The sequence below is a fragment of the Dama dama genome, chromosome 6 (assembly GCF_033118175.1).
Source record: "Dama dama isolate Ldn47 chromosome 6, ASM3311817v1, whole genome shotgun sequence".
Classification (NCBI taxonomy): Eukaryota; Metazoa; Chordata; class Mammalia; order Artiodactyla; family Cervidae; genus Dama; species Dama dama.
Window position 1 is genome coordinate 20,432,171 of NC_083686.1, and position 71,192 is coordinate 20,503,362.

The 71,192-nt window shown below is 42.6% G+C and overlaps 2 protein-coding genes across 5 annotated transcripts; both read left to right on the forward strand.

The window, feature by feature from the left end:
* The first annotated feature begins 5,869 nt into the window (after positions 1-5,869).
* On the forward strand, positions 5,870-45,652 carry RASGEF1B (RasGEF domain family member 1B). Of its 2 annotated transcripts, none has more exons than XM_061145708.1 (14): positions 5,870-6,011; positions 18,158-18,340; positions 20,018-20,140; positions 20,485-20,622; positions 26,273-26,485; positions 26,962-27,036; positions 29,040-29,135; positions 29,247-29,349; positions 30,809-30,888; positions 32,600-32,695; positions 39,141-39,236; positions 39,605-39,728; positions 41,530-41,602; positions 44,240-45,652. In XM_061145708.1, exons 2-14 carry the CDS (start codon positions 18,164-18,166, stop codon positions 44,262-44,264), a joined length of 1,419 nt encoding a protein of 472 aa, XP_061001691.1. In that variant the 5' UTR covers positions 5,870-6,011; positions 18,158-18,163; the 3' UTR covers positions 44,265-45,652. The 2 variants fall into 2 exon arrangements, with proteins under 2 accessions (XP_061001691.1, XP_061001690.1); XM_061145707.1 differs by lacking the exon at positions 5,870-6,011 and adding an exon at positions 13,661-13,810.
* Positions 45,653-45,730: 78 nt separating this feature from the next.
* Positions 45,731-52,192, forward strand: LOC133058763 (uncharacterized). Of its 3 annotated transcripts, XM_061145709.1 has the most exons (5): positions 45,731-46,288; positions 48,715-48,825; positions 49,097-49,250; positions 50,388-50,530; positions 51,869-52,192. In XM_061145709.1, the coding sequence occupies exons 3-5, from the start codon at positions 49,130-49,132 to the stop codon at positions 52,169-52,171; spliced, it is 567 nt and encodes a 188-aa protein (XP_061001692.1). In that variant the 5' UTR covers positions 45,731-46,288; positions 48,715-48,825; positions 49,097-49,129; the 3' UTR covers positions 52,172-52,192. The 3 variants fall into 3 exon arrangements, 2 of the variants coding, with proteins under 2 accessions (XP_061001692.1, XP_061001693.1); XR_009693376.1 differs by lacking the exon at positions 45,731-46,288 and adding an exon at positions 51,021-51,148 and having other exon boundaries at positions 48,060-48,825; positions 49,097-50,530; XM_061145710.1 differs by lacking the exons at positions 45,731-46,288; positions 48,715-48,825 and having other exon boundaries at positions 48,844-49,250.
* Positions 52,193-71,192: the final 19,000 nt, after the last annotated feature.

A 71,192-nucleotide genomic window follows, 5' to 3' on the forward strand; every position in this document is an offset into this window, starting at 1 on the left:
GCCAGGGACTCAGAATCTTGAATATCTAAATTTTCAAGTCCTGTGTTCACCATCCTTCCTTCAGATTCCAGGAAAAGGTAGGAACAGAGGTCAGTGTCAAACACATACACACTTTATTACTGTGAAATTCCAACATGACCCTCTCATAGGGTAGGAGGGCCCATGGGCAGAATTCATCTTCCTCAGGCTAGAATGAGGAAGAGGCCATGAAACCCAAGCATGCCAAGCAGCTTCCTTCCCTGTTTCATTCTGGGCTCTCAGATGAGGAAGGGGAAGTCAGGGGAAATCATGCTAAAAAACAGGGGAATATGAGGGGGTTTTGGTAAGGTCTAGAGCCAGGCTGGTCTAATTGACCTAATCAACATCTCATCATACCATTATAGCCAAATGAGGGGGGAGAATCCAAACAGAGAGGATCCCAATAAATCAGACCTCTGGTTCCAAACTGTCTTTGTCTCTACTGAGCCACGCCACTGTAATATTTCAGCCTCCCTTTGTGAAAAGGGTGCAGTACGGGGGAATCTTGTGGTTTTCTTTCCTCCCTCTTCCTTTAAATTGATTCTCATGCAAAAGCAATCACTTTTCCCGCCCTTTTATATAAAATAATGTATCTGTGCAGTACCTAGCTATTACAGAGTTTGGTTTCTTTTTATCTGTTGATTTAGTTCAGACAAAGGACGAATTAATCAGCTACAAACTTATACTAACATACCTTGCTTAGGAACTGTTTAATGATTTTTCTCAAAATTGCATCTGGTCATTCTTCCTGTTTCTGCTTTCTGAAATTCTTGTAATCTTCTGTCAAAATATACGTGAGGCAGTGTACATCATACTTATAAAACTTGGGTTTGTCTTCCTTGGCTTTGAAAGTGAGAAGGCTGAGGATGTGGTCTAGACTGGCTGTTGATAAGCAGTGTGACCTATGCCTTTGTTTCCTGCCATTTATTAACTGGAGCTAAGATTCCATATCCTTGGGCTCTTCATCTTCATATTTCAGAGTGACACTAAGAAGCTAAATGAAAGAGAATATGTGGAAGTGTTCTGGAGAGTTACTTGGCCATTTTGCAAGGCCCTTTAAGATCCAGAGAGAGGGAATTCAATACCAAAAAAGGTTGCTGTTCTATTGGGAGCATTGTTGTTCAGTCACTAAATCATGTCCAACTCTTTGTGACCCATGAACTGCTGCATGCCAGGCTTCCCTGTCCTTTAGCATCTCCTGGAGTTTGCTCAAACTCATGTCCGTTGAGTTGGTGATGCCATCCAACCATCTCATCCTCTGTCATCCCCTTCTCCTCCTGCCTTCAATCTTTCCCAGCATCAAGGTCTTTTCCAATGAATCAGCTCTTTGCATCAGGTGGTCAAAGTATTGGAGCTTCAGCTTTAGCATCAGTCCTTCTGATGAATATTCAGGACTGATTTCCTTTAGGATGGACTGGTTGGATCTCCTTGCAGTCCAAGGGACTCTCAAGAGTCATCTCTCCAGCACCACAGTTCAAAAGCATCAATACTTCGGCGCTCAGCTTTCTTATAGCCCAACTTTCACATCCATACATTACTACTGGAAAAACTATAGCTTTGACCAGACAGACCTTTGTTACTGTTTTTCTTACACTGAATCCTTGGTCCATTCCTTTATACTTTTCCCTATTTAGTTCTATTTGGTATTCTGGAGCCTTATTCCTCTTTGATAAGATGTGCTTTAAGCATTTGAAGGCAGTTATTCTTTGTGAGACTCTCATTTAAATTTCTTGTGTCTTAAGAAAAATCATAAGCCACAAATAATGACATTTAACTTGTGTCTGAGACAAGTGATAAACCTTGCTTTGCAATGAAGAGAACTGGTCTCTGGTTTATCTACATGTATCTACCAGTTTTAAGAGCAATGAAAAAGCCAGACTCTGGTTTAATTTATGTACACATAGCTACTAGTTTTAACAGAAATATCTTGGACATGTGAAATGACCAAGAAATAGAGGATTTTTTCAGATATTATTTCAAAAATTTTACAGTAATTATATCCATTATGCAGAGTGGATTGGAACATTGGAATCAGAGAGATACAAGTTTAATTAATGGCTTCTCCATTTGAATGTTCTTGGCAGTTATTTACCTTCTTAAGCCTTAATTCCTTATCTCATAAATGGAGAAAACAGTACCTATATCTCAGAGTTTTGGTGAGGACAGACAATAATGTAACCAAATATGAAAGTGAAAGTGTTAGTCTGTCAGTCCATAAAACGAATATGATGAAATACTCAACAGTGACTAAACGAAATGGACAACATCAACTTATGTCAACATGGATGGATAGGTGATCAAAACTTAGAAAAAACCATGAGAAAGAAAATGAGATGGATTGCACAATAATGTTTAGGTAAATAAACTCTTGTGGTGCTCACATAAAATATATGTCATCGTTCGTGAAAGGCAGATCCAAACATCTGCACCACATCTGTAAGAAGGAGTAAGTGGCTTTGGGTGAAAAGTGGGGTCTTAGATGGGAAATGAAAGAGAGTGAAATAAAAGGAGGAATGTGGGACATGAATCAGTCGTGATGACTGTTCTAATTTTGTGAGCTTCAGGTCCAAAGGGAAGGGAAAGAAAAATAATGTTCAGCACAGAGCTGGCCACATAGCAGAAGCTCAATACAGGTGGCTGTTTTTATTACCCAAGTGAGGTCCTACAGGACAGATAAAGCAGGGCTTTATCTGCATCAATTTGACCAACATTACTGAGCTTACCAACATGTCAGAGACAAGAGCTGAGCTAATGGAGTCCAAAGACCAGGAAAAAACTATAACAAGTAGAGGATGGAAAGAATATCTTTTCATGATAGAAAATAATTAAATACATACTCATAAAAGCTATTATTTACCATTTGCGAGGCATTCATTCATTCAACCAACATATAGATAGCGAGTGTTTATTGTGTGTTAGACACTGTTCTAGACGTTGGAAACAGCAGAAAGACCACAACTACAACAACAAACCACAAACTTGGCTCTTATGGAACTTATATTCTAATGAAGGGAGGGAGGCAAATACTAATAAGTAAAATAGACAGTATGTTAAATGGTAGAAAGTGCTATGGAAGAAGCAAGAAAACAGAAGGATGAGATGGATGGGGGGTGATTACAGTTTTAAATAGGGAGATCAGGGGACTTCCCTGGTGGTGCAGCGGCTAAGATTCCACTCTCCCAATGCAGGGGGCCCAGACTGGATCCCTAGTCAGCGAACTAGATCCCACACGGTGCAAATAAGATCCCACGTACTGCAGCCAAAGATCTGCATGCCACAACTAAGACCTGGCATTGTGTGTATGTGTGCTCAGTCGGGTTCACTCTTTGCGCCCCACAGTCTATAGCCCACTAGGCTTCTCTGTCCATGGGATTTTCCAGGCAAGAATACTGGAGTGGGTTGCCATTCCCTTCTCCAGGAGATCTTCCCCACCCTGAGATCAAACCCAGGTCTCTAGTGTCTCCTGCATTGGCAGCTGGATTCTTTACCACTAGCGCCACCTGGGAAGCATTAAATAAATACTAAAATGAATTTAAAAAATAATAACGAGGTCAGAGAAGGCTTCTCCAAGGGACGCTTTTCCAAGCTTATTTTATGTGTTATCCCTTTTCATCTTGTTCCATGAAGAATTTGCTTTTATAAAGCATGACTGCTATTTTTTAGATGGGTCAGATGGGCCTCAAGAATCCTTCCTTGCCTTTTCTAAAGTTTGATCGCTGGCTAAGAGACAGAGGATTAGAGTTTGAGCCCCCTAACTCTGGAGCAGTCTCCTTATGTGTCACTCTCACACAGAGAGCTGGAAGAGGCCCCAGGGGATGAGCCAGAATGGGGAGCAGGAATGTGGTTTGGAAAAGCACCGAATCAATAGTATCATAGCATCTATTTTAGATTTTTGAGAAATTAAAACAAACATCTTTTATTTGGATGGAAGAAAGAAAAACTGCAGGATGTAAAACTGGGCAAATCTTTTGGGCTGGTGGGTATATCCGGAGGCTACAAAGGATGCCAAACACTTCCATTAAGAAATCATGATTTAGTTCAACTCTTATTTATTGCTACAGGAGCAGGAACCTCAAGATTGGAAATGACTTGCCCAACCTCTTATGGCTTGTTTGCCGCAGAATCAGGGTGGAAAACTGAGCTCGAAAGACTAGCCAACCAGCACAACCACAACAGAGCTGGGCCACCCAAGCCTGGTGCTTTACTCGGAATAGCTAGCTGGCCATGCCAAGCTGTCTTGGCCTTGTGGCTCCTTCTTTAAACTGTAGAGAAGCTCAGATAAGTGAGAGTGGCTTCCTGGAGGGCGGGGGATGGGAGTGGAGGGGGCTGGGGAGGTGGGGGAGACCCATTTGTAGAAGAGATGGAGTATAATTAGTGAAAGAGAAGCCCCAGAAGGCACAGATGAAGAAGCTGAGGGGAGGGATGAGCTAAGCATAGGCAAGGTGAACTTCAAGAGCACTGTTTCCATCCCAGGAAGGAAGAGGGAGGGAGGGAAGATGGCACAGAGACAAAAAAAGTTCCTCCATCCCAGTAATCCTATTTATAGTCCTATAGGCCAGGTATGAATAGTGTTGTTTTATACATGGGAAAACGGAAGCTCAGAAAGCTGCTTTACTTATCCAAGTTCACATAGCAGGCAAGAGTGTCTTGATGTGTGTGTGTGTATTTTTTTTTTTTTATATTGTATTGGAGCATGTAGCCAATTGGGTTTCCCTGGTGGCTCAGACTATAAAGAATCCGCCTGCAATCGAGACCTGGGTTTGATCCCTGGGTTAGGAAGGTGCCCTGGAGAAGGGAATGGCTACCCACTCTAGTACTCTGACCTGGAGAATTTCATGGACAGAGGAGCCTGGCAAGCTACAGTCCATGGGGTGGCAAAGAGTAGACAGGACTGAGCTACTTTCACTTCACTTCACTTCATATAGCCAATTAACAATGTTGTGACAGTTCAGGTAGACAGAAAGGGACTCAGCCATACATTCACATGTATCCTCCTGATGCTTTAAGATTTTGTTCTTTTCTTGCATCTCTTCCTTCCCCTATTTTTCATCTTTTCTTCCCTCCAGGCTCTTTTTCTTCATACAAGGTGAAGTACTGGGGGTTTTACCTCTTTTTCTAAAATAGTTATCAAGTATCCAATGATAAAGTATGAGGTTACCATGACAGCAAGACATTTGCCTCCAGAATCTTATTTCACAGCACAGTTCCCTTTCATTGTGGCACCTGTAACAGCCTCAATTTTACGTTTTGTTCGGATGACGATTTTCTTAATGTTTGTTCTCCACTAGACTGTAAGCTTCATAATGGCAGGGACCAACCTGGAGTGTGCCCCCAGCGTTTGGCACAACCCTAGCACTCAGGCTTTCCGTAAATATTTACTGAGCGAATGTTCTTGTGGTTTCTCTCCGCTCTCTTCTGAAAGTTACACGGACAGTAACCTCTAGCTCATAATTATGTTAATAGAGACGGTATAACAAGTCGGGCCGGTATTTACACAAGTAAACGAACACACACAGGCACACACATGACTGCACAAACAGCCTCCGGCAGGTGCACTTGGGAAGAAGCGCACGCCGTCCGAGCGAGCCGAACCAGCGTTGGTAAACACTGCGGCGCCGGGCTCCGCCGGCCTCCGCAGCGTGGGAGGTCACCGAGGCAACCTCGCTGCTGGAGTCCCGGGCCCTTGGGGACGCGTGGGCGGGGCCCGGGCGCCGGGGGCGGTGGCGGAGTGGGCGGGGATCTTCGCCGTGATTGGCCCGTGAGGACGGGCGCGGGGCGGGGCTGACGGCGGGGGCGGGCCCTCGGAGCCAAGTGGGTGTGCGCCCCGGCCGCGGCAGTAGTTTCAGTATAAACAAGGCACGGGAGTGGTTGGACAGAGTTGGGGTTTTTTTCCCCCCCTTTCTTCCCGCGCGCTTTCGCTCCCTGTCCTTTGGTTGCGTTGGTGGGCACACGGAAAACAGTCGGGAAGCCGAGGACGCGGGGTCCATCTGCAGGTGAGTGGTTTCCTGATCAGTAGTTCTCCCGGGCGAAACCAGAGCCAGGCTGCGGGAACGCGCGACCCTGCTGCGCGCTGCCCTCTCCCAGGCTCTCGGACTCGCTCTGGCCGTCGGTGCCCCTGGAGGCGGCGGGAGAGCCAGGCGAGCGAGCGCTCCTGGTGCAGAGCGTTCCGCGAAAGCGAGTGGAGTGGGGAGTTCTCCTGCCTGGCCGCCGAGGGCGTCTGGGGCCACCCTGGGAGCGGTCACGGTGTCAACAGGTGCGGGACCCAAGCCGATGGGGTCCAGGAAGGGACAGGCTTAGGTTTTTGCCTTGTTTCTCTCAACCGGATCCCACAGCCAGGCCTTCTGTCTCGAGATCTTGGTACAGGTTTTGAGGATCTATCCGAGTCCTAGTCGCTGTTCATCCTTTCTTCATCCTCTTCTCCCTTCCTAGGTTGTTTCCTTCTACTTCTCGGCTAGTTTTCGTGCGTGGGGGGGGGGGGGGGGGAGGGGTGCTGTTTATTATTGGTGTCGGAGCCTTAAAATCTAAGGTCTGACTCTTGGAAGAGACAAGGGAACAGAAGTCAGGTGCTCACCACTGACACGGTGATATTCTTTAATTCCTCCGTTTAGCTGGCTACTTGGGACAGAGTGTCCCCTTGCTCTTGCCTGAGCTCAGGTGAGTCGTCTCGGGTCACCTGGCTGGGAGATAGTAATCTGAACTGTGGGTACCTGGGAGCCTCGCGGGCTGCTGGCGGGAGGGAGGCTCCTTTCTGGGGGAACCGTGGAAACTTCAGTGCTGTTCCTGAGAAAAAGCCGAACAGGGGGGCTGGAGGGTACGTGGGTGTGTCTGTCTGTCTACGCACCACTGGAGTATTGATTCCCACCTTACCCCAACGTGATCCGCGCAGGTCAGGCGACAGCGACGTAGCTAAGTCCTCTGACAGTGCAGAGTGGCGCAAGTGTACCAAGAGGGCATCTCTAGGGAGCGACCCTCTTTTCTGAGTGGATGGATATGCCCATCTCTGCTAACGAATTCGGCGGGTATAGTGTATATGGATAGATATGCACACAAATTTGTGTACGTGTGTTTGGGTCGAAAGCGTCTCCAAGGAGTCCTTCGTCAGCAGCACCATGTGACTGCGGTCAGGGACTGCTGGTGCGCGTAGATCTATATTTAGACCTCGATGATCTCTGATGGCCTGGGAGGGTCTCTGAACTGGGTGCATAAAGGGGAAGAGTTCAGGGATCAGGCTTTTGCCCTCTTGATTAATGTCTGGTACAGTCAGACTCAGATGGGGTGAATAATTATTCTTTCCTTCTGAAGACAGCGGCTAGAGCTTAGCATGTGACGGCTGTGTCTTAATTTAAAACATAGACCATGGTGATAAGCCTAGGCTAAGAAACAGGGAGGTTACAGTTCACCAGAGTATATGCCTGATCAGAGATTTGGGAGGAAAACATTTAGTCAGGTGAGGTTTAGAACAAATGTAGAAGTGACTTCTAAAAGGAAATAAAAATAAAAATGCTTGGCTGTTGAGATTTTCATAACAGATTAAAAAGTGTGGCAGCTTGTTGGATCCTATTATTAATGGTTATTTTATTTGGGGGGGGGGAGGAGGGAGGGGGTTGGGCCAGGGAGGACCTGGGGCATTTTTGACAGAAATCAGGGTTCACAGTTGATGCTCTGTTACGCCTTTCAGGCAAAAAGTGGAGATGATCAGCTACTGATTAGCAAGCTTCTTGTTGGCATTCTTCTACTACATCTTGGTCAATCCTTTGTTTTCCTAGAGGTGGCAACATTTCTGGCTACTAAGACTAGTACTTTCCAGTGGTCTAATAGACTATTAAAGTCTTAGAATTTGTCTCACCCTTGGTGCATTTTCAGTCTTGCTCTATTTTATATGCTCCACTAGACACTTAATCTGATGCTTGAGATCATACTGACTTTCGGAATAGAAACTCATAAACCATTTATATTTATTGTTTTCTAAATTTAATTTATTCTCATCCATATATTAAATATTTAAATATTATTTATCATAATTCACACTTCTCATATTATTACTGACACTGCATTCTTACAGTCTAAAATTAGCTACTAGCTAATAAGCTACAATAGACCAAAAAAAAAAAAATTAATTGAATAACACCACTCTAGGAGAAAAGAGAAATGGTTAAGAAAATTGAAAGGGCAAAGCTAGGTGATGGTCTGTGTTGGTAAGGTACCTAATACGGCACAGGTAAAGGTGGGTTCAACTTCATCAGCCTCCAGAGGTGGCCTGGAAGAATTGGACTTTGGAGGAGCATTCGGATGACCCCAGAGAGAGTATCTGCTTGGACAGGAGATGAGGAAATAAGGGTATCCTCCCTTCCTTGGGAGAAGAATCTGGAATCTCTAAAGTGGGGACTTAGAATCTTGATTCTGATGCCACAGATAATAAATGGAAAAGCCATTATAACATTTCATGTGGTCGTAATGAGACAACCTGTACTATTGAAAATACTGCTTAAGATTGATGAGGTTTTTGTCTTTAGTGGTTGAATTCAGATGTTACCTCCCCTTCAGTTGTACTTTTGGGTTTGCAGTTAAATTGATAAAAATTAGATTTGTGCAACCCACTTATTCTAGAATGACAGATGTAGCCAAGTGCTGTAGGCAGGTTTCTGCCTTGGAAATAGAGACTAGGGCTCTAATCAGTCTGCAGCCCTAACAAGTCACTCCCTGTCTCTCTATGCCTGCAATATCTGTGAAATTGATGAGTTATCAAATTAGATGATTTATGAGTCTCTTTTAGCTCTCTGTTTGCTGACTTATTTTGCTATACTATCACTTCATTCATTTGCACCATTTATTGGCTGTGGAAGAATGAAGGCTGAAGTAATGATCTGTGGTTAGATGTTCAGCTACTTTCTGGGTACACAAAAATGAAGACAGGAGAGTGAAATTTCTTATTGATGAAAATTATGTAGACATTTATTATTTGCCTGAACTGCCTTTTGTTTTTCTCCTACAAGTGTTTTTAAAAATGCTGGTTTTCAAGAAGGCTGAAAGAGGAAAATTTTTTGACCTTTTAAATTAGTGTTACTGTTAAAACCAATCATCTTAAAACCAATCTTTTGACCAGTCATTTTTCCTTAGGTCTGTATATTACTTTGTTTCAAGGTATGTCTATGTCTAGAAGTCATTCAGTTGATTCATATTTTATTAGGAAACCCTGGTATGAAAATTACTGTAACACAGAGAAAGCGCAAGTTAGTCTTGTAAGAAAGGAAAGCGCTTTATAGAGAGCACTAATATCCTTCTAATCTTAAAGGGAAGAATGGAGGAGGGGTTCGAATAAGGGTAATTTTTCAAGAACTTGCAGTCAAAAAAATAATACTATCCAAGTAACCATGTTAATAGAAAATTATACTTGTTTACTAAATAACCTAGTAACCTAAGTATCAGGTTATTTTCCTACTGAGGTAAATTGGGTTTAGAAACATAAACTCTTTTAGTTAAGGTTGTGTCCCCATTTGATATTCTGTAATTTGACTTGAAATCTATCATGTGTGAATGATGATTCCACTACTTATCTCTGTGCTGTTCAATATGGTAGCCAGTGCTGTTCAGTAACTAGCCACATGGGGATATATGAACTTAAGTTTAACTAAGTTAAACAAAACAAAAAAATTGCATGAGTCATGTTTTAGGTGCTCAATAGCTACATGTGTAAGTGGCTGATATATTGGCCAGAAAAAGAACGTTTCAAATACCTCAGCAAGTTCTTTTTGACAGCCCCTAATTAGATGATGATGATTTTGATTATCCAGAAGATCATTTTTATTCCTCTGGGAAAATGACAATTAATTCTCATCATAAACAGCACTCAAGACATAAGGAAATAAGACTGACTGGCTTTGTATGTTTGCAGCTGAATATCATGAGCAATGCCACCTTCCAAAGTTGAGTAATTTGCTACAATCACAAACACCAATTTCTCACAAAATTTCCCCCAGAACCCCAATTAGCCTTTCACTTTTCTAAACCAGCGCCTACTGCTTCTGCTAGAATGCACCAGCCCTTTCAACGACAAGGAACATGGCGCCATCTACTGTTAAGTTCAGGAACTGCATGGAAGTTGTAGATGAAAAACAGTGCAGGAAGAATATCAACATGCACGGTAATCAGTTCCTACAAAAAAAAAAATAGTAAAGATTTATCTCATAGAAAGGTTTTAAATGATTCTCCAGGCCTATTTATAGTCTCCATGTACTGAATTGTTGTTTTGTGTCTTGATAAACTGCTGACAAGATATTCCCAAGTCAAAAGATGACAAAGTTTAGCTTTGTTTTTCTTTCAGGGAGACCAAAGATAGTAACTATTTGAGTCAGAATTCTTTTCCTTCATTAATTAGGAATTAGTTTTTTTTTTAAAAAAAGGTAGCATCTAGGACAAATGAAGCAAAATGCAGATTCATTTTTTATATGGAAACCTGTAACAAATCAGGAAATACCCCTATTTCATCCTTGTAGAGAGAAATAGGACCTTCTTTCCTCAGAAATACTGATTATTTCCCCTTGACTGTGAGATCGCCTAAGCATTTGGTGCTCAGTTCCAAAGAATGTACTTATCTGGGAGTTACTTACTTTTTGTTCTCCTGCCAAAGAGGTGAGTCAATTCTTACTTGTCTACTCTGTATTGTTTGTAATCGCAACACAATACCTCTTTTTTCCAAGCAGGTTAGCAGAGGTGTAGCTTTTCTAGCATCCAGAGATTCTGCTAGGAAGCAATGAGAAGATAATCTTTGAGATGCTTTCAAGCTCAAAATAAGCATGTTTTAGCTAGTGTTGGAAACTTGATTTTGCTTTCTTCCAACTCAGATCCATAATTAGAGAAACACCCTCTGAGCCTACTGTTGGCTGTTGTCTTCTGAGATTCCGCAGTGCCTGAAGGAGGATAAAAGTACTTGAGATCCCACTTGGAGTCAAGTTGAAATATGTGAACCCTTTTTTCATTCTCATCTCTGGAACCTCAAATGAGAAAGGGAAGTGGTAGCCTCTCACCGAAGGGCAAAGTTCCTCTGGAATCTAGATGGGAATTTGGGAACCAGTCATTCCCGGATCTTAAATTAAGCCTCTCCTTACTAAGCAAATATGGTTTCGAAGTTCAACTGTGATAAAGTGGCTATCCTCTACCTCACTGGGACACATGCCCAGCATTTTTTAACAGAAGCAAAAGGATAGCCATCAATGCAAAGGCATTGGATTTATTAAATATCTCACCAAGGCACTCTATGATGAAATAGGGATTGAAATACACCTTTTTTTCTTGCACTCCTATCCTTTGCGATCTCATTCTCCTGGGTGTAAACGAAATGCTGACTTGACATCTTGGTAGAGATTTACAAAACACCTAAAGCAGATGTTGAAGGATGGCCTTTGATTTAGTTCCCACACCCATCTTTTCCTGGCCCTCTTTTCCAATTTGCATTGTCACCTGAAACCACCTTAGCCTCATGCACCTGCCTCCCCATAAATAACCTTGTGCAAAAGCAGTCGCTGATTTAAACACAGTCTGCTGTTTCAAGAAAAGGCCGCTTTTCATCTGGTGCCTTAGTTGGTTTGAAACCATTAGGCATGCCTTTCAAATCCATTCATCCCTTAAATCACCCAGAGCCTGCTTCCTTGCTGCTGGATCAATGTCACGCTGAACTCTGGCAGGGTCCTTGAAAGAACATGATATATCTTTGTGACTGAATTAGCTGCTCCTGTGAGATATCTTGTCTGTCAACCAACTTTCCAGGTTCCCAAATTCATTTTAAGAAAGAACATTCATCTTGTATACCTGGGTTGGATATCACTTACTTCCCCTTGAGAAGTTTCCCAGAAGAACCTGTAATCTGTATGCTAATTCTAGCAACTCAAAGCTTTCTTTTATCGTGGGTCATTGTTTTAAAAACCAAATTCATTTCCCACTGTCTCATTGCCTTCTCTCCATTCCAAAGTCCTCAATTTGTGGAGGGTGTGGGAGGAGGGGTGGAAAGGCCTATTTAATTATCTCTTCCCCCACAAAAAGAAGTGTCTTTTTCATTCTCTTTAACTCCATTGGATCAGTACTACTAGAAAAAAACAAAACAAAACAAATATTTATTGCTTTCTAAGGAGCCAGCTTTGAATGTGTTACACCAAGGTTCTCTTCAGAACCACCATGTTCTCCTTTTTTGAGGAAGTGGGTAATAAATACGATCCAAGTTCTGTACAGGCCAGCACACATACTTCCTAATCTGAGATCTGAACTCTCTAAAAGTATATACACATTTGTTGGTTGATTTCTTGCAGAGAAGTTTATGATCTTCCTAAAAAGCTAAGAGCCACTGGCCAAATAGAATATATTCTGGGTCTCCAGCAACTGGTTTACAAATGAAATGTTTCAAGGTGAGAACCGTTTGTGAGATTAACGTGTCTCTTAAGCCTTATCTTCCTGGTAGTCATTTGAATAGAGTCAACAGCTTTTTCAAGCATCTCACATAAATCTCACTTTTTCCAAAGGAGTTAACTGCTTTGAAGTTTGACTTAACCAGCAAATTAAGGACAGTGCTTAATCGCCTGGGGGAGGAAATGGCAATCTGGTCCAGTATTCTTGTGTGGAGAATCCTATGGACAGAGGAGCCTTCGGGCACCAGTCCATGGGATCTCAAAGAGTTGGACAAGACTGAGAACAGCACAGCACTTAATACCTTCACTTATTTCAATTTTGGAAAAAAGTGAATTTCTCCTAAACCAGAATTTTTGTTAGCTGGTCCCCACAGCAGGTACATTGGGTTGGGCAAAATTTGTACTAAAGAGGGATGGAAAACTTGGTGGAGGATGTGCTAAAGAAGGATGGAGAAGTTAGTGTTGAGATTATGTTGGAAAGGATAGAGAAGTTAAGTAAATTGAGAGTTTACAGAACCCAACAGACAGAACATAGTAATTGTGAGAGCTGTAAAGAGAAGGTTTGCTGCAGATAAGAAGAAGCCAGAGCTTCACTGAGATTAAAGAAAAGAAATGGAAGCTGTGGGTAGGAACTACCTTAAACTCAGTCCTTTGTCCACTGGGGTAACGTTAGCAAAGGATTCCTGGAATTAATAGCACCCGGGGCTAAATGCTTCTCTGGATTCTCGTGTCCAGTACTTTGACATTCTGCGAATTTGTTTTCTTAAACAAAAACCAAGCCAATATTTAATCTTCTGAGCCTCCCTATTTACTTCTAGAACTATAGCAAGTTGAACTAAAGTCTTGGACATCAAGTTTGAGTAATGCTAAATAAACAGTATTTCCTGACGTGGGTAACAAGAGGAGAGATACTTGAGAGAAAAAAATTCCACTATGTTTATCTTTGGAAGTATTTAAAAATCCACTTCACAATCAGTACTTTTTGTGCCATTCTGCTGACCTTTCCCCTTGTTTAACAAATACAGCTATTACACAAGGCAGTTGATCTTTCCAGAAAAATGACTGGCCACTTGCTAGAGATTGTCCAGAAATTAGTGATCCCTACTGTGATCTATGAGCTTCCTTTGTGTCATTTTATCTCATCAGATTTTTTTTTTTTACTGGAACTCTCTAAAGTACACACAAGCAAATATTACTGTATTTCAATGAATCTAAGATGTCACCCATTATAAGATGCTCTTTTATAGATTGCTAAAAAGAAGACTGATGGTTAAATGTGTTTTCTTGTCACTCAACTATCTAATGAATCCCAATTTCAAAGAAACTAAAATACAAAGAAGTGTATATTAGAATCTCTGAAATCTCTGACTAGAGGGGATTATTCTTCGATGGCAAAGGTCAGTATCTTAAATACTTCTGTTGACAGTGTTGCTTTTTAATAAGAGTAATTAATGGCATTTCATACGTCTTTGGAGCAAGGATTTATATAGAACTTGTAAAGCATATAAATTACTCTAATAGACTACAATTTGGGACAGACTGACAGGCTTTTCATTTTATGGGTAAACATTAGAAGTTCAAAGAAGACCATTTGCAGTATAGCATGATGCAGAGTTGTAAATTTTGAACCTGGAATGTGAAGGCCTGGGTTTGAAACACTTTATGCAAGTGGAATTATCAAGATGGTTTGTGGTCAAATCAATCAGCTGATCAGCAACAGAACTTTGGGCTGATTAGAAGGCAGAACGCAACCAGTGACATGGTCTCTTCTTAAATTGATTTTTTTAAACTAAAACTTGATTTTTAGTAAACTAAAACCTCAATTAACTTATCTCAGTTTACCATCCTTTGCTATTTGCAGTATTTTCTTTTGGTACCTGGTGTTTTTTGGTGTGTTGATACTTTTGTACACTTTTCCCAGGAACAATACAAATGCCTTTTGTCATTGCTCTAAAAAAAATGCTCTAACCTTGCCATAAAAGAAATTGGTAGTTTGTTATTATTTAGAATTTTGGAAGGAGAGAGAAAAAGTGGAAATAATTTTCCAGGTGAAGACTATATCTAGTGGTGAGTAAGTGACTCTCCAAAGTTTTCAAGGCTCTTAAGCCCCAGATGAGGGCTTCATACAGTCCGCGTCCTTGTCCAGATCTGGATCCTTGTCCGCTTTATGGGAGTAAATAATTAAGAAGTACTTTTGGTGCTGATTTTTTTGAAAGGGAATTCTGAGTAATTTGTGACCATTTTGTGGGTTAGTGATTCCTGGCAATCAACCAAAGGCCACAGGGGTGTGTGTGTGCAAGATGCGAGAAAGTTCCATTGGGCTCACTTGATGCTGTAGCCACGTGACTGTGTGGTCCTAATCTGGTCACTTCTCCTCACTGCACAGGGTCTCAGTTTGTGCACTGGTTGACAGAGGAGAGTGGACCTGACTGTCATGGCTCTTGGACCTTGGCTTCTTGCAGAACTGTTTTGCAGTCATTGCTGATCCCTTAGCACCTAGTTACAGCCTTAGATGCTAAATCCTTAGCATATGTTCCCCACCTAGTTACAGCCTTTGAATCCTTACTCTTTGTAGGGCCTCTGGGCAACCACTTCAGATGGATTGCAGTTAGAAAGTGAAATGAAACCTATTTCCATCTTCGACTAGTTGATTTCCTACGGTCCTTTTGAACTTTTGGCACTTTCTGATTGTCTGAAATTCCCAACTCCTGGCCAGCTGTCTCCCCAAAGCACTTTACTATGATGGTTCCAGTAGCAATGAGTCAGTGGAAAAATCAAGGAAAATTCATGATTCTTGGCAGAAGGGGAAAAATTAAAAAAACCTTCAAGGGCATGATGGAGTGAGTTCCACTTGTCAACCTTGGATGCCAAGGATACTGTGTGGTTTTAACCATCTAAAGCTTTTTTAAGCCAGAGGCAGGTGACCACATCCAAATGGAAGGTTCCTTCCAGGCTGTAACTTTTAGGTGTTTCTCATCTCAGTCTCTGGTGTCCCAGTTTAAGGATGTTTTGACTTCCTCAGGGCAACGGCAGATGGTCTCTTGTTTTTCTTCCCACCAGGGACAACCCATTTGCAAAGATGATATTGCATGTGAAACAGACTCATTGAAAACTGGCAGTTTGAAAAGGACAGAAGCATACTTTGTCCATTGCCTTATAAAATGTTAGCATTAAGTTGTTTATTTAACTGTGATTCCTGCGTATAAGATCTTACCAACGAAGTGGAGAGCATTTGTGTTAACGTCTGCATCTGATTGTTCCTGGTCCCTTGGCCATTATGACCATGTGCTGTCCAAGCGAGAGGGATGGCAGCGATGACTCTGGTGGTTACCGGTCTCCCCAGACAGAGCGACTCTCAGTCCTCACTTTCTTCCCATCTGTGACTATATTTTTGGAGTATAGTTGATTTACAGTGTTATGTCAGTTTCAGGTGCACAATAAAATGATTCAGTTACACATAAATATACTGTTGCTATTCAGTCGCTAAATCATGTCTGACTCTCTGTGACCCCATGGACTGCAGCACACCAGCCTTCCCTGTCCTTCACTGTCTCTTGGAGCTTGCTCAAACTCATATTCATTGAGTTAGTGATGGCATCCAACCATCTTGTCCTCTGTCACCCCCTTCTCCTGTTGCCCTCAATCTTTCCCAGCATCAGGGTCTTTTTCCAGTGAGTTGGCTCTTCACATCAGGTGGCTCAAGTGTTGAGCTTCAGCAACAGTTCTTCCAAGAATATTAAGGGTTGATTTCCTTTAGGATTGACTGGTTTGATCTCCTTGCTGTCCAAGGGACCCTTAAGAGTCTTCTCCAGCACCACAATTTGAAAGCATCAGTTCTTTGGTGCTCAGCCTTCTTTATGGTCCAGCTCTCACATCCCTGCATTCTTTTTTCAGATTCTTTTCCTTTATAGATTATTACAAGAGATTGAATATAGTTCCCTGAGCTATACAGTAGGTCCTTGTTGTTTATCTATTTTATGTATAGTAATGCATACCAATTAATCCCAAATTCCTAATTTATCCCCACCACCACCTCCCACCACAACTTTCCCCTTTGGTAAACACAGACGTTTGTTTTCTATTGTCTGTGAGTCAGTTTCTGTTTTGTAAATAAATTCATTTATATCGCTTTTTTAAGACTCTGCATATAAGCAGTAGCATATGAGGTTTATCTTTCTCTGTGCTATTTCATCGTAGATGGTTTTATATTCTCCCTCTCTTGGTTTATGGATGGGATGGACCACAAAATACTGAAGTTATTACTTTTCTCCTTTTTCACTTTCTTGATGCTTCCTTCCCTAAATGCCATTTCAACTGCCAGGGCGGCTTTACAGTGGGTGTTGTTTGTTCCCAGCACCCCAGCCCCGATGGCCCCCTGCCCAGGCACGTGGCAAGGGGTGGCAAGGGGGGGACCTGGGACAGAGGTGCTTGGAGAGGGATGTATAGCCTCACTCCCTGCCCCTATTCAGATGCAAATATCTTAAGCCTCTTGGAAAGAAGGATTAGTCCAGGTTGTGTCCTCCTGCAGCCTCCAAACACCCTGGGCCTGTCAGTCCAAGCCCTGGAGTTTGTCTTTCCCTCATTGTTTGCCTCTGAAACCCTCCATCTCTGCAGCTCCTGAATGCCTCCATTGTCCAGACGGGCTGCCGGAAACGGGAGTCTGTTCTGGGCATAGGAGCTCGTCCCTCGGAATCCAAGTAATAACTTAAGAGCGTCTGGCTGCCACCAAACACCGTCTTACGAGGGCTTTGTGAGCAGGAAGGCGCACAGAGGGAGAGGACCTCACAGCGCTCCTTGTTCCTAAATCGGGTGCTTTCTCAGCCTGTGTGTTTACCGAGCAATGAGGCCTTATAGAGCCCTTCACCCTGAAAGAATTTGACATGAAGGGGTGAAAATGAATAGCATCAGACTTCCAGGGAAAGCTGGGGAGTCGTCATTAAATCTCCTGATATATATATATATGCCTCTATAAACTTACACAGTGCTTCCCTGGAGACTCAGTGGTAAAGAATCTACCTGCGGTGCAGGAGACTCTGGTTCGATCCCTGGGTCGGGAAGATCCCCTGGAGAAAGGAATGGCAACCCACTCCAGTATTCTTGCCTGAGAAATCCCATGGACAGAGGAGCCTGGCAGGCTGCAGTCTGTGGGGTTGCAAACAATCAGACGTGACTTAGCGACTAAACAAGGACATAAACACACACACACATATGTGTACACACACACACACACACACACACACACACTTTAATTCTAGGCTTCTTTTAGGTTTTAGTTTTTCAGTTTTTTAGGTTATCTCCTAATATGCCCAATGCTAGTTCAATATTTCTTAAGCATTATGTAATTCTTCCCTGCCAACTTTGAAGGTACAGGCTTCCACCTTAGGATGATATTTGACTGGGAGGAGAAAGCAATTTAAAGCTCAGCCCCCATCCCTGCCTTCCTAACCAAATGTGAAGGAGTAAGATCTAAACACAGCAGCCAGAGACTTGACTTTAGGTATATTGGAGCCTTTGATCCAAGTATTTCATGGTATTTTATTGGACAAGTTTGGTAGTCAAAAATATGCATTCATGTGCTGTTCAAAAGCAGTGTGCTTCTTGATGGGTTCTGAGATTGCTTCGTAATCTGGGTTAAAAATTGCCTGTTCTTCATGACTGTGAAAGCCTCATGCCTATTAAAGTTTACTTTTCTTTGGGACTGCCTATTACTGACAACATGTTTCTTCCTTTCTTATTCATTTTAGGAAAGCATGCCTCAGACTCCTCCGTTTTCTGCCATGTTTGACAGCAGTGGTTACAACCGAAACCTTTATCAGTCTGCAGAGGATAGCTGTGGAGGGTTGTATTACCATGACAACAACCTCCTCTCCGGGTCTCTGGAAGCGCTCATCCAGCACTTGGTACCCAATGTGGATTATTATCCGGATGTAAGTATTCACCTGTTTCTGAAACGTATCCTTGGTATCCAGCAGAAATTATAATAGAATATACAGGGACCCTAGATGCTACAGAATTATATCTGAGTTGCTAAGAGTTTTTCTAACAAGAAATTGCATGTTGATTATTGAGTGCTTTGAGATCCGATTGAGCCTGGATATGATAGGTCTGCATGTCAGTTTTCTTTTCAGGGTTGCCATCACAGGGTAGACAGTCCAGAACCATCTAAATGAAATAACTATAAGGTTTGACTTGTGCGTGTACTGTGATCCTTAAATAGAAATGCCAGAGAACCTTGGATGCTCCTCGAATGTTTAGGGCCTTTTTGGTTTCCGAGACCATCACTATGCTGAGAAAGGTGAAGCGACACAGGGAAGCTTCGTAGAAAAGAGAACACGAGTAACATTCAAAATGCAGTTCTTTGTAGATTGGACATCAGATAATATGCTTATGTTTTCCTTTAATCCCTGACATTTGAAAGGTAATCCTTTCTAATTCAGGAGATCCATTTGTATTTTCTCAGTCTTTAGAGCAATTCCAAGAGACTCAGAGAGAAAAAAATTGAAATTTGGGATTCAGTTGGCACATGGTCTCATGCCCGACATCAGCAATCAAACCCGGGTTTTCTATTTCTAGAGCAAGTGATGTTTCTTCCCACTTTGTGCTATGGCTGACCCCGTTACTCAACAGCTGCTTGTTGATAAAGATTTCATGAAAATATCCAGACACTGGATTCAAATGCTTTTATAAAAATAATAATGACCTTGGTGTGCAAACGATAGTCTGTGCTTGCCACTGGAGTTCACCATAGTGTTTCTTATTGAGCTCTCTCTCTCTCTGTGTGATTTGTTACATAGCATTTTCAAATATGTTGCCACACAGGGAAAACTTGTAATCAAAAGTAGAAGGCATCCCTTGTTCAGCCCTGTAAGTGTTTATGAGCTATAAAAGGGTGCCTCAGGGGGAGAAAAAAACCCATGGAATTTTTCTTTTTATTGGGAGTCTGAAGCTATTATAACAAATAAGCATTACTTCATTACTGGCTTCTTGGGAGACAGTGTGCTTAAAGAAAAGTATATAGTGTGATATTATGTTTTATCAAATTGCTTAGCCTTTGAGCAAGTGAACAGATGACTTGAATGCCTGTCTTTGAATATTCTGACAAGCACACAAATGCTCCAGTGTGTAATACTGGACCCACTGGACAATTCTTGAACTGATGTGGGTTGGGTGGTTTTTTGCTTTTTGTTTTTTAATTTCCATTGAGTTACCATACTATTTGGATGCAGAACAAGATTCTCTATGGGTGGTGTATGTAAGTTAGATTGATCTCCGTGGGCTGAATTTCATTCTTCTTTACTGGGCTGAGTTATATTTCCTGATATGCAGGCTCCAGAGGATAGATGTAAAAATGTGCTGTGAATAATTTAGTAGCTCAGCTTATCCTGTACTTCTGTTATTATTAGTATGGTTTAAGGGAAAAAATATATTAGAAGGTAAAGGAGAAATCCATCTTGTGTTCCTACTAGTAAGCATCACTTTTGAAACTACAGCATTTTCACTTTGATCAGGAGAACTTGATATATGATGTATCATGTTTAGGAGAAGATGCTAGTTTCAGATGTAGGATCTGACCATGATAACTTTTTTTTTTTCTCTTGCCACAGAGGACATACATATTTACCTTCCTATTGAGTTCTCGGTTATTTATGCATCCGTATGAGCTAATGGCCAAAGTTTGCCACTTGTGTGTTGAGCACCAGAGACTAAGTGATCCTAATAGTGATAAGGTAATGATATATTTTGCACTTTACTCTTTTTTTAATTGGGTTTGGTAGCTTTATGGCTTAAATCTTGTGAAGTTTGTCTCCTGAAGTAACCATCTCTTCTCCCTGGGCTGAGGAGTATTATGGCTATGCAAAGGGAATGGGGAATGATATAAAGAACAAATATAAGTCTAGTGCCATAAGTCTAGGTCCTTCCTGAAGTTGGTAGCACTTGACATTGACTTGGGAGAGGGGGACTAGAGCTTCTTTAGCCTCAAAAGACTTTGCCCTAGAAGTTTATCAGTAACATTGTTTGTAATTATTCATTTGATAGCTATTACTAAATTCAGTTTGCTTTTCCTCCCTAGAATCAGATAAGAAAAATTGCACCGAAGATTCTTCAACTCCTGACAGAATGGACAGAAACGTTTCCTTACGATTTTCGGGATGAAAGAATGATGAGAAACTTAAAAGATCTGGCTCACCGAATAGCCAGTGGCGAGGAGGTTGGTAACCTGAATTGAGTACAGTCATTCGGATTTCCAGGCAGGGTTTTGGTTGGGAAGTGGTGCTGACTTGTGCATTGGTATCCGCACTGCCTCCCCTGGGTTTCTGCCTTTGGGCAAGTCCTCTCCACAGAGTATTGTTCTGTTTGGTGTGCCAAACGGAGCTGATTAGACAATCCCACTTCAAAGGGGTGTGATCTGAAGTTTTATGTGATTAATTTGGGGGCATGTTCATGTCAGTTCATGCAGAGGATGCATGTTGCAAGTGTGTTTTCATGTTGTTTTATTTATACCTTTCTTCCTTCCAAAAAGGTTTGATCTAGCAAGTTAGATAAAGGATATCACAGTAGGAGCTATAAATACTCATACATGTAAAATAGCATATTTATATATTAACAGATAATAAGGAATATATCACTAAATCAGAAATAGTTTGTATCATGGGAAGGAGAAAACAAATAGTCTAACATTAAGAACCAGTTGACTAGGACAAGATTGTTGTATTTCACTGTAATCTCTAGGTAAAAGGAAAACACAGTTGGTGATATAATTTTCACTATCAGAGGAGCAAAACCATACAAGTTCTTCAAAGAATTAAATAAAATTTTTTAAGAATGTCCTGCAAGGACTTGGTAAATATGATCATGGAAACTGTTCTGTGTTGTGTTTGCAACAAATACTGCTTGGTAAAAACTGCAGCCATTAGATTATTATAAATTAGCAAAGGTAATTCTTTAGGAGTAGAAAAGACAGAGATAAAAGGATTCAAGTCTTGTGCCTGGAAGCTGATTCAAGGCTAGCACCTAGACTAGGTGGAGATGGAAAATAAGTCTGTTAGATAATCTTTCGTAAATATCACGTTCCTCAATTGAGCCTTTGATAAGCACTAACTAGCTATGACAAATTCAAGGTTATCCTCTTTGAAGCAAGCCTGGAGGACTGGTATTCTGTGTTGAGGCTTGTTGGGCAAGGAGGCCTTTGTAGTTTCCGTGTTGCTAGCGTGCTCCAGGGAACACATTACTTAGGCCCAGATACAACCTTCAAAAAAGATAGATGAAACATTTGGCATAGCCAATGGTGTCTTGCTTCATTTGTCTTAAAATGCATTTTCCCATTATGGGTCCCCTAACTGGAGAAATCATTCTTTCAGTGATGTGCCGTCAAGATCCTATAACAAGACACCCTATCTATTCTGTCTGCTTCTGGTGAATACATTTTAGTACTGTTTCCCCAAACTTAAAAAAAATCAGACAAATTTTTCTAAGATTAACACTTGAAAAATGTGTACATTCTTATGTTCTCATGAAAGTGGAATTAATCCTTTTACAGTTCCCCTATGACTTTGTCGGCCTATGGGTTGGGAAGATTCCCTGGGGGAGAAAATGGTAACCCACTCCAGTGTTCTTGCCTGGAGAATTCCATGGACAGAGGAGCACAGTGGGGTAGCAAAGAATTGGATGTGACTGAGCACATAAGCACATATGACTTTATATTGAACACTGGTGCTTAGAACAGCCATAACTTCTACAAAGCTGAATGAGTGGTTCCCTGGGTCCTTTTGCAAATTCTGACACTTCTAATCATTTTGCTAGTTTGTGTGTAACAGGTTCTAGAAAGATAGGAATTGGTATGTTCATCAATCATAAAGGCAAAAGTTAGGCATCACTGTTTTTTAGTAAATCTTTTCTTAAAGGGCTAAGCTGCTATGCTGCTTGGCAGAAGCAGGGCCGGCTCAGTGACCTAAGTTTATGACAAGCCGCTCAAAAGATTAGTGGTTTCATAAGGACTTTTTCTTATGTGAAGGCTAAGCCCTGAGTCAGGCAGTGCTTCATTTCAGTTAAATTGTGTTTAGATACTTAACTTGATGTGGCAGTCAGCTTCCTTTTTCTCTATCGCCTTTTTAAAAGGTAGAAATGATGCCTTGTTTTTTCCCGAAGGAATACCTTAAAAATCTTTTTCAGATACAGTGCCAGATGGATGGCTTTTTGTCCTTGTCATGGAAGTTCAGGAGGGGATCGCTGCTCTTTGTGTTGGCCAGATTGGGTCCAATCTCTTTTTAACAGGATCAAGCCATCCCAGAATTGTATGGAACCAAGCTAGGGAAGCCAGACAGCCTTATGCCTGTACTTCTTCTCAGCCCTCCTGTGTTCATAATAAATCCTTGATAAACCTTGACATCTTCAGAGAGTTAAAAGTGTGAAAAGAGGAGATGAGAAGATAAGCCAAGTGTAACCACAGAGTTGGTTGATTCATCTAGGGCTTGAGTGGAGAGATGTCACCTGCCATCATTTGATTGGGTTTTAAAGTGAAATGCTATTCCTTTAGCCACTTACAGCCTGTATTCAGAAATGGTCCATGGTTTGACAGCTGGTTGATTTGAGTGCTTTGGCAAGTTCTCTAAATTCTCTGCTCCTCCTTCATTTCTATCAATCCTAGAGGTAACCCCTGTAGTAATGTTGTAAAGTTTTGTGATTGATGCTCTTATCCTCGGTTCTGTGCTTGGCAGGCCACTTACCTGTCTTGTGCTGAAGTGTCTTTCCTTGGAGAGATCTTCCCCCACCACCCAGCCATGGTCACTCCCTGTTGCTGGCTCCCACCACAAATTTCTTCATAGCACTCTGTGATTAGTAATTACTTTCTTTATGACTTGTTTTCCCTCCTCTAGACTCCATGCTGTGCCCCTTCTGCTCACATAGCACCTTAACTCCTAGCCCAGTACCTGGCATTTAATGGGCACTCAGGAGTGTTTGAATGGATGAATGAATGAATGAGTTAACAAACTAATCAATTAGTGGAATAGGAAAACATATTTCCCTCCACTGGAAAAAGGATCTCCCTTCTTGGGAAGGAGTGTGAGCTTGGGTTGGGACTTGTTGCATCGTGCCTGGGGCTTTTTTTTTGGCAGTCAATGGATCCAGGTGTGCCCTCTATGTAATTTAGTTGAGTTCTGAATCTGCTAGAACAGTTCCGCATAATATGACCTAATATGTTTCCTGCCTCGGGATTTGCCCAAGATGAACAGGTTTATTAGGACTTGGCTGCAAGGAACCCAAAATGAAACTGATGATTGAATTACATGACAAATGACTATTGTGGGTAGAATGCAATTTTCTCTTCCTTAAGGGGCTGGTCTTTATTCTATCTTTATTTGCCAGGTAATTACTGACACTGGCATTTGAAGTTATAAAAAAGATTAAGCACATATTTAGCAATCCATGATTCAGGAAGGAAGCATGCTTAATGACACCAAGCTTTGGCTTCTCAAATGGAGTCAAGTGGCAACAACAAACTTTTCAAAGAGGTCACACACATACGTATCACACATACGTATTCCTCTCTGTCTGTCACAGACAGACAGACAGACACACACACACACACCCCTGCGTGTGCACCTGCACACACACTCGTTCTTTGTTATTTGAATGGCCTTTCCCCTATAACCTATTGCATACATGTTCTCCTTATATTTTACTGCTTTTTGCTCACTAGGTGAATCCTCCACTGTACATTCCTCTGCCTCTTCCCTAAAAAGCACTTTTTAAGTGTACAGTAAGAATCTTTCACCAGATATACTTTGCTGTGTGTCAGAATCACCTGGGGAGCACTTATTATGACATTTGGGACCATAGACCGCAGAAACCATTTGAAGTTGATGGATTTTTATGTAACTTAAGATTATGAAAGTAGAAGAAGCAAAGGAAATAGGGATGAAGGATTTTTATTTTTATTTAGTTTCATTGAGGTGCAGTTGACATATAACCTTGTATTAGTTTTAAGTGTACAGCATAATGATTCATTGCTTATGTACATGGCAAAATGATCACCACGGTAAGTCTAGTTAACATCTGTCACCTTTCATAGTTACAAAATTTTTATCTTGCATTAACTGTTAAGATCTCTTAGCAACTTTCAAATCTGCAATGCAGTATTATTAACTGAAGTCACCATCCTTCCTGGACATTACATCCCCATGACTTATTTTATAACTGGAAGTTTCTACCTTTTGACCCTCTCTTACCCATTTTGCTCACCCCCAGGTGAAGAATTTAAAATATCCCTCAATTTGGCCTGAAGTGCTTTGAATTCTGAAGAAAGAGGCATTTTCTTTGAGTGACAAGCATATTATCAAATAGATAGCATCTTCTAAACTGATAACTTTAGTGCTGTGTGGAAGATCGCTTCTTTGAAGGCTCAATTTTTTAAACACTTAGGTATTTCATTAGTGACTTTAGGGTGATCTGTGAATGTAGAAGGGGGAGAAAGGTCATCTAATGCTCCAGTTTAAAGAACTCAGTGGAATATATGCCAGACAAATAGAGAAGAGAAAGAAGGTTGTGTGTGCTCTTTCCCCTTGACTGTATGAGAATTGCTCATTCCCTCCTGTTTGTAATTTTCCTCCTTTTAAGTATGAAAACATCTGTTCATTTAAAATTTTATAATATGCTCTGGTAAAACAAATTACCACTGTTGGGAAAAAAAAAAAAGATGGTTCTTAGACTTGTAGGTAAGATGCCATTTAATTTTCAGGTAATTAATCTTAGAAAATGTTATTGTGGTACTTTTTGAAAAGGAGCTGATAAGTTAGTAAAGCATGGATGTAGGATTTTCATCTGGAAATTCACTGGGACTGTCCTCCTTTGGGGCTTTAACCTAAGGACCACACTAGCAATGAATTAGCCTGTGTGCCTTTCTGTGATACCAGCGTGATAATTTACTTAGATGGCTAAGTGTTTGGCAATGTCTGGCTGGAAAGGAAGAATAAAAGAACACCCTTAACTTACATCATGATAACTGCCCCCTATGGATTGATTGTGGAGTTATTTTTTGGACTTAATAACTATTTTAAAAGTCAAGAGGCTAACATTTATCTATAATATGTGCATTGCTTTTAATACTAATTTATCTTAAGTGCGTGGCTGTAGCACGGTGTAGTCACAAACCAGGCAACAGCTGGTAGTATCATTACAGGGAGAATTGCCATGTGAAAGAATTTGATTGTAAACATTAGCACTGACTCAGGAGTGCAAAAGAAACAGACATGAGCCAAATGGAGGTCAGATACCAAAAAGGAATATCCAATGCTTCTTTTGGTGGAAACTCGTGTCATATGTGGACGTCAGGAAGACGGTTAGGGGCTGACTAGGAAGTGATGGTGTATTTCTTTCAAATAGTTGTTTGTACTTAGATGAATGAGATCGGGAATGATAGAAGTAGAAAAATCAAGAAGGTGGGCCTAAAGAAAAAGAATTAGGAAAACGATGCTCTGACTTGAGATCTGTGCATCTTCACCTCCCAGAAGAAAACCAGTACGTTCCTATTTTAGTCCAGAGAACATTAGTTGTATGCAGTTCCTATTATATGGAATTCCCTCAATAGCTCATCGAAAATATCATTATGGTAGTTTCATGGCCCAACTTGAGTCACACTCTCAAGAGCAACCCAAGGAAAGAACTAAATCTTGTAGGTCTGAAAAGACACTGTATGCATATATGTCTTTTAAATTGTTAGAGCAAAGCTGAATCCTCTAACTGCCCTCCACCAAGGCGGCTGTCCAGCATCAAAGTAAAAGCATCGAGTACAGAGTCTCTGACTTTGTGGCGCGGATGCACAGGCAGAGCGAGGAGGTCATCCTTTGCTTGTTTCCTGGCAGACGTATCGGAAGAATGTCCAGCAGATGATCCAGTGTCTGATCCGCAAGCTGGCCGCTCTCAGCCAGTACGAGGAGGTGCTGGCCAAAATCAGTTCCACGTCGACGGATCGACTCACAGTCCTCAAGACCAAGCCACAGTCCATCCAAAGGGACATCATCACAGTCTGCAGTGACCCTTACACGTTGGCCCAGCAGCTGACTCATATAGAGCTGGTGAGGCCTTTGTCATCCTTGTCCTTTATAACCCAGACTTGGTTTGCCGTGGTAACCAGATAGCATGTTTCTCAGCAGTAATGTCAAGGGAGAGGTGAAAATAATCCAAATGGGAGCTAATCTATGAAATAGCTGCAGCATGTTTTGTTTAGATATTTGCGTATGACTGTTTCTGATATTCTGAAAATCACTTGAAAATAAATACTAAGCAAGAGCAAAGAGGTTATTGACCTTCCTCATGTTCCCCCTCTAATGAATTTTTCCATAACTTGCTCAGCCTTTTTTCTAGTATACATTGACCCAAGCAGAAAACTGTCTCTGCTCAGAGCTTAAAGATGATGACAGTTTTGAAGGTTAAAGGCTCATTTTACAAGCTGCCTGTTAAAAATGAGGATAGTGGCAGAAAGTAATAGAATGGAAAGACCATTCCTTCTCCTTTTCTTCAATACTGTTGACCTGCTGGGTTTGTGTTTCAGGAGAGGCTCAATTACATTGGCCCAGAAGAATTTGTTCAGGCCTTTGTGCAGAAGGACCCTTTGGACAATGACAAGGTAATGGGTCTACCCAGAGGTTAGCCCCCAAATTGGAAATGGAATTCTTTAGTCCATGATAGTGGGTATGAGAGACAGAAATTGGAACAATTTTGTTTTAGGTTTTAGAGATCAGGAAGTTGTTGTTTTTTTAATTCATGTGACTCTGTTTATTGCGATATTTGTTTTATTGCGGTAGTCTGGAGCCAAACCCACAATATCTCTGAGGTATGCCTGGACTTTGTGCACGAGTCTTTTTTTTTTTTGGATCATCCTACACAGCATGTGGGATCTTAGTTCCTCAACCAGGGATCGAACCCATGCCCCCTGCAGTGGAAGCACAGAGTCTTAATCTTAACTACTAGACCACCAGGAAAGTCCCTCAGAAAGATTTTTTTTCCCAGCCATGTCTGATTCATCGCATTTTTATTCTTGAGTCTGGTCTCCAAGTGCCGTAACAGAATTCTTACCCTATCACCAACTTTTATCCTCTTTTTCTCCTTATTGGGAAATTTAATAAGCAAGTAGATGCAAGCATTTGTGGTGATGAAGGTAGGAGATAAAGGATAATGGTTTTAGCAGATTAAGTCAGTGAGAAAATACGAGAGGATGCCCTGCTCATGATTCAACAGTAGCAGAGGCGGTAAAGACAGGATGCATGTCCAGTGTGCTAAGGACAGGTCTTCGCTGCTCTGCCTCTTGTTTTAAGGTGAATCCCTCATGACAGGTTTATTGCCTGAGTAAGCCCATATAGTCAGAAACTGATGGTCCGCACGGCTGTAAGATCAGCATACACACACATAAGAAACTTTTCCTCTCATTACCTCCAGAAGTATTAGGCAAAGACAGTATCACCCACTAATGAAAGCTCCTCTTTCAGAGTAGGGGCAGCAGCTGTTTTCCGGCCTTAGAATAGTTTCGCTCAGTACAGGAAGTGAAGATCAGGTTTTGCAATAGAGGCTAGTGGACTTTTTTGTTTGCCTCATTTGGAAGGAAGGAAAGAGGGGTGTAATTAACCTGTTTAAGCTTGGCCTTGAACTCTGAGATGAGCTTAACTTCTTTTTGCTTTTGAACAATGTGTCACTCTCCAAAAACCAGGATGGTGTAAACTTCCTCTTTACCTACCTTGGAAGAGATTAGTGTTTGCTACACAGTGTTCCAAAATTGTCTCCTAGACTTAATCTTAAGAGAAAATTTTCTAGACCTCTGCACTCTCAGCTTCTCCATGCTATGTGAATAGCAGTAGGTATTCACACCCCTATTAATTGGTCAAGATCGTTTTAGAATGCAGCCAAGACATATGTGTATATATATATGCTGCTGCTAAGTCGCTTCAGTTGTGTCCGACTCTGTGCGACCCCATAGACGGCAGCCCACCAGGCTCCCCCGTCCCTGGGATTCTCCAGGCAATAATACTGGAGGGGGTTGCCATTTCCTTCTCCTATATATATATATATATAATTTTTTGGGATGGTGCTTCTGAGAACCGTTCTCACCCAGACTAATTTGGTTTCCTGGGAGAGAAGGCACTGTCATGAATGCAGCAGAATAGAATTTTAGATCTTCAGGTTTTCACAGGACTATACTAAGAGACCGATATTTCTGTCTTGAGAGTCATGGGCTTCCCAGGTGGCACTAGTGGTGAAGAACCTGCCTGCCAATGCAGGAGATCTAAGCCACGCATGTTCGATCCCTGGATCAGGAAGGTCCCCTGGAGGAGGGCCTGGAAACCCACTCCAGTATTCTTGCCTGGGAAATTCCACGGACAGAGGAGCCTGGCAGGCTGCAGACCATGAATGTCACAAAGAGTTGGGCGGGACTGAAGTGACATAGCACACACACATGCAGGAGAGTCAAGACTATTAGTGATTTGTTCTCTTTTTCCCCTCCCTGCTGCTCCCGCACATCCTCAAAAGTCTTCCTAATTCGTAAACTGAGAATAAAGGCCCACATCTGACAAAAACAAGAGCCTCATACGCCCTTTTTTTCCTCCAACTTATCTGCTCATTTTACTTTCTCAATAGAGTTGCTACAGTGAACGGAAGAAAACACGGAACTTAGAAGCCTACGTAGAATGGTTTAATCGTCTCAGCTACTTGGTTGCTACAGAAATCTGCATGGTGAGAAAATGGATTTTTCTCCCAGCCCTCTATCTTACTTTTTCATACTTCCTTTATATTTGTTGGGCCTACATGTTGGGCAACTGCTCTCTTTTTTCTCATTGTATACAGCCTGTAAAGAAGAAGCATCGAGCAAGGATGATTGAGTATTTCATTGACGTGGCTCGGGAGTGTTTTAACATTGGCAACTTCAATTCCTTGATGGCAATAATCTGTGAGTGCTTTCTGAGAGATACATGTCCTTTGTATAGGTTCTGTGAAATGGACCCACTAAGAATTAGCAAATAGTACAGTTTTGTTCATGAAAACTGTACTCATTAATCCAGACTTGTTTCAGAATGATCAGAAAGCTTTAAATATACAAACTGACACAAATATGTTTAATCTTTTATAAGTGTATAAGAATTAATGGAATATGTTTAGTTACTTTATCTTCATCTGAATATTTATCTATAAAAGATAGATTTAAAAAAAGATTGCCTAAATTAAGGATTTTAGAAAGCGTTTGAGCAGCTTGTGTATTGAGCATTATAGAAACATGTGATCTGAGAGTAAATCAAGTGATTCCACTGGTAAGACAAGAGGGTGGCCTGAGAAACTGGAACATTTTCTGACTACCCATGTTCCTAGTACTTATCATCTGCTGACCTCATTAGCCTCACAAGGATTTTTAGTGCCAGTGACTATTCATTCAATAAACATAGGGCATGGGGGTTACACTGTGTCTTGTTTTTTTCCAGTTTACACCTGTTTTCCTGCTATGATTATTGATAACAACTGTTTCATTTAAAATGTCCTGATTTATATGATAAATGATATGGCTATCTCACACATTATAAGTACTCAGTAAATACATGAATATTTACCTGGCTGTTTAGAATCAGGGTCAGTTTGAAGCCAGAGAATCTACTGAATTTAATTCAATAATTTTAATTTTAATAACCTTCCTCACGAATCCCTTTTTCTCTTCAAAAAAATATTTTTTCCTCCTTGTTTCCCCTATAAAAATAACTGGTGAATCTTCAGCTTATTATCTGGTTTACTGCACAAAAATAGTGAACAGAAAGGTCATCTAAATCAGGGACTTGAAAGGTCCACAGTCTAGGTAATAGGAGATTACCTAATTTCCCTCTTTTACTGTTAAGAAAATGTCAGGGCAATTTATATCACAGGAGAAAGTATTTGTAATACATCTAGCTGAAAACTTGTATTCAAACTCTATAAAAGACCCTACAGAGCAATACTATGTAGACAAATAACCCAATGAAAACAAGGGCAAAATACATGAACAATTCATAAAAGAAGATATACTGATGGACAGACAGTATATGAAAAGAAGCTCTACATCATTAGTCATCAGAGAAATACAAATTAAAATTAGAATCACAGTGAAATACATTCACACACTGGAGTGACTGAAATTAAGAAGACTGGTTGAACCAAATATTGTGAGGATTATGGACCAAGTAAAATTCTCAGACCTGGGTGGGGCTGTGAAATGGGACCACTACTTTGGAAAATCGTTTGGCAAGTTTTTTGTTTTTGTTTTTTTTTAAATAAAGCTAACTCCCTTTCACTTAGTAATGAACACTTTTTCAGAATGTACCTTAGAATGACTTCTCTGATTTCTCTGTTTCCACTTTCTTTTTCTCGCCTTCCATTGTAATCGGAAGCTGGCATGAACATGAGCCCTGTCTCTCGACTGAAAAAAACTTGGGCCAAAGTGAAAACTGCCAAGTTCGATGTTCTTGAGGTATGTGAAGCGGATCTCTTGCTGTTAAGTAACATTTTGCCCTGGAATTATTTGGACTTTTTTTTTTTTTTTTTTTACCAGCTTCACCATTTTTTTTTTTTTTTTTAGTTGGAGGCTAATTACTTCACAACATTTCAGTGGGTTTTGTCATACATTGATATGAATCAGCCATGGATTTACATGTATTCCCAATCCCGATCCCTGCTCCCACCTCCCTCTCCACCCGATTCCTCTGGGTCTTCCCAGTGCACCAGGTCCGAGCACTTGTCTCGTGCATCCCACCTGGGCTGGTGATCTGTTTCACCATAGATAGTATACATGCTGTTCTTTTGAAATATCCCACCCTCACATTCTCCCGCAGAGTTCAAAAGTCTGTTCTGTATTTCTGTGTCTCTTTTTCTGTTCTGCATATAGGGTTATCGTTACCATCTTTCTAAATTCCATATACATGTGTTAGTATGCTGTAATGTTCTTTATCTTTCTGGCTTACTTCACTCTGTATAAGGGGCTCCAGCTTCATCCATCTCATTAGGACTGGTTCAAATGAATTCTTTTTAATGGCTGAGTAATATTCCATGGTGTATATGTACCACAGCTTCCTTATCCATTCATCTGCTGATGGGCATCTAGGTTGCTTCCATGACCTGGCTATTATAAACAGTGCTGCGATGAACATTGGGGTGCACGTGTCTCTTTCAGGTCTGGTTTCCTCAGTGTGTATGCCCAGAAGTGGGATTGCTGGGTCATATGGCAGTTCTATTTCCAGTTTTTTAAGAAATCTCCACACTGTTTTCCATAGCGGCTGTACTAGTTTGCATTCCCACCAACAGTGTAAGAGGGTTCCCTTTTCTCCACACCCTCTCCAGCATTTATTGCTTGTAGACTTTTGGATAGCAGCCATCCTGACTGGCGTGTAATGGTACCTCATTGTGGTTTTGATTTGCATTTCTCTAATAATGAGTGATGTTGAGCATCTTTTCATGTGTTTGTTAGCCATCTGTATGTCTTCTTTGGAGAAATGTCTGTTTAGTTCTTTGGCCCATTTTTTGATTGGGTCATTTATTTTTCTGGAATTGAGCTGCAGGAGTTGCTTGTATATTTTTGAGATTAATCCTTTGTCTGTTTCTTCATTTGCTATTATTTTCTCCCAATCTGAGGGCTGTCTTTTCACCTTACTTATAGTTTCCTTTGTAGTGCAAAAGCTTTTAAGTTTCATTAGGTCCCATTTGTTTAGTTTTGCTTTTATTTCCAATATTCTGGGAGGTGGGTCATAGAGGATCTTGCTGTGATTTATGTCGGAGAGTGTTTTGCCTATGTTCTCCTCTAGGAGTTGTATAGTTTCTGGTCTTACATTTAGATCTTTAATCCATTTTGAGTTTATTTTTGTGTATGGTGTTAGAAAGTGTTCTAGTTTCATTCTTTTACAAGTGGTTGACCAGTTTTTCCAGCACCACTTGTTAAAGAGGTTGTCTTTTTTCCATTGTATATCCTTGCCTCCTTTGTCAAAGATAAGGTGTCCATAGGTTCGTGGATTTATCTCTGGGCTTTCTATTCTGTTCCATTGATCTATATTTCTGTCTTTGTGCCAGTACCATACTGTCTTGATGACTGTGTATTTGGACTTTTTGAATCCAGCCTTTAAAGTATGATCTCATAAACTTTCTGCAGGTGAGAAGTGTGTAGTTAATATTCTCCTCTCTTTTGTCTACAGCATCAAATGGACCCTTCGAGCAATTTCTATAATTATCGAACAGCTCTTCGTGGGGCAGCGCAAAGGTCTTTAACTGCTCATAGCAGCAGAGAGAAGGTATGTGTTTAAACAAGTTTTATTCATGGCATAGTTGCCACGTGTTGCACGGAAATGCACTGTGTGTGCATGCGTGCTAAGTCGTTTCAGTTGTGTCTGACTCTTTGCGAACACCCCTCTGTCCATGGGGATTCTCCAGGCAAGAATATTGGAGTGGGTTGCCATCCCCTCTTCCAAGGGATCTTTTCCACCCAGAGACTGAACCCGTGTCTCCTGCAGCTCCTGCCTTACAGGCAGACTCTTTACCACTGAGCCTCCGGAGAAGCCCTGAAATGCACTGTACTCAGCTTTTACCTGTTTAGATCTAAGAAAGAAAGTTCATATGCTGTAGACATGTTTATCACTTGCCACATAGGGAGGGGGGATGCTAAAGAAGGAGGAAAGGGGAAGGTGACTTGGTAGAGAGCTTTGCAAATGTTATTATTACATTATTTAAATGATTATTTTGTAATGTGTCATAGTTGGGTTTCAAGCAATAAATTAAGTCCTACGTTAAGATGACTAATGGCATTAGAGAGTAATTTGATAATGGAATACAGACATTTAAGCTCAGCACAAGGTAGCTGACTTAATGTAATTTTTTAAAGAATTAGCTTACCTCCCATGGTTAAGTCATTTATTTTTAGAAAGTAGGTTAGTTGCTGTAGCATTAGGCCTGCTGTGACTAATTGGGTATGTGGGTGGCAGAGAAAGTGCCAGGATGATGTCTGAGAAATGAATGGTCTTCACTCTACCTGCCCTGCCCTTAAATAGTTTCACACTGTCCTGGATCAGCCTTGCTCCTGACTCGGAAGGGCCTTTACCCACATTTCATACATGGGAAGCAGGAGATCATGTTATTTGAAAAGTAAATACTTGGTTACAGTAAATGGGCTAATTAAGGTTGCTTGGTGAAAACTATTTTCTGCTTAGGTTCTACCCATCTTTTTAACTTAAACTGTATGCTCCAACAAATCAAAGAAAATGAGAATACAAAATTTTAGGCCCTCTTAGTCACTCACACTCAAAAGCTTTAGCCTCCGTGATCTAAAATGAAAACAAATGCAAAAAGAAACCCCACCTTTTAAGCACACTAAATTGCTTCTCACCAAAATCTAAAATATTGGTTCTTATCATGTTTGAGAGCTATTGTAAATACATTAACTTTTTACATAAAGCAGCAAGGTCACAGTGGGGATGAGGCAGAGATAACTATCTCAGTGCAGCCCAAAGAAGTATATGAGCTTTTATTTTCATCGTTATTATTTTCTTTTAATATTTATTTATTTGGCTGCTCCAGGTCTTAGTTGTGGCATGTGGTATCTAGTTCCCTGACCAGGGAGCAAACCCAGGTCCCCTGTATTGGGAGTGTGGTGTTTCAACCACGGGACCACCAGAGAAGTCCCTGTATGAGCTTTTAAGTACTACTTTTCCACATCTCAGTACTTCCATGACTAGATTGAGAAAAATCTAATCAGAAGCTTTTTAAGCTTCAGAAAATGAGCACACCTGTGGGAGGATACCAGTGCCCTGAAGGTGCAAGGCTTTCTCTGCAGGACCTCTGTGAGTTAGAGGGGTCTCTGTCCTAGGCAGGAAGCGGCTGTAGAATCATCTCTCTTCGTCAGGAACTGGGTCCATGTGTCCACTCAGGCGCTCGGTCGTGTCCGACTCACTGCGACCCCATGGATTGTAGTCCACCAGGCTCCACTGTCCATGGGATTTTCCAGGCAAGAATACTGGAGTGGGTTGTCAGTTCCTCCTCCAGGGGTTCTTCCCAACCCAGGGATCGAACCCGAGTCTCCTGTGTCTCCTGCGTTGGAGGGCAGGTTCTTTACCACTAAGCCACCTGGGAAGCCCCTAGTCTGGAGCTGCAGCACTGGCCAGCCCCCCAGCTAAGATCTCAGTGAGTGTTATACCTGTGGGACTCTGATAGCTTTTTCCAGAAAAACAGTATTTACCCTTTCTGTCATTGAATAAATTCTGTTGACTTTAACTTCATTATTTTCTTAAACCAGTTCTGTCTGAGCATATGGATTGTATTCTCCAGTTCATAAAACAAATGGAATCACCACCAATTTGTTTTTAAATATGACATTTCTCGTTCACAGTTGTCCTCCAAGTCTGTGAATGAAAGCATTTGGGGGACAAGAGCCATCTTTGATTCAAGAGAATTGGGATCCTTTTTTTCTTTTTTTGAAGTGCGGGTAAACTCTTTACCTCTGAGTTATTGCCTGTTTTAAAGTCTTCCTGGCAACACGGCTAGAGTAATACAATCTTTGATATTCTTTGAATTATGTTTATGTGGCCAATGTGGTTTCTCTCTAGGAACCACATTAGAACAGATTAAATCTATCTGTCACATAGGGGCCGTTAAATGATCCTTAAGTAGCTGTTTTTCCTATGAGTCCTGTGTCTCCTGGTTTTTAACCACTCCTCATGCGGGTGTATGGTTTTAAATACTGTCACCATCACATTTCTGATCGTGGGAACTTACTCCTCCTCATCACCATTCATTTCTAGGTGTGGAACTGATAACTCCTTTAAGGTGTAGCTGCCAAGTTTCTCAATTTAGAATATAGCGAAAGGGAATTAGGAAACATTACTCCTTGAGAGGTTTTCCCACTAAAGCCTTCACTGAAAGACTTCTCAGAAACCAAACTTTTGTTCCTGTTAGTAGCCTGTATGTCTACCTTAGCTGTGGAAATCCAGAGTCCTTGTAGTCTCCTGATTTTTACTGTGGTGGATTTGCATAGGGGCTGCCGATCTGAAGGGAACCATTCATGTGGAAATGGGAAGGTGAAGGAGATTGTGAGACTGCTCTGTCTAGCATATGGGCGTCGGGAACAGAGCAGGAATAATTAGGGAGATTATTTCTGTTGCTGCATCTTGGAAAAGTAGTTTGACAATCAATAGTGGATCAGTCCAGCAATTCCACTTTTGGGTACTTATCCAAGTATATAAAAAACACTATATAATTCAGAAAGATATATATACCCCGTGTTCATTGCAGCATTATTTACAAAGCCGAGATATGAAAACAATCTTGTCCACTGATGGATGAAGAAATTGTAATTTATGTATAATATATATATACACACATACATATATATAAAATATATACATACAAATATATACATATTGCAATTTATTCATTGTATATGTAATGGAATATTATTCAGCTATTAAAATGAATGAGGTCTTGCCATTTGTGGTAACATGGGTAAAACTGGAAGACATTAAGTGAAATAAATCAGATTGAGAAAGACAAGTACTATATGATCTCTCTTATATGTGAGATCTATATGTGTATATATATATATACATATGTGTATATATATATATATTTTTTTTTTTATTTTAAGACAAGCTTAAAGATACAGAGAACAGATTGATGGTTGCCAGAGACATGAGGTAGGGAATGGGGAAAATAGGTGAATTGTTCTTTGTTTTTTTCTGGTTTAAGTAAATTTTATTTTTAAAAAAAGACTGGATTGTGTGACACACACCATGAATGCAAAACTCACATATGTTATAGCCTCTGCCACCTAGCTAGAGGCACGTGACAAGAACTTCTGAAGAGTTTAAATATCCTTGTAAGACAAAAAAAAAAAAAATATATATATATATATATATATCCTTGTAAGACAGTGATCAGTACCATATGTAGGTCCACCTTAATTATAATTCAGTCCTCATTTTCCTGATGATGATCCATCAGCAGTATTTGTCCACTTGTATGGGGCCCATGGGTTTGGGAGGGATGCTTAATTGAGATCAGGCTTTGTATTATTTAATTTAATCCTTGCCACGACTCAATGAGGCACTGTTTGCATTTTAAAGTGAAGAAACTAGGCTTTCTTTGTATGTTAGCCTTATGCCTGGGGTTGGCAAACTTTTTCCCTTAGGGACCAGATCATAAATATTCTAGGCTTTGTAAATTGCACAGTTTCTGTTGTAACTGCTGAACTCAGACACAGTGGCATGAAAGCAGACATAGCTGATGTGCAGGTGAGTGGACGAACGTGACTGTTTCCCCCTAAAGCTGTCTGGACACTGGAATTTTAACTTCATGCTCATGAAATATCATTCTTTTGCTATTTCCCCAGCCATTTAAAAATGTAAAATGCATGACCTCTAGGCCATTCCAAAACAGGTGGTGAGATGGGCTGGCCTGTGGGCCACAGTTGGCAGACTCCTGGCTTATATGGCCAGTCAAGTGTGGAGCCAGATTTGGAACTGGGTCCTGGCAGAGGTAAAGCCAACACCTTGCAGGCACAGGTGGTCTTGCAAAGAAGTGAGGTGCAGGTGTCCTTTTATCCTTGTTGTGATGCCCGTTTAGTTCTAAAACCATAGAAAAAATAGCCAGTAGTATCATGAGAAGGTTATGAAGGGACCTTTACGAATTCAGTTTGGAGACTTCCAGACAGTAGCAAATAATTCAGGGCTTCCCTGCTGGTCCAGTGGTTAAGAATCCGCCTTGCAGTGCAAAGGACGCCGGTTTGATCCCTGGCCTAGAAAGATCCCACATGCCTCAGGTCCAGCTGAGCCCGTGAGCCACAACTACTGAAGCCTGCTTGCCTAGAGTCTCTGAGCCACAACAAGAGAGGCCACTGCCGTGAGAAGCCCACACACCACAACTCGAGAGTAGCCCCTACTCACTGCAACTAGAGAAAGCCCGTGCAGCCACAAAGACCGAGTGCAGCCAAAAGAGTAAAATAAATAAGGAAATAAATTTTTTTTTAAAGTACATTCAAAAGTGCTATCAAGAAATCAGCAAAACAAAAAAAATAATCAAAGCCTATCTTTTAAAAATGACTTTAGGGGAGAATCTGAATTTCTTTCTAGAACTGAAAATGTCTGCTAATATTTTTGTGTATGAGCCAAAACATATGTTTTCCAGACCTCCCCTTCATCTAGTATAGATGTACCATGTGAGTCATAAGCTTAGGGAAACTTCAAAAACCTGCTCTTGGGTAAACAGCATAGGCCCACCCACGGGTGTTTGCAGCATTCTTTGCGCTGTCGCAAATTTAGAATCTTGAAAAGCACGTTAGCATTTGAGAGAAAGTAGAAGTTACAAAGGAGAAGAACAGAGAGTCTTATTCTTTGTTCCTTCTGGATTTAGCAGGAATTAGGATACTGTCTCAGAGATTATAATTTTAGGTTAATTCGTTAAATACCACTCTTTCAAACCAAAGATGTAAGGCAGGAAAGGCTTACTAAAGAAGGCTCATTGTTTTTTAAACAACTCTTAATTTGCACATTCATATTCCCACCTCACCTGGGCCTCCCTCACAACATATTGTGCAAGGTATTATACTACTTTGGTGCTTTCCCAAGAGAGCAGGTATTTACTTGTTCTGACATACAAGGCCAGATTTGCTCAATAGGAAGTTTGTAGCAACTATTACTCAAAACTCCCAGTTCTCATGTTATCTTGAGCTGTGTCTTCAAGAGAAGGGGCTTCCCAGGTGGCCCAGTGTTAAAGAATCACCTGTCAATGCAGGTGAGACAGGAGACGCAGGTTCCATCCCTGTTTGGGGAAGATCCCCTGAAGGAGGTAATGGCAACCCACTCCAGTATTCTTGCCTGGAAAATTCCATGGACAGAGGAGCCTGGTGGGCTACAGTCCATGGGGTCACAAAGAGTCGGACACGACTGAATGACTGAGCATATATTCAGTTCTTCAACGGAAAAGAAAATGTTCCTCTAAAAAGAAAAATCATCTGAAATGTAGATGTGATGTAAATGATAGATGTAAATGATAGAAAAAGTATAGATCCTCACAGACAGATGGGTCACATATTTTAAAATCTTAGTACCTGTGGGACTTTGCTGGTGGTCTGGTGGGTGACTCTCTGCGCTTCCAATGTAAGGGGCCCAGGTTCAAGCCCTGGCCAGGGAACTAGATCCTATAGGCTGCAACTAAAAGATTCTGAGTGCTGCATCTAAGACCCAGCACAGCCAAATAAACATTAAAAAAAAAAATCTTTGCACCTGCAGTGGCAGGTACTCTATTAATATTTGGTTCTAACTGAATGAAAAGTAAGAGTCCTTTAGATCTTGTCCCTTTGATTGTAGAATGTTCAGATTTTACTATATGCTATTATGTTGAGAAAAATAAGGAAAACAACCTGAAGCCATCCACCTCCCAGTGCCACTCATCTTTGCTTCGTTTTGGTTATTAACAGCATTTGCATGTTCAGAAAAATTATGTAAGGAAGGAAATGGCTGTCATGGGAAGTCAACAAAACACTGCACCCATCCTAATCAATGGTAGCCTACTATGGGAGATGGGGAGGGACGGGAGGCCTGGCGTGCTTCAGTCCCTGGGGTCGCAGAGTTGGACATGACTGAGCGACTGAACAGCAACTGTGTAATCCCTTCATTAACATCTTGTATTGTTTGATGAGAGACTAAATGTTTATTTGCCCAAAACAAACCAGAATCTTTTTGTTTTCTCTAGATTGTGATACCATTCTTCAGTCTGTTAATCAAAGATATTTATTTCCTCAATGAGGGCTGTGCCAACCGCCTTCCCAACGGCCATGTCAACTTTGAGGTAAGGGTAGGCTGCAAAAATCTGAGCACAGAGAACGAGCCTCTCCACCAAGAGCAGAGAGGCCAGGCTATCTGAGCTTGATTCTGAAGTTCTCAAACCAGGTTTTCTCTTTCCTTGCTAATCTGTGAGAAGATAACAGTGATGAGTAGAATAAATTAGCTACACCATTATTATTCTTATCCAGAGATATTTGAGTAACTTTTCACCACTACTTAAAAATATCAATAGCTGATTTTTCTTAAATTAAGAAAATGATGTAGTTCAGAAGATTAGAAGCTAGAAGAGAACATTAAATGGAGTGGTTTCATCCAAGCTCATGATTTTTGACAACTGCCTTTCAATTCAACTTTCATTTGATTCTTTCATAGAAATTTTGGGAACTGGCCAAACAAGTGAGTGAATTCATGACGTGGAAACAAGTGGAGTGTCCATTTGAGAGGGACCGGAAGATCTTACAGTATCTGCTCACAGTACCAGTCTTCAGTGAAGACGGTAGGTAGCCTGTTAAGCCGTGACCGCTACCAGGATCTGTAGACCCTATGATCAGGAAATCAATGTATTAAGTGCTTGGTGTCTGGTTCCTTATGTAGTATGAAGCCTGTCTTCTGACCTGTTCCATCTTGAGTTTTCTGTTGCACAAAAAACTGTGTGATTTATCCCTAAAATATTTGAGTCAGGCACTCACTCACTATTCACCCACAAATAGTACATTTCTGGTTTAAACAAATTTTTATACTATTAGATCTGCAGAGCTTTGGGGCACAAATGGAAAGTTACTGAGGGATTTTTTTCCCCTTGTGCAGGCTTGCTTTAATGGAGAAAAAAGGTGTTTCATGACATGTTGATATTCAAGACAAACTTGAAAAACAAAGCAGTTGCTACCCGCTGCTATTTGTAAAACATAAACCGTGGAAAGTCTTAACCTGTTAAAACATTAGGGACTTTGAGGCAGAAACAGTGATTGTGTACCAAAAAAAACTGACAAGATATTTAAAGTTCGTAAAAGGCTTGGGAATTGATTATATTACTCTATTATAGCCTAATATTATACAAATCAATTGCACTATTAACTGTTTCTCATGGTAGATTGATAGTGTTTATAATAATGACTAAAGAACATTTTGAATTAATAAGATCTATTCCAGAGGGGGGCTTGATTGTTATTAACCTCTGAAGACAGGATTAATACCAAGCTTTTAAAGCTTTGGAAATCTTTTTGACTTAAAGGGAAAAACATTAGAACAGTGAAAAATTGACCTAAAGACTCTAACTTTTTGCCTGCTAAAAGGTCTTTTAAAAAGCTAATGGGGTCCAGGAGTCTTTTTAAAAGCCCTGGTGGTCTGGTGGCTAAGACTCTGTACTCCCAGTACAGAGGGCCTGGCTGCGATCCCTGGTCAGGGAACTGGGTCTCATGTGCCGCAGCGAAGACTGAAGATCCCATGTGGCACAGCTCAGAGGCGGCACAGCCAAATAAATCAATCAATCCAGCAGAAAAGGCTCCCCATCCCATTCCCCCTTTTTGTAAAGAGTAGAAATGTGAGTATATATTCCAGTCCTGTGACTTGCCTTTATAAGCTTTTTTTTGCCTCAAAAATTGTCTGAGTTACGGGCTTCCCTGGTGGCTCAATGGTAAAGAATCTGCCTGCCAATGCAGGAGATAGAGAGTCCAATCCCTGATCCAGAAAGATCCCACGTGCTGTGGAGCAACTAAGCCCGTGCTCCATAACTGTTGAGCCTGTGCTCTAGAGCCGGGGAACCGCAACTAGAGCCCACGTGTTGCAGCTGCTGAAGCCTGAACATCCCAGAGCCCATATGCTCTGCAACAAGAGAAGCCAGCACAATGAGCGCCCTCTCACTGCAACAGAGAGTTGCCCCCAATTGCTGCAGCTAGAGAAAAAGCCCACCCAGGCCAGCCAAAAATAAATAAATATAAATATATATATACATAAAGAAGCTTTAAACAAATAGAAAAAATAGAACCTGGGAGAAATGCTGTGGTCATGTCAGACTTTGCATGTCTTTCACAAGTATCCCTTTAAAAAATAATAATAATAAATTGTCTTAGTTAACCAAGTACCTTTTTGGTCTAGAGGCCCCTGGCGTTTTTTTGAGAGGGTCCAGCAGGGATAAAGTGGTGTTCTGTTTCTAAAGCTTCCCAATGGTAATTTGATGTTTTAAAGAGTGTGCTTTGCTGTAGGGTTTGGCTGAGGTTGAATGGGGGATGAGTGGAGGTGGGTAATGTATCGGAAGAAGGCTTCAGCATTCATGCATTCTTCCTTTTGGTTGATTGTAGCTCTCTACTTGGCTTCCTATGAAAGTGAAGGACCTGAAAATCATATAGAGAAAGACAGATGGAAGTCCTTAAGGTGAGTCTCATTGCTTTTCATTGCTGTGCAAATCTAAACATGTTGGCTTTAAGTGAAAAAAGCCACGGGCTTGCTGTAGGAAGTCCCTGCCTGCGTGTTGCAAGCCCTCTCTGTAGCTTATCTCTTGTTTACTGAATCTTTGTGGCTCGAAATCTCCATTGCCATCCTTCAGTTTTATCGCTCTTTTTTTTTTTTTTTAAATACTGACAGATATACAGTGACTGTGTGCTTCATTTTCTCTCCCAGTATTTTATGGGATGAGGAACTGAAATTTCCCCATGGTGTGTTAAAAAGGCCTCTGACACATTTTCTTCATCTAAAAGATAAGAATTGTTCTAACACTAAAATTTTATTTGACCTGAGATAAAAAAGACCAGTTGGTTCAGTAAATCTGAGAGTATCACTTATTGCCTCTATCTTGGTCCCCTCTTTGGTTTGAGAGAGAGTTAGGACTTGAAATGTAATCTACAATCATTTCAAATTTAAACATTTTTTTATTCTATTAGTATTTTTGAACAAAACTATGATAGATAAGTTTGTCTTTTAACCACTTGAGATGCTTTAGTGGTTGAAAGTAGCCCAGGATATGGAATTACTATAACCAAAATTGCTGTTTGTCAAATTTAAACATTTTTTTTATTCTATTAGTATTTTTGAACAAAACTAGGGTAGATAAGTTTGTCTTTTAACCACTTGAGATGCTTTAGTGGGCGAAAGAAAGTAGCCCAGGATATGGAATTCCTATAACCAAAATTGCTGTGTGTGCATTTTTACTGAGATACTCTGGGAGCGTGTGCCTTTTGGTACCAGGCCCATTTTCTCTTCTTTCCAGAGTCATTTGGGAGCCTTCGTTAAACTCAATCAGGGCTAGGTTTTATGAACCAGGGTATCTAAGATATATTTGCTTTTGTGTGATTTTGTTTCAAAAGAAAATGTAGGCCTTCTTTGACCCTCTTGTAGAGGAGAGATGAGGTACAGAGGCATTGGAATTATTATCATCATTAGAACAAATCGTGGTAATAGACAAAGGGTTGGAGCGGTTTCTTCTTCGCCCTTCTGCTGTGTGAGCCCTTACGCTGAGCACCAGCTCCTCCCTCCTGTCTGCCGCAGCTCTGGACATGCTCTTGTGCTGTTGGGCAATGACATTGAGGGTATTGCAGATGTTGGGCAAGGCAGAGCACCCCCAAGGAGGATAAAAAAGAAGTATGCATGGTTCTTGCAAAACCACACATGCCAAGTGGATACTAAGGCTCATTAAAAGCAGAGACATCACTTTGCCAACAATGGTCTGTCTAGTCAAAGCTCTGGTTTTTCCAGTAGTCATGTGTGGCTATGAGAGCTGGACCATAAAGAAGGCTGAGTGCTGAAGAATTGATGCTTTTGAATTGTGGTGCTGGAGAAGACTCTTGAGAGTCCCTTGGACTGCAAGGAGATCAAACCCATCAATCCTAAAGGAAACCAGTCCTGAATATTCGTTGGAAGGACTGATGCTGAAACTGAAGCACCAGCACTTTGTCCACCTGATGTGAAGAGCTGACTCATTGGAAAAGACCCTGATGCTGGGAAAGATTGAGGGCATGAGGAGAAGGGGATGACAGAGAATGAGATAGTTGGAAAGCATCACTCAATAGACATGAGTTTGAGCAAACTCCAGGAGATAGTGAAGGACAGGGGAGCCTAACACATTGCAGTCCATGGGGTCTTAAAGGGTTGGACACTACTTAGCAACTGAACAACAACAACAAATTCTCAAATGATGTACCTACTGGAACTAGCAGTTCTCCCAGAAAATCTGAAAGACTTCAGCACTTAATATTTTTCTGTCCTTTTTTAAAATTTATTTTTAAATTATTTTTTATTATAGTTGATTTACAATATTGTGTTAGTTTCTGGTGTATAGCAAAGCAATTCGATTTTATATATGTGTACACACACATGCATATATATAAATATCCTTTTTCAGATTTTTTATAGGTTATTACAAAATATTGAGTATAGGTCTTTGTTGTTTATTTTATATACGGTAGTGTGTATATGTTGGCTTCCTCCGTGACTCAGAGGTAAAGAATCTGCCTGCAATGCAGGAGATGCAAGTTGGATTCGTGGGTCAGGAAGATGCCCTGGAGAAGGAAATGGCAACCCACTCCAGTATTCTTGCCTGGAGAATCCCATGGACAGAGGCGCCTGATGGGCTACAGTCCAGAGGGTCACAGAGTCAGACAATTACTGAGGCGACTTAGTGACCCTATATACTTTTATTACTTTAGAGATGTGGAGAAATTCCCAAACTTGAGTATAGCAAATCCCAGTGGATTAGTGACTTAGCATGCATGGACAGTGTGTGTATGTTACTCTAAAAGTCCTAATTTATCCCTCCCCCGCTTTCCCCTTTGGTAATCCTGCTTTGTTTTCTGTGTCTGTGAGTCCTTTTCTGTTTTGTCCATCAGTTCGTTTGCATCATTTTTTTTAGATTCCTCATATGCGTAACATCACATGATATTTGTCTGACTTACTGTAAACTATTTAAAAATCGAGCTTCAAACACGGGAAAGACAAAACTAGCGTTAGGTGAGGATTTTCATCCTCCTTCAGATCATCTGCTGCCTTCCTTCTGATCATGTCTTCTTCATTCCTCAGATCCAGCCTCCTGGGCAGAGTTTAACACATAGGCTGCTGGTCGCTGCTGTTGCTGCCGCCGCCGCTGCATCACATAGATCATCGAGGGGCTGGCCTTTGTGTTCGGGCCTCTTGTGCTACAAAAAAAAATCATGAAGTCCCTGCAAGCACGCTCCCTCAAGAGCAGATGGGGACCTTGCTCCCCGCAGCTGACAGATTGACTCAGATTCTGTGAGACTGAAATGTTCACTGAGGACACTTGAGAAAGAATCCTCTAAGGGTCCCAGCTCTGCAATGATTCATCTCCTGGAATTTCCATGTGAATCACAGCTCTGCACCTGGATGGAGCTTTCTTTTGTGTGTGTGTGTGTGTGTGTTTTTGTTTTTGTTTTTTTTTAATTTGGTTCAACATTTGCTGCTAATGGGACTTGCCCCGCTGAGGGCTGGCTCTTAGGAAGCCCATGTTTCTTTGTTAACTTAAAAGAAAAAGGGAGAGAAGGGAGGGGAAGCAAGCCTTCCTTTTAGATCCCAAACTGCAGCTCAGTGGCGTTGCCCCGGAGGGATCAGGCTGGCTGGAAGCCAACCTCGGACTTAGTTTCCCTGAGCTCGGGCCGTGTTGTGAATTCCCCTCTTCCCTCTTCCTACGAGGTTTTGAGTTGGCTGCTGGTTAGCAAACTCCTTTTTACCCATATAAGTTATTTAATATAATAAGCTCAACACTGTGGTAGGAAAATAGCCACTAGAAAAAAAAAGGCAGAGTTTGTCATTGGACTGCGTAACGTTCTAGAACGACTGTCTGTTTTCTTTGCCCTTCTGAGCTGTTTACAACTGACCACTGTGTTCTACGGATGTATTTTTTTTAGTAGTTTTTTTGTTACTTAGTTTTCCACAATGTGTATTATTTTTTCCTCTTGTAAATTTAAATTATCTGACTGTAAGGGTCTTGGGAGAAAAAAACCCCATGGTCTAATTACAATTTAATTTTTTAACAGTCTGTTATTTTTCATTACCTTTTGGAATCTGTTGGCAACTGAACATGTGAACAGAAAACAAATTGGTAAAGTTACCCCCTGCCCCCTACCCACTAGAGCAGTGAACAAAACAAATGAAAAACATCTTGCTGTTAACTCAAGAGGTCAATCTAATTGTGAAATAGTTCACCTTGTTAAACATCTAAACAAATCTGTAGTTGCTCTGCAAACAGCCATTATATTTATTTACTCTAGGAGAATCTGTAGAGTAGTAAACTGTGCTAATGAAAAAAAAAAAAAAAACAAGACATCATGTTCAAAACAGAGATGTATTTGAAAACTTAATGACATGGTTTCAAAAAACAGAGCATGTCTGTATACTGCACGCCATCTCAGCAGACCGAAAATGTCTCTAAGCTGTCCTTTTACAACCATCAATATATTTGACACTCTGCGGCCTGGAGTTGTGATGCCTTTCTTTTCTTTAATGGATGGAATTGATGGGGGAGGTAGGGGTGGTAGGGGACTGGAGTCTCAGTCATTCAACTCAAGTGACTGGCTGGAAATGTGTCTTGTCCTTGGGGAAGTGGCCTTTAGAAGTATGTGTGTGGATCCTGACTTTCTTGAACCCAGTCTTGAAAACAGGAAAGTGGTAGTTGCTCAGTTGTGTCCCACTTTTTATGAACCCTTGGACTGTAGCCCACCAGGCTCCTCTGTCAGTGGGATTCTCCAGGCAGGAATACTGGAGTGGGAGGCCATTCCCTTCTCCAGGGGATCTTCCCAACCCAGAGATCAAACCCGGGTCTCTTGCACTACAGGCAGATTCTTTAGCGCTGAGCCATCATTTAATAAGCATCACTTGCTAGACACTTCTGAATGTTTGGCATGGATCATCATCCCCACGCTTTTAGGTGTGGAAGCCGGTGCCTCAATAATAATGATGATTTGTTCAAGGCCATGTAGCTAATAAGAAATGCAAAGACTTGACCTAAACCTTCTAATTTCAGAGCCCAGACTTTAAACCACACTCTCCAGCCTTCTCAGACTTCAGTATCACCTTCAGGCTTTCGAGGAACACAGGGATCTTGTTGACTTGCAGGTGTGGATTTTGTAGGTCTGGGGCGGGGTGCTGGGAATGCTGATGTTGCTGGCCCTAGAATCCGAAGAGCAGCAGGGCGCCCCACAGCTCTGCCTCCCAATCCCGTCACTGCCTTTCCCTGAGCGCTGCATCTGCAGGTGTTGCCATGACAGCACCAATGGCCATCTTTCAACCACTTACGTTGGGGGGGAGTCTGCAAATGATGGGCTGCTGGCCAAATCTACTTTTATTTGAGCCACAAGGTGAAAATTGTTGGAAAAAATTGAGAAAAAAGTGTTTCACGATACATGAAAATGATATGAAATGCAAGTTTCCACATCCATAAATGAAGTCTTTGGGATACAGACACACTCACTTGCTTACACACTTCCTTGCGGCTGCTTTTGGCTACCAACCAGGGTCTTATAGTTGCAACAGAGACAGAATGGCCCACAAAGCCTCAGATATTTACTCCCTGCCCTTTACAGAAAGAAAGTTTGCTGCTGACCTCGACTCTCTTAACTGGTTGTTCTGAGCATTACAATGACTTTGCAAATATGCTCTAAGATGTTCTATTTAAGGCATTGTTGTTGTTGTTCAGTTGCTAAGCTGTATCTGACTCTTTGCGACCCAACGGATGACAGCACACCAGGCTTCCCTGTCCTTCACCATCTCCCAGAGTTTGCTCAAACTCATGTCCCCTGAGTCAATGATGCCATTCAATCATCCCATCCTCCTCTGTCGTCACCCCCTTCTCCTGCCCTCAATCTTTCCCAGCATTAGGGTCTTTTCCAATGAGTCAGCTCTAATGAGTGGCATTAGATACATAAATGGGGCTAGTGAACATTTTTTTTTCCTAAAGTGATAAGAGGCTTAACAAATTAGGGATTTTTAGAGATTATAAGGCTGTTTAAACAAAAACTCTTCATGGAAAGAGTTACCATTCTCATGCGTGTCTTTTGTTTTCACGCCCAGATAAGCCAGCGGTTTAAACTAGGAACTAACTGAGCCGCGGCAGTCATTCACCATTCTCCTCCGGGTGCCGCCCTCGGGTTTGGGTCTAGGTGCCTGGATCATGGCTGCGGCTGGATGGAAGTCTGGGTAAACACAAGTGTGAACGGCACCCCATAGATGTGGATTCCGATGTGTTCTGTTCAGGCACGCCCTGCATTCCTCGGCTGCGGTCTCTGAGCTGAGGCCTCACGTCAATCTGAGTTGGGTGGGGAAGGAAGAGAGCCCCCTTTCAGGATTTGAAGTGTCCCTAGTGTTTGAGGACAAACCCCCTGTGTTTGAGGACACAGACCCAGGTTCCCCAGCGGTAGCCCGCCTGGCAGCTAACAAAGAACATCATTGGAAAAGGGTTGCCTCGCGTCTGTCTTTGAAGGTTTTCAGCCTTCCCTCTCCACTGGCCCTGGCTCTGACACTCCTGCTGTTTCCTCTGGTACTTCTTGCACCTTCAGCACACTTGTGCTTCTTTCTGTTCTGCTGCCCGTTAGCCTCCTGCACGTAGAATCCCAAGAAAGCATAGCCCAGCTTTGGAAGCTGAGTCGCTCAACTGTGTAGGAATGTTCAGCTACAAACGATGGAGGTGCTTTGCCTTCCACTTCGGTGCGTTCTGTTTACCCTGTGGCCTGTCTCAACAAAAGCCTCTGCCTCTATTCCAGACATGTCTTGCTATTCTGATCGAGAGTGGACCGCTGGGGATAGAAACGTGGGCTAGAAAAGCTGATTTTTGCAGGGGGTGGGGGTGGGGGGAGCTAAGAGTTCAAAGGAATTCCTGAATTTGCTTCCTGGAGAAAAACGTGCTTAGTGACCTGGAAACTAACTAAACATATCGAACTCGAAGAGATTCTGATGACGACTCAATTAACTTTACCCTTAAGACATTTTGAAAAGGAAAGACTTTTGTCAGACCTGGGCTTCCAGAGTTTTAATAGAAAACTGGGGACTTCCTGGATAAGTCAAGCCAAAAATTTTTTTCTGGGTTTGAAAGATTAGGCAATAGATTCAGTTCTCTGCTTCATGTCATCAAGATCACTTGACACTACTCTGTGCTAACAGAAGAGATGTTGGGATTTGAGATTCAGGTATCCAAACGTTGCCTTTGTTAAAGGCTAGAGGCTTGTCATTTGAAACTAGCAAATAAGTCCGGATCCATGCAAAATAGACCCTAATTAAAAATCTGCCTTAATTCTGTACTTAAGAATCAACTTCTCTTAAAGGATGCATTTTTTTTCCTTAATGCAATGAGGATGTTCACAGGTAGTCAGTTCCTTCTTTAGTGCTAGCAGGCTTCGGCAGGTTTAAACCCCACTCCACAATCCTGAACCCTCCTTCATTTCACTAAGATTTGATCTAATGAGAAATGAAACATCCCAAAGTGTGTACTCACATTCTGGATAGCATGAGATAGCAGTCTTAGAATATGCTTGTGTGTGATTCTCCAGGCAAGAATACTGAAGTGGAATACTGGAGTGGATTGCCATGCCCTCCTCTAAGGGATCTTCCCGACCCAGGGATCATCAAACCTGCATCTCTCTTGTCTCCTGCATTGGCAGGTGGGTTCTTTACCACTAGTGCCACCTGGGAAGCCCCAAAATATGGTTAGTTGTTAGCAAACTTAAGTTTAAATGTGCACATAATCCAACATGTTGGGATTTCTATGTAATGGTCTATGGAACACAATTTCCAGAAGTAAAGAAACAGGGAACTAATATTTCTCAGAATAATCAGGAAAATTTTGTGTTCCTTGAAGAGTGCCAAATCGGTGGGCTTTCTACCCTAAAAACAATTTTGCTTTCTTTCCCTCTTTCCACCTACGCTGCTCAGAGAAAATGAAAGCATGAAATTGTCTTTTCCTGGATGAGTCACTGTGGGAAAGTCCGTTCAGCAGTGTTCGTCCACTTGGTTGAGACACAGCAGTGGGAGGACCGTGGGTCTTGTTCATTTTTCACAATGCAGTTACGGATCCTCGTACGTGCAGGTGAACCGTGTGGGGTCTTCATGTGTGCTCAGGACTAAAACGGCGAATCCTGGAGCTGGTTACCCGTCTGGGAATTGGAGCTTCATGGGTTTTTGCTTTACTGGGGCTGAATAAATCCCAAGTGCCCCCCTATAATAGTTGGACTTTGGAAATGAGTGTAAATTTGAGTGATTCTGATCCAGTCTCTTGGTGACCCCAAGGACTATAGCCCGCTAGGCTCCTCTGTCCATGGGATGCTCCAGGCAGGACTACTGGAGTGGGTTGCCGTGCCCTCCTTCACGGCATCTTCCCAAACTAGGGATTGAACTCGCATCTCTTATGTCTTCTGCATTGGCAGGCAGGTTCTTTACCAATAGCGCCATCTGGGAAACCCAAAGAATGGGAGGGCTATGGGCTAAACCTCACTCTCCCCAGATTTTCTGGACTTTGGGAGAAGTTTGCCCCGCTTTGGGACCTCAGTGTCCTCAACTGGAAGTAATGGGTCTGGATTAATTGATGTCTGCTGTTCATGGTCTGAGAGTTTGTGGTTTGGGAAAGCACTTCCTCAGCTTACTGGACTAAGAGGTGGGTTAGCAAGTCAATACAGCATCCTGCATTTACCCTGCCAACCCCTTCTTTCTGCCTGGCTCTTTATTGTTTTGTTTGTTGTATCTGAAGAGGGAAGGGATAAGAGGATAACTGCTATTTGATTGGAGACAAAGAAGTTACAAAGGCTCAGCTCTCCCCTCCAGTTCCACTCCACACAAAGGGATAGGGTTCTTTACGGTAAGGAGTGATTGCTACCCAGACCAGAAACCAAAAAGTCCCCTTTGTGCAAGTCCAGTTCTGTGATTTCAAAGGTGCTAGATGAAGAAAGCATAGTTTTCAAAGACCAAAGACTACAAAAATTCTTTGTTGCATAGACTATATCTTTGCCACGGCAGCTGTTGGCAGTTACGCTGGTTTGTATAGATAAAATCTTAGATAAAGTGCCTGTTCACACCTAGTCATTTACAAATGAGTCAATATTTGGCTTAAAAGACCAAAACTCAGACTCATGATGATCAGAGTCCACTTCTGCATTTTGTCAATTTTCATGTCTTAAAAATGATTGGAGGCCTCCTCTGAAGACTCCTGAATTTGACATACCTTTTACAGGAAGTCCTACACAGAAAGAAACCAGCAAGGGCATGGACCAGTCATGTGAGTGTGGATACCTTCTCTCCTTTGGCTACAAATGCTCCCTGAATCCTAATCCAAGAAGACCTGTGCAAAAGAGAAAAGATCAAAGGAAGGAACAGGTAAACAACTCAGAAGAGAGAGAAAACTGTAGAGGGATATGTAAATGACAGAGCTTTGGCAAGTGGAAGAATTTGGAAAGAGATGTAGCATTAGCAGTGTTGGAGCTTTTGAAATATTCAGACACTGAAGATCTAATAAGAAAACGAATCAAGGAAGTCTGTCCTCTTGGGAAACTACAAGCTATTTAGCTACTAAAATTAGTATTAGGGAAATGGATAGAACTAGATAACTAGGGAGGATATTTTTAATTACAGTAATTTACTGAACTCCATAAAATAAAGTTTATAAAATTCTGGAAAACAGGCATCACCAAACCTTCTCCACCTATTCAAAAATTATCAAGGCCTTTGTGCAGGGCAGAGAAGAGCTGGCAGGAGGGCATGCTTTTTCAGGTAGTTTAGACTCAGATGGGAAATAAGGATAACCCACAGGGTTCCTAGATGCCCCCCTCAAAGGCTTAAGATTTATAAAATGCTCTTTTTCTTTCAGGGTGTTCACTTGGCTTACAGATAAACCCAGCCATGCTGCGATGGCCAGCTACACAGTGGGATAAATGGGATCCCTTAGCTCTGTTCTTAAACTTTATAAGGAGGTGGGGGTGCAGGCCTATGACCAAGGTACGCTTACAAAGAGAACTTGCAATATTCAGAGATTTCAGAGTATGGTGCAAAATTGTTCTTGGATTTTTCTTGAGTAGTTTTTCAGCCTGTACTCTGTTAATCTGGAAAGAACCTGAAAAGGGTTTTACATTGCCCTCATGGAAGGCAAGAAGCTTTCCAGGTGGTGCTAGTGGTAAAAAAAAAAAAAAAAAACAAACCTGAATGCCAGTGCAGGAGATGTAAGAGATGCGGATTTGATCCCTGAGTCAGGAAGATCCCCTGGAGAAGGGCAAGGCAACCCACTCCAGTATTCTTGTCTGGAGAATCCCATGGACATACAGAGCCTGGCAAGCTATAGTCCATAGGGTTGCAAAGAGTTGGACACGACTGAAGCGCCTTAGCACCTGGAGGGCATGGGGCTTCCCTTCAGATGGTAAAGAATCTGCCTGCAATGCCGGAGACCCAGGTTTGATCCCTGGGTCAGGAAGATTCCCCCTGGAGAAGGGAATGGCCTCCCACTCCAGTATTCTTGCCTGGAGAATTCCATGGACAGAGGATCCTGGAGGTTCCCAGTTCCTGGGGTCACAAAGAGCTGGACACGACTGAGCAACTAACATACATGGAAGGCATGAAGGAAGATAGTTCTGTAACCGCTAATATCAGGGGAACCACTGACTGAAACTGCCTGCATTTCGAGCAGGCATAGTGATAACCAGTTGCATTAATTATCTTAAACAGGAGGTCCTGGTAAGGGATGTGGAACGAACAAGCTACCACCAACCGGAAGAGTTCAGGAAAGATCAAAAGGAGAGTGGAAACACCAGCCTGCATATGCTCCCAACCTCCCAGAATCCTCCTCGCTGGAATCCATCTTGGCTGAGTGATGCATGCGCTGCCAGGAAGGACCCTGATGGGCCAGCCAGAAGCAATTCAGAAACGAGCCCCATCACCATAAAACCTGAGACAGCAAATCACGTGGCAGAGTGGTTCTCCTGGGTTCCCTTACCTTCCTGTTCTCCACCTAGCTGTCCTTCCCAATAAAGTCTCCTGTTTTGTCCTCAAGCAAGTCTCCCCAGACAATTCATTTCTGAGTATTAGACAGGAGCTCACTTTCGGGCCCTGGAAGAGGTTTCCCTTCTTGCAGCACTAAGCTTGGCCACCTCTTTCAGTATAATCCCCAGGTGCTATAGTATCTATGGAGTCTCTTTTCTTTGCCTTAACGAAGAGTCCTATCCATTATCCTTGCTTGGAATGGGCCTTGGCCCCAGGAGGTCGGTGGGCATGTGCTCTAGAGGGTAGGGGATGAATGGAGGCCACTCAGTCTCGTTAGTATCAGACAACACTATTCCCAGCAAGGCTTCCACAGCCCCACCTCCCATCCTTCCCCCTTAACATTCTCCGTGCCCTGGAGCTTCTCCTCACTCCTCTCTTCAAATCAAAAAGTGCATTTCTTTAGGGCCTGCTATTTTAGTTAGCAATTTAAAGGTTTAAATTTGTTAAGCCAACTCATACTATTGAGCATTGACAGAATCATTTCAAGTAGGTTGTCTAGCTGGTAGAGTATTAGGACATATATGTGCATGCGTGCTAAGTCTCTTCAGTCATGTCCCACTCCTTGTGACCCCGTGGACTGTAGCTTGCTAGGCTCCTCAATACATGGAATTCAACAGGCAGGAATACTGGAGTGGGTTGCCATGCCCTCCTCCAGGGAATCTTCCTAACCCAGGGGTTACATTTCCTGCATTGGCAGACGGGTTCTTTACCACTAGTGCCTCCTGGGAAGCCCATTAGGGCATACAGTAGAGTAGAATTTAGAAGTTATAGTAGAATTTAAAAACTTAGGCAGCAAGGAGAGAAATGTGGACAAGAGGATCTTATAAAACCATACATTGGAAGAACTTTAAAGGTTTGACCAAGCAATTGATTCCTCTAGCCATCAAGCTAGTTGGTGAGTGGCCTGGGACTAGAGCCACAATCTAGGACCATTCCTTGGCCCTAAGCGGCTTCCCTTCGGAGCAGGTCAGCCTGTCTGGGACTCTGCCCAGGTTCACACCCTCAGCAACTTGTGCTGTTTTCAGCTAATCCAGCACTTTTGAATTCACAGTTTCTACTTGTCAAAAAAAAGAAAAAAAGGAAAAAAATCTCATTTTAGAAGGACAGAGTATACTGCACAGTGCTGAGATACTGGGGTATGACTAAGACCCAGAACCAAGGTTGAAGGAGCTCACCTTCCCCTGAGGAAACTATCCTGCAGTGAAATAAGTGTTGGGAGTCCATCTTCCCTAATTCTTCCATAGAATTTTCTATTCTTAACTAATCAGCTTGGGAGATCAGAGAGCTTTTCCTTGTGGATGCAAATCTGAGACCTTATGAATGTTTGCCTGGGTCCTACCGATGTGTGTGTAGGGCCAGGAAGCTCTATATGGATATATTATTTCGTTCTGATTGGCACTGAAATCCATCCCCAAGCTGTATATGGAGCCTATACTGAGGCAACATCCACCCTGAGAAAGGAGGGCTTTATTGTAATTCATCTCCCTGATGGGGCACTTTTTCCTACTGGGCACAGAGGCTCTTGGATGCTAAGAGCAGCGTTCCTAAAGGGCACAAAGAAAATATGCCATTCAAAGAACCACCTTGTGTTTGTTACATGTGAATTAGGGTTTAAGCTGAGGCTTGAGAGGTCGTCAGGATCCAGAAGGAGGAAAGGTTGGAGATTTGTGCTGAGAAATGGCACTTTATCCAAAAGGTCTATGCCGAGCCACTGAAGGATTTTTAGCAGTGAGGTGACAAGGTCAAACATGCATTTTAGCAAGAAAATACTGGCTGCTCAGTTCAGTTCAGTTCAGTTCAATTGCTCAGTTGTGTCCAGCTCTTTGTAACCCCATGGACTGCAGCACGCCAGTCTTCCCTGTCCATCACCAACTCCTGGAACTTGCTCAAACTCATGTCCATCGAATCGGTGATGCCATCCAACCACCTCATCCTCTATTGTCCCATTCTCCTCATGCCTTCAATCTTTCCCAGCATCGGGGTCTTTTCCAAGGAGTCAGTTCTTTGCATAGGGTGGCCAAAGGATTGGAGTTTCAGCTTCAGCATCAGTCCTTCCAATGAACATTCAGGGCTGCTCAGCAGAGGACAAATAGGTGCTGTGGGGAGGGGTGGGGAGGATGGAGAGGTGGGTTGGGGAGGGATGATCTTATAAGAATAACTTGCAGGGGCTGGGTAGGTGATTCTTGTCTTAGACCAGACAATAAATTAGGAGGATATGGGCCCAAACAGGGAAGATAGAGAGGAGGAAATAGGTTCATCAAACGTCAAGGAGGCAGAGATAAAAGCCCTGGGGGAAGGTGATTGACATTGTGAGTGTCTTTGAGAATGAAGGGGAGTTGAGGCTGAGGGCAGCAGTTGTCTGTGTTATGGGCTGAATTTTATCCCCCCCCAAAAGATATCTTGGAGTCCTGGTACCTAGGATTCGTCCCTACATGCTCTCCTGGTCCGAGTACCTCAGAATGGGACCGTATTTGGAGAGAGGGTCTTTTTCAGGGAAAATCAAGTTAAAGTAAGGTTATTAGTATGGGCTCTAAAACAATACAACTGATACGCTTCTAAAGGGGGAAATGCGGACACAGGCACAGACACACAGAGGGTTCAGTTCAGTTCAATTCAGTCGCTCAGTCGTGTCCGACTCTTTGCGACCCCGTGGACTGCAGCACGCCAGGCCTCCCTGTCCATCACCAACTCCCGGAGTCCACCCAAACTCATGTCCATTGAGTCAGCAATGCCATCCAACCCATCTCATTCTCTGTCGTCCCCTTTTCCTCCTGCCTTCAATCTTTTCCAGCATCAGGGTCTTTTCAAATGAGTCTGTTCTTCGCATCAGGTGGCCAAACTATTGGAGTTTCAGCTTCAGCATCAGTCCTTCCAATGAGTATTCAGGACTGATTTCCTTTAGGATGGACTGGTTGGATCTCCTTGCAGTCCAAGGGACTCTCAAGAGTCTTCTCCAACACCACAGTTCAAAAGCATCAATTCTTTGGCACTCAACTTTCTTTATAGTCCAACTCTCACATCCATACATGACTACTGGAAAAACCATAGCCTTGACTAGATGGACCTTTGTGGGCAAGGTAATGTCTCTGCTTTTTAATATGCTGTCTAGGTTGGTCGTAACTTTCCCTCGATATTGCCGTGTAAAGATGGGGTTATGCTGCCACAAGCCAAGGAACTTCCAGAAAGTAGGAGATTGAGAGCAGGTCCTTCTCTGATGTCTTCAGAGGGACCATAGGCTAGCCAACACCTGCATCTCAGACTTCTGGCCTCTAGACCCCAGAGGTCATACATTTCTGTATAAGCCACTCAGTTAGTGGTACTTTCCTACAGCCGTCTTAGAAAACTAACCGTCTGTCTCTTTTATGATTAAATTATATGTTAGTTGGAGTCTGCCATTAATTAGTGTTGTGACATTAATTAAACCCCTCTAATAAGGAGGAGGTTTATAAAGGGATTAGGTAATCCTTCCTACATTTTACCTTGAACTCTGAAACTACTCATTCCATTTTATTGCCAAACATCTTTTTAGGGTTCCATATTTTATTTGTTGATTACCTTCAACTGCTCCAATCTTAATCAGTGTGAAATGAATAGGGAACTTGAAAAGTTTGCACAAGTCAGCGAATGTTGTTAAATACATATCGTGGAAATTGATGCGATCTAGACCTAAGTTCCAAACCAAGGTGACATGGACTATGTGGGCCAAATGGTAGAGTCAGAAAGGACTAAGGAGGAAATAATATACCTCTCATACATGCATACATTGTGGTCCAGAGGATTTATGTGACCTGGGGCTAGTGTTTAACAAATTTGTGACAGGGTTGAAAGTTAAGATTTCCTCTCCTGACCTGTAGTCAATTATTTCTCCTATACTGCTGGTTCAATGTTGAATTTCTCTTTGCAATGAATTGGTCTGAGGCCACCCCCAGGTTTTGAATGCAGATGCTAAAAGTCAAATGATATAAGGCACTCTATCTTTCAGGAGTTCAAGAAAAGAGCTGTTATAAAAATAAATATCAGCATATGGGAGAGCAAGCACAAAGTCAATGCAAAGAGAAAAAAATATTTATTATCAAATCGGTCTCACTGGCTACTTCTCAGTCTCCTTTGCTAATTGCTCCTCCATTTCAAATACCCAGGGATCGGGGACTCCTTTTTTTAACATCACTGCAGTGGCGACTTCCTTCAATCCAGTTGCTTTAAAATCCTCTGCTACCTGGTGACATCCCCATTTGCAGGATAATAATATATATATACATATTCTTTTTCAGACAAGCTATTGAATATAGTTCCCTGTGCTATATAGTGGAGAAGGAAATGGCAACCCATTCTAGTATTCTTGCCTAAAGAATTCTGTGGACAGAGGAGCCTGGTGGGTGCTGTCCATGGGGTCACACAGAGTCAGACACGGCTGAAGTGACTTAGCAGCAGCAGCAGCAGTGTTATATAGGGACTTATAAATAGTGGGTCCTTGCTGTTTATCTATGTTTTATATGTACATTGTGTATGCATCTGTTCATCCCAAACTCCTAATTCATCCTTCACCATTGACTTCTTAACCTTAAATAAAGCTTCCTGTAATATAAACTCTCAGTTCCACAAGCCTGGGTCCACCCTTTACTGTCCCCTGGGGCTCAGACATGTACACTCCACCTCCACTTGGATGGTCATGTCCAAAAAATGAAAACAAAAACACTCCTGATTTTCTCATCAGCAGTAGTCACTGGGGCTAGTCACCAAATACTTCCATGTCTCGAATTCTTAGGCATGTGCTGGGTTGCATTTCCCATCATCATCTTTGAAGTTAGGCAGAGGCCAGTGGTGGCTTTGTCTGGTGAAATGTGAGGGGAAGTGACTTCATTTCCCAGCAGGCGCTTGAGAAACCAGTGTACAGTTCACTAATCTCCCTTCCCCGGACCTTAACCTCAGAATTTCTTCCCTCTGGCTCTTCCCAAGTTCTATCGTTTCATAATAAACGGGTGATTTAGCAAGTAAATATGTCTCTCAGTTCTGTGAGCTGCTCTAGCAAATTAGTCAAACCCAAGGGGGAGGCTGTGGAAATTTTCAAAATATAGCCAATAGGTCAGAAATACAGGTAATAGTCCATACTTGTGATTGGCATCTGATGTAGGGGAGGTGGGAGGTCTTGTAGAACTGTGCCCTTAGCCTGTGGGATCTAACTCAGAGTTCAGTTGAGCTGTAGGACCTCCAGTTAGTGTTGGAGAATTGCTTGGTAAGTGTGGGAAGAACTCCCCTCCACATGATGAATTAGTGATCATAACTGTTTCCCCTAAGCACCAAACCCCTCCCCAATGCTTCCATTAGTTTTTTATAGCATGTATGGAATTTGACTGTGATATGTTACGTGTGTGTGTTGTGTGTTCAATTGTGTCCAACTCCTTGTGGCTCCATGGACTGCAGCTCACCAGGCTCCTCTGTCCATGGAATTTCCCAGGCAAGAATACTGGAGTGGGTAGCCATTTCCTTCTCCAGGGGATCTTCCCGACCCAGGGATCAAACTTGCATCTCTTGTGTCTCCTGCATCATCAGGCAGATTCTTTTACCACTGAGCCACCTGCTATGTGCTAGATTCTCTGTTAACTCTGGATACAATAAACTTATTTACTTACAATGATCTTATGCAATGGAAACCATTCTTACTTCTACTGAAGTGTTAGAGAAGCCGCGGCATAGAGATGTTAGCACCTTGTTTAATGTCACAAAACTGAGTGGCACAACTCAGATTTATCTATGGCAGACTCTAAATTCATGTTCTTAATTGCGCTATGATTTTGCTCCATAGATTAGGAAGATTTCAAAGATACAAGAACAATTGATTCTGGCAATTTTTAAAATAAGTATTCATGCTATCTTATGGGTGAATAAATTCAGACCTTTGCCAGCACAGAATTCAGAGCTCACTGCACAGCGGTCCCCACAGACTATAGATGGATGTCAGCGTTGCCTGGATACCGGTCTGGCAGGGAATGACAGCATTCCCACACGATCCTGGTCCACTCTCATTTTCATCACTGACTGGCATGAAGATTGAAAAGGTCACAAAACTGATGTGGCATCAACATTCAAAACATTTCTGTTTTGCTGCAATAAGGAATAAAACCTGGGGATTCCCTGGCAGTCCAGTGGTTAGGATTCCACTTCCACTGCTGAGGGCCTGGGTTCAAACCCAGGTCGGGGATCTAAGATCCCACAAGCGGTGGGGTACAGATGAAAAAAGAGGAAAAAAAGGAATAAAACTAAATCAGATGAAACTTGACTGGCTGAAGTTAGGTTCAAAACTCACTCTTATAAATGTAAGGAAAGAGAATGTGTCTTACAAAAGCTCAGATAAAGGGCCCCAGGGATTTAAATTGACCTCTCTCTCCAATGGACCAATAGTGTGGCATCATGCAGCTGCTTTTAGCAGCCATCTCAATCTCACTTAGAAAAATCCTGGGGCTACCCTGGTGGTTCAGTGGTTAAGACACCAAGCTTCCAAAGCAGAGAGGGTGGGTTCAAACCCTGGTAGGGGAACAAAGATCCTGCATGCCACATGATCCACTTTGTGGTACACCTGAAACTAACACAGCACTGTAAATCAACTATACTTCAATAAAAATTTAAAAATAATAATAATAGAATCTAAAAAAAGAGAAAAATCCTGCATCTGGATATAGGACTAGAGGTTTTTGACCATCTGTGCTGCTAAACCACATCTGTAGTTTTGTCACCTTATTCTTTTGTCATCCTATTGTCTTTGCTTCTGAGGCTTTAAGAGGGACTATTATAAACTCAGGAGCACCAAAAAGACAGTGATAAAGATAGTGAAGTTTTAGGAATCCAAGACATGTGAAACTTTGGCCAGACCCAGAGTAGTTAAGCCCTAAGGGATAACTTGGTGAGAAATAACCACCACCAGAAGCTTTCCGTCTATGGTGTAACAAGGAATAGTTAGGGCCCCAGATTGAAAATCACAAGGATACAGATTTCAAGTCAATGGAAAGAATTTTCTAATGAACAGATATGTCCTGTGTTCCTAATGGTTTCAGGAGATATTCTCATGGATGGTAATAGAACCATACCCCTGCCTTCAAAGTGCTCACTGACCAGTCAGAGAGACAGCTCAGTGACTTGTTGAACGGCTTAAATGCAAAGCTTTGAAGTTGCTGGAGAAGTCAGCACCGGCCCAGGGCAAGGAGTGATTGATTCTCCTTAGGTGGTCAGGGACACTTCACAGCAGTGATCATGAAGCATAACTTGGAACCACAAGTATGAGTTTTGCAGGGGGATACATGCAAGGGAAGCATTCCCAGGAGAAGCTGGTAAGGGAGTTCAGGATATCATATGAAGATGGGAGGGAGTGTATGACTGTCAGTCGCTCAGTTGTGCCTGACTCTGTGTGACCATCCAGGCTCTTCTGTCCATGGAATTCTCCAGGCAAGAATACTGGAGTGGGTTGCCATTTCCTCCTCCAGGGGATCTTTCCAACCCAGGGATCAAACTCAGGTCTCCTACACAACAGGCAGATTCTTTACTGTCTGCGCCACCAGGGAAACCCAAAGATGGGAAGGAGCCAAGCAAGAGTGAAGTCCCAGATCCAGCCTGAGCTCTGGAGCATAAATGACACCTCAGTGTTCGTCCTCCTTGAAGTGAAAGAGCTGGGCTTCTGTAATTCCACACCAATCTGTCACTGGTAATGGGCTTCCCTGATGGATGGGCAGCGGGAGGGGATGAAACTCCTTAGCGTACTAGAAAATACACAGCATCTCCAGGGTCATGGGTGCTGGGAGGGAGGAGGAAGCCACCAGCTGCAGAGCAGGCAGAAACTGGAGCAAGGTTGTGAGATAGAGTTAAAGGATCTCATGGTTCTGGCAATCTGGTTTCACTCTCAGAGTTTTGTGAAAGTGAAAGTGAAAGTCGCTCAGTTATGTCCGCCTCTTTGCGAGCCCATGGACTGTAGCGCGCCAGGCTCCTCTGTCCATGGGATTCTCAAGGCAAGAATCCTGGAGTGGGTTGCCATTGCCTTCTCCAGGGGAATCTTCCCACCCCAGGGATCAAACCCAGGTCTCCTGCATTGCAGGCAGATTCTTTACCATTTGAGCTCCAGGGAAGCCCAGAGACATGGAAGGGAGCTAGCCAAAGAATCAGCTGAGTGAAGGTACAAAAGTGATGTGCGCTTAGAAAAATAGACGCAGTATTTCTCGACACAAAGGGTGAATCCAACCCTTTAGCCAAAAAGGCTAAAGAGCTGGGGGTGTAGAGTTTTGTGGCACCAAGTGAAAACAAATTCCAGCAGGATCAGGAGACACAAGAATCTCAAGTAATTCTAAGAAAAAGTACTGTAGTATGTTGATGCGTGATGGAAGGCCGTTCAGGATTCCAGGGTGCCCTGAGGGTCTCCTAAGCAGGAATTAATGGATGCATACTTTTGTTCTCTGACAGATTTTCTCAAACTTTCCTGGTACAGAATTCAAGGTTTAGAATCGCTAGTCTAAATTAATCATCACCAACTTTTTGCCTGAGCAGAACTTTGTGTATCAGCATACTTCTGAATCTGCTATAAACGTTTTGGGAGGTACCTGACCTGGGTGCCCAAGAGTTGTCACGGATGTACAGAGCAATATGTCATAGGTCTCGGGTACTCAGACACATGTCATAGGACATGGCAGGGAGATTAAAGGACCAGTGGCCAAGGAACCAATTTGAGAAGACCCTAGTATCATTATGCATGTGTGCTAAGTCACATCGGTCATGTCTGACTCTTTGTGACCCTGTGGACAGAGTCCGTAGTCCTCTGTCCATGGGATTCTCCAGGCAAGAATACTGGAGTGTGTCGCCATTTCCTCCTCCAGGGCATCATCCTGACCCAGGGATCGAACCCATGGCTTAAGTTTCCTGCATTGGCAGGTGTGTTCTTTAACACTGGTGCCACCTGGGAAGCCCTCATTATGCGTAGCTGGGTACCCAACTATGTAGGACCAGGCCTAAGGTGAGAGGAGGGCGTGAGTAAGGCACCTCGGGCACACAATTTAAAGAGCTTCATGTTCAGGGTCATGGAGGTACAAGTGAAGTCCTCTTTACATTTTGCACCCTGGGGCCTCACTTCCCTGACCCTGGTTCTGATTATCAGTCACCCCAAAACTCAGTGGTGGTGGCTCATGAACCTGTGGATCAGTAATCTGGGGTGATCCAAGCTCGGAAGTTCTTCTGCTGGTCCAGGCTGTGTCCATGTGTCCGTGGTTTGGCTGGTTGATGATGGCTGGAATGTCTAGGATGACTGGACCCTTGCTCTGTGTGGTCTGTCACCCACTGATTTATTCACACGGACGTCTGAAGTTTTCAAAGAAGGGTAAGAGAGAGCTTTTAAAGCCTCTGCATGTATCAGCTTTGCTGTTGTCCCAATAGTCAAAGCAAATCGCAAGTCCAAGAAGAAGGGGTGGAGAAATTGACTCCATCTCTCGATGGGAAGAACGGCAAAGTCACTTTGCAAAGGTGCACGCATCCAGGGGAGGGACAATTTTGTTGCCATTCTTCAGTTTACCAAAATCTCGTATGCTGAGGAAAGGGACATGATTTCTATTCCATAGTCAAGGGAGCTGTGGCAGCCTTTTAAGCCATGGAGTCATGATCAGATTGAGCAGCAAGAGATGTCTCTGTAGCAGCTGGACAAAAAAAAAAAGGAAGATTGGCGACAGGAGATGGGGGGTAGGAAACGATTGGGTAAAGGTGAAAAATGGTGAAACCTTGTACCAAGAGAGCAGCAGTGAGGATGGATCAGGAATGTTTAACACTTTGAGTGAACAAGTATGGAAGCTGTCACCGGCTGGAGAAGGAAACTGTGGGATTAGAGATGGAAGCCACTTCCAGGTTAGGGTCTCCAGACTCAGGTGAGCTCTCAATGCTTCCTTCTTCCTGTGGTCGGTCCAGCCGTCACTTTTTAAAAAGAATTCTTCTTCATGTTCTTTCCCATTGTGATTTATCACAGGGCATTGAATACAGTTCCTTGTGTTCTACTTTCCTGCTTATCCATCCTACATAGAACAGCTTGCATCGGCTAACCCCAAACTCCCAATCCATCTCTCTCTCCCCCACTGCTCAGCCTTCCCTTTCAAAACCCCTTCCACCCTCACTCCTATTCACTCTCAGCTGACGAACTTGCCTCCTGATACACCAAGAAAATTGAGGTCAACGGGGAAACCCCAACCCAACTTCCATCTTCCTCTGTCTACTCCCCACCCTCCCTTCTAACTTACCTCCATCCGCATCCACTGTGACTTCTTGCCAGGGCTTTCTGAGGACACTCTCTTCCTGTAAATGGTTAAGACCTTGTCCTGTGATTTTCATCCTGTTTACTCTGCTCTCCTTGAATCTCGTTTCATCTCCTTTTACAAAAGTTTATCATTCCTGTTGTAAAGTTTAAGTATGATGAGGACAGAGATATTAAATGTATTATAATATATGGTAGAGGCACTTTCAAGATTTCTGTTATGTGTAGAGCCGGCAAAGAGTCAAGCACTCTAAAACCAGTTTGGACATTTTGTACAAATAAAGTGTTGAAAGTGTTAGTCACTCAGTTGTGTCCAACTCTTTGTGACCTCACGGACTGTAGCCCCCCAGTTTTCCATGCAAAAATACTGGAGTGGGTAACCATTCCCTTCTCCGGGGCATCTTTCTGACCCAGGGCTGGATCGAACTTGATTCTCCTGCATTGCAGGCAGATTCTTTACCATCTGAGCCACTAGGGGGTCCCTAAGGTGTTCCATAACGAAGTTTTTTTTTGTTTCTGGTTCCAACTTTGAAACTGTATTGAAAGAGTTAATTCTCCTCTGAGCGTGCACACCCTATGTTTCTTCTGGGTAACTCTGGAAGTATTTTACCTGAAACAATAAGTTGTCAGTGTGAAGCTCTGGGGCCCAAAAGAGATGGAAATACTGGAAGAAGATCAGAGAGTAAGGACAGACATGACTGAGGGAGTGGGAGGGATTCATTTATGTGGAAACATGAAAGCAGAACTAACTAGGCAGTGACTAATAAGATGATAACTGTCTACAAACACCCATGTGTATGAAGTGAATGCCAAGAAGTCATTGCCTTGTTCAGCACGAAGATACAATCTGATCAGTAACACGGTAGACAAAAAAAGAAAAACAGAAAAACAGAGCACCCTTAATTACAGTTACGGGAGAAAAAAAAGAGTCGAGATTGACATGATATCAAGAAGCCTGCTTCCTTTCTCTGAGGACAACTCGTATTCGTTCATTCATTCATTCATCAACAAACTTGAAATACTTAAAGAGCTATAAAGAAGCCACCTCTTCAGGTTTCCTGGCTCAGCAGGTCCCAGCCTCTAACTTTTCCTTCATTTCTTGAGGGGTCTTCCTGAGTCCTCTCCATTCAACATTCAGCCAAGAAATTATTGGTAAAAAGCCCCACACCGATAGCATCTTGATGTATAATTTAACTCATCTCAGGGAAAAATATCCACAGAAGGGTCGGCATTGCATTCTAGTTGACTGTCGGTCCCAGAAGCATGCCAGCCTAGAGGGATGAAGGTTCAGCGTGGAGGGAGGTCACCCCCACTGTGAAAGCCCACTAAGGGTTGTGTCCCAATCAGCACGCTGCTCATAGTACTCCCAGAAACAAATTCTTCCCTTCTCCCATGTGACACTGACTTACCCATGCAGCATCCATCTTCCTGGGTTACCAGGGCCAGTACAAGGTCCATGTCAAAGCAGACGTACTGACAACATGCCTCTTCTGGGGAAATTCATCATCAGCATCATTGAAGCAAAGGAAATGGCCTTTTCACAATGACGCATTCATTCAGTAAACCCACACGGAGGGCAGACATGGCGCAAAGGCTTGCTGAAAGCTTAAGGCTGGTCTCACAAAGAGTGCCCAAGGTATGGACTCAGTTTCAAGGAGGTGTCTGAGGGCTTCTTGCACCACCAGATACAGTGGGATAGGAACTGCATTGCACAGGGCTGGCGCCTAAAAACCTGTGAGGAATGATGGTAATGCAGGGTCATGGGAGTCGGGAAGGAGTTGGAAGTTCAGGAACTATTTGGAGGAGGGACCCAAGAAGGCTTAGCTAGTTCTGGCTGTTGTTGCTGTTTAGTTGCTCAGTCGTGTCCAGCTCTTTCTGACCCCATGGACTCCTCTGTGCATGGGGTGTCCCAGGGAAGAATACTGGAGTGGGTTGCCATTTCTTTTTCCAGGGGATCTTCTTGACCCAGGGATCGAACTCGAGTCTCCTGCACCTCCTGCCTTGGCAGGCAGATTCTTTACCACTGAGCCACCTGGGAAGCCTGTTAATTCTGGAGGGATGTGGATTAAAGGTGGAAAATTACTAACTGTAATAGGCCAAGCACAGGGGAAGTGTGCCTGAGAACCCTATGCTAGCTCCCGAGGACAGCTCCCAGAGAGGTGAAGGGCCTCCTGAAAGATGGGGCAACCTGCTCCCAGCATCTTGAATGGAATGGGGCTGGGAACCATGGATAAAGCACGGATTGATGGACTTTTGGAGTTCTTTGTTTAAAAAATTTAATTGAAGTATATTTAATTTACCATGTTGTGTTAGTTTCAAATGTCTCACAAAGTGATTCAGGAATACGTATACATTCTTTTTTTTTTTTTTAATTATTTATTTGGCTGTCTCAGTCTTTGTCGTGGCATGGAGCTCTCTAGTTACAGCATGTGGGATCTAGTTCCCAGAGATTGAACTTGCATCCCCTGCATTGGGAATGCTGTCTTATCCACTGGACCACCAAGGAAGTCCCCATATGTATTATTTTTCAGCCTTCTTTTCCATTAAAGGTTATTACAAGATGCTGAATATACGGACTTCCCTGGCGGTCTAGTGGTTAAGACTCTGAGCTCCCAACAAAGGGACCAGATTCCATCCCTGATCAGGGAACTAAGATACTACATGCCACATGGCATGACCAAAAAACTGAATATAGTTCCTTGTGCGATATAGTAGGTCTTTGTTATCTATTTTATACCTAGTAGTGTGCAGAATTACCAACTATCAAAAAAGAAAATGAGAATTAGATGTTGAAGGGGTCTTTATCCCCATCAAGTGGTGGAAGAAGGCAGTGCTAAAAAAGTTGGCTATGAATTAAATTTTTCTAAGCTGCAGAAAGGCTGGAGGCTATTACATTTGAACGTACGGTTTGAAAGCCTTTATTTCAATAGTGCACAATCACAATTTTGGAGTTTTTTTCCTTTTTATATGTTTCATATTAGTTATCCCCTGATTTCTACTTCCAGTTAGATCTGCCAATTCCTTCAGCGTTCATTGCTGACGACTGTATCGTTGGAGAAATGCTGCCACCTTGTGGGCGAAGTGGAAAGATGACTTGAGGGCAAGCAGGACACCGTCTAAGCTCTGTGAGGAGGAAAATTGTGAAGCTGGCAGAACTAACCTTGGACATTTCTGTCCTTTTTGCAGGAAAAGGACATACACTATTTTGTAATTGTAGTTTGATCAGTTCTGTGTTGTTATTGTTCAGTCGCTCAGCCGTGTCCAACTCTGCGACCCCATGAATCGCAGCACACCAGGCCTCCCTGTCCTTCACCAACTCCCGGGTTTACTCAAACTCATGTCCACTGAGTCAGTGATGCCATCCAACCATCTCATTCTCTGTTGCCCCCTTCTCCTCCTGCCCTCAATCTTTCCCAGCATCAGGGTCTTTTCCAATGAGTCAGTTCTTTGCATCAGGTGGCCCAAGTATTGGAACTTCAGCTTTAGCATCAGTTCTTCCAATGAATATTCAGGACTGATTTCCTTTAGGATGGACTGGTTTGATCTCCTTGCAGTCCAAGGGACTCTCAAGAGTTTTCTCCAACACCACAGTTTGAAAGCACCAATTCTTCAGCGCCCAGCCTTCTTTATGGTCCAACTGTCATGAATGTGTTAGCTTCACTTTCCTTATCTGTAGACATAATGACATATATAGAACACAATTAATATTATTTTCTCTATTTTTTGCCTTCTTTTGTACAAGAGCTTCTTGTCTTTTTCATCTCCAAAACAGAAAAAAAAAAGTGCCCGGTTTACATTAATTCACACTAAAGCATGTGTAACTGTTGTGCTGTTTTATAATTATACTGCTGCTATTTAGCCACTGCGTTGTGTCCAACTCTTTGTGACCCCATGGACCGCAGCCCACCAGGCTCCTATGTCCTTGGAATTTTCCAGGCGAGAATACTGGAGCAGGTTGTCGTTCCTCCTCCAGGGGATCTTCCCGACCCAGGGATTTAACTCAAGTCTCTTGGTTGCAGATGGGATTCTTTACTATTGAGCCAAGGGGGAAGCCCTTGCTCTGGATTTTCTGGGGAACATTCTGCCCTCCCAGCAGCCAGCAGGGGGAGGCTGCCGCTTTCTCTGGGAATGAGGCTGGGCTCCAGCCTTGCAGCTCCTTGGCCCCTTCCCAGTCCACAAGTCCTTCTCCCTGTAAGAGTCTTAGCTTTGCCTTTCTTCAACTTACAATCTTAAGAACAACGGAATCATAGATGCTTCAGCCTGAGAGGGACCAGGCTTATTTACAAATGTATCTCTTAGGAAACACTTAGAAGGCTTCCTTGAGTTTCAGGTAAATACTGAAGAAAGAGCACTTACAGAACCAAGCCATTTCTGTGTCAGCTGTCATTGCTGAGAGGTGAGGAGTGTGTTTAGGTGGGATTTCCAAAACGTCCCTGAAAAGTACTTTGGAAAGTTCAGAGTCACAGGTGAGGTGGGTGGATAGCGTGGCAGGCTTGCCACCTGCTGCCTGGTTGCTGTTATGTTGTGACACATGGAGGGCATGACCTTCAGGGAGTGGGGACCCGATCTCCGTCATCACCTCGGGTTCCTACTTTGTTTCCGAAAGATACTTGGAACTATCTCGAGGTGCCCACAGGGGCAACTTCCCATCAGCCCGTCACTCACGAGTCCCGCAGGGGAGCCTGCCTCAGATCGTCTCCTTCTAATTAATGACAAATGTACTTTGCCTCCCACTCAATTCCATCTCTCCGCAGCACTTCCGGCTCCTTGGAAACGTTTCCGCCAGAGGCGAGTCCTCCGGCGGGAGGTATGGACAGTTCTTTTTCCATGGTGCCAGAGCGGGGGAAAGGTCCACTGATAGGAGCAGGCATGGGAAATGTCTGCACCCCCCCCCCCCCCCCACACACACACACATCCTCACCAACACCAGGGACCACTGATCAAGACATTTCCTCTTTTCCAATGCTCAGTTGCTGGGACGCGTCTGTCTCTTTGCAACCACAAGGACTGTAGCCCACCAGGCTTCTCTGTTCATGGATTTCTCCAGACAAGAATACTGGAGTGAGTTGCCTTTCCTTCTCCAGGGAATCTTCCCAACTCAGGGATCAAACTTGGGTCTTTAGCGTCTCCTGCTTTGGAAGGCGTTTTTTTTTTTTTTTACCCCCCACCACTGCGCTACCTGGGAAGCCCACACAGAGAGAGACTGCTTTGGGATAGAATTATTTTAGGTGAGTCTGGACCTTCCAGGCATTGTAGAACTTGCCTCTGTTTTCTCCTAATGCCTTTGACGGTGTCCCTGCTGCTGGTGTGTGGTGTGTTGGGGAACTGCCTGAGCTCTGATAAGGTTTCCAGAAGCTCTGCCCTCTGCTTGCTCCCTTCTCTCTCCTGATGAGCCAGGAGGAAGTAAGTAATTGGCTTACTTCGTAATCGTACATTCAGGGGACACTTCAGATGACCTTGAAGAGCTTCTTAAGGTTCAAGAGTCTTGATTTTAACCCAATACCTGCTGCTACTGTGTTCTATGGCCTCAGGGAGTTCACTGGGTTTCTGAGTTCTCTCTTTCACCCATTCATATGTAAGATTGTTAAATAGAGCCTTTCTTTCTTTTTTGGAAAATATTAGCTGCTTCTTTTAAGGAATGCAGTTCAGATATTTCAAGTGTCTGTCACTTGCCTGAAAACACCGAGTGGACACTGGGCTGGGGGAGGAGGTGCTAAACAAAAAAAGGAACCAATAATTGATGATGAGGGTGTTATTCCCATTTTACACATAAGTAAACTGAGGCTTGGAGAAGTTAATTAAATCATACAAGGGCCACCAACCTTGAAACACAAGCCGATTTGATATCAAAGGCTATATCCTTTTCAATGTCCCATATTTGCTGCAAAAATGATTGAAATATGGTTTCTGTCCCTAAGGGGCTTTCCGTGTAGAATGGGTGATAGAAAAAAATTAAAAAAAAAAAAAAGAATGGGTGATAGTACACATACAACAGCTACAATTCAAGGAGGAGTCTTAAGTTCTGCATAACAGAAAAAAAGCACAGGGCCGTGGGAGAACTATGAAAGCAACTATTACTTAGGGTTATGTTTGGGTCTTTGTTATGCATAGTGTTGTTCCCACAGTTACAGCTTAAACCTCTCATAATTGTGAATTAAAAGCCACACAGATGTCTACGAGGATATCCTGACCCTAACCAGTAAATCCATGCCATAAGTGGCATCAAATGCTGGCGTCAAAGATATTCAGGGAGTGGTGGGTGTTCCAGCAGCCATGGTGCTCTCTCCCTGACTCTGCCCTGCCGCTTCTACCCCAGGTTCACAATTTACCCTCTCTGTGGCTCAATGAGCTCCTCCAGGAACCAGGGCTGGTCAGAGCTCATCCTGCCTATACCACTTAAGGTTAAGCGAACACCATTCCCCAAATGCAGGAATGCAAGATTTCCAAAGCCCCGTGGCAATGTTCTATAAGGAACCAAACACTCCTGCTCGCAAAGGTTAACCCTCAGATCCCTGATACTCATCCTCTGAAGCTCTAGGAAAGAGTTCTTCCTGTATCCAGAGCCGAAGGATCTGGCCCCATAAAAACAAACCGAGTTACAAATGTGTGACAGACACACTTCACTTGTAAAGCTCAGCTAAGAGGCTGTCCACGCTAGTCGAGCAGCCTGGTGACGGGTGTTCCTGCCAGACCAAAAGCAAAGTCATTTGATTTTTAGATGCTGCCTTCTTGGGATTGGACCCACCAGGTTCCACAGCCCTGGAAGGCTGCTCCGGCTAGAACACCTGTAGCCAGCGCACAGGGATTCAGGAGCACTTGTTCCAGCCTAAGCCTTGCCAAATGTCTTCATGCCGCAGAAATGGCGTGACTTCCGGCCTGTGCAGAGGGCAGGGGGCCCCCAACTTGAGTCACATTCTTCCAGGCTTAATCCACTCAACAACCAAAGTGGAAACAGCTTCTGCCCCCACCCCCAACTCACGCCCATCATGGCCAACCGAGTGTATGATAGAATCTACTGTCGCCGCAGAGCCGGCTTCAGGGGTGACTAACTCTGCCCCGTGTTCCCCCAGAGAAGTTTTCAGAATTTTATTGAGAGCATGATTTGAGGGGACAACTGTTCTTGCCCCAAAAGGAGAATAATCTGCACCTGGGAAAAAGGAGAAGCTTTGAATGACACTGACAGTTTAGTTCATGTTTATCTTTCAATTGCTTCTTTGATTCAGCAGAACCGGTAAGACATTATGGATGTAGGACCATAATACAGTTCAGGTGGTTCTGGAACTTCTGTTACAGCTCTGATCTTGTCCCTTCCAGAGGGGGCCGGCCAGAGGGCTGGGCACATAGCATCTTCGGTGCCTCTCTCTGTGACTTTATTCCTGGGAGCAGAAGGTGGGGGGAAGGCAGCTTGGGGCTGACTTCACAACACGTGGCTGCAGGCGGTGAGCGAGTGAAGCTTCCTCTGTATTTACAGCCACTCCCCATCACTCACATTAGCGCCTGAGCTCTGCCTCCTGTCAGATCAACAGCAGCATTAGATTCTTGTAGGAGCCCAAAGTCTGCTGTGAAATGGGCATCCAAGGGATCGAGGGTGGGTGCTCCTTGTAAGAATCATCCTGAAACCATCCACCCTGTGGAACCATCCATCCCACTCTGTGGGAACACTGTCTTCCATGAAACTGGTTCCTGATGTTCAAAAAGGTAATAGATCTCTGATCTAGTGTTCAACAGTTTTTTCATACTAAATTCATCATTTCGATAACTATTTCTAACAAGAGCCCGTTGGCTACCTCACTTGTCTTATTTTCATTTCCTTTATCCTGTCTCTTCTTCCTTTGGTGGTAAGATAGTAGAGTATACAAGAGACTTGGACCTGACTGTTCTCCCCCAGAAACTCTGATTGAGGAATAAGCAAGAGAAATGTCATTTAAAATTATTTTAGTTATTTTATGCTTTATTAGAAATGGTGCGTTGGATTTACTTTTGGGGAATACTATCCTTTTGTCCTGGGCAAAAGTAAAACCAAACAGAAATACTTAGTTGGTAGAGTGGTTTCGTTTTGAAAAGTAGCCATCGTTGTTCTTGGAAGAAAAGCTAAATGCAGTGAAGCAACTCTAAAGTGAGAAATGAAATGCTCTGTTGGTGATGCAGTCAGTGAAGGTTACTGTACTAACACTGCCTCTCTTATTTCTCTCTGTTGAGAACGCTTTGAAGGGAGAGTGTCTGGTGCCCAGCGGGCACTTAATATATATGTGCTGACCAATGGCTTGACTGTGGCTATGACTTTAGAACTTCTGGGGTTTCCTTTGTTCTAGATTGGTGGATTTCTCATCTTGGACTGCAAGAAGGTGGGTCTTACTTTAAGCAAATGCTATGTATTTCTCAAGTTCTGTATAACTTGAATTCTTACAAAATAATCAGTTAAAATGCACCAGGAAAAAAACAATTAGAGGACCTCACTGTGAAATTTTAGTAGTGATTATCTCAGGATGATGAAGATGTAATACGTAGTCTGTTAGCTTTTGTTTTTTAAAGCAGACCACTTTTTACAATTAGTGAGGATTGCTACCACTGATAGAATTGAGAATCTTTTTCTCCTAAACAGTCTGTGTTGGTTTTGTTTCTTACATATGTATTGTTGAAAATGATTATGTGCATGTGTGCCTGTTAAGTCGCTTCAGTTGTGTCTGATTCTTTGCGACCCTATGGACTGTAATCCATGGGATTCTCCAGGCAAGGATACTG

Excerpts from the sequence above, each read along its gene's own strand:
- RASGEF1B (XM_061145707.1), top strand. Across the intron at positions 20,623-26,272 it reads GAATAGCCAGTGGCGAGGAG|ACGTATCGGAAGAATGTCCA; the intron begins GTTGGTAACCTG and ends GTTTCCTGGCAG. Across the intron at positions 27,037-29,039 it reads ACCCTTTGGACAATGACAAG|AGTTGCTACAGTGAACGGAA; the intron begins GTAATGGGTCTA and ends CTTTCTCAATAG.
- LOC133058763 (XM_061145709.1), top strand. The coding sequence starts at position 49,130 with ATGAGTCACTGTGGGAAAGTCCGTTCAGCAGTGTTCGTCCACTTGGTT. Across the intron at positions 49,251-50,387 it reads ACGGATCCTCGTACGTGCAG|GAAGTCCTACACAGAAAGAA; the intron begins GTGAACCGTGTG and ends TACCTTTTACAG. Across the intron at positions 50,531-51,868 it reads AAGATCAAAGGAAGGAACAG|GAGGTCCTGGTAAGGGATGT; the intron begins GTAAACAACTCA and ends TATCTTAAACAG.